The 72,089-nt window shown below is 50.5% G+C and overlaps 1 protein-coding gene across 2 annotated transcripts; it reads right to left on the bottom strand.

Moving 5' to 3' along the window:
• Positions 1-23,272: 23,272 nt before the first annotated feature.
• On the bottom strand, positions 23,273-57,953 carry LOC142260784 (uncharacterized). 2 transcript variants are annotated; one of them, XM_075332079.1, is made up of 6 exons: positions 57,741-57,953; positions 37,171-37,347; positions 36,965-37,088; positions 36,816-36,883; positions 36,512-36,614; positions 23,273-26,941 (listed from the first exon to the last, which is right to left on the bottom strand). In XM_075332079.1, exons 3-6 carry the CDS (start codon positions 37,047-37,049, stop codon positions 25,335-25,337), a joined length of 1,863 nt encoding a protein of 620 aa, XP_075188194.1. In that variant the 5' UTR covers positions 37,050-37,088; positions 37,171-37,347; positions 57,741-57,953; the 3' UTR covers positions 23,273-25,334. The 2 variants fall into 2 exon arrangements, with proteins under 2 accessions (XP_075188194.1, XP_075188193.1); XM_075332078.1 differs by having other exon boundaries at positions 23,273-26,944; positions 57,741-57,952.
• Between the last annotated feature and the right edge of the window lie 14,136 nt (positions 57,954-72,089).

Consider the following 72,089-nt stretch of genomic DNA (forward strand, 5'->3'; position numbering starts at 1 on the left):
ACTGGAGAACCTCGAACCGCGAACCGCGCTCAACTCTACTCAGGAGTCCTCTCAAAGGTAAATGTGTGAGACCTGATCACTATGCACCTGTGTAGTCACACCTCGGTCAGCCTTCTGGATTACCTGTATTGCACTGCCCCCAGCATGGGTACAGTACTCAGTGGTGCCTGACCAGGTCAGGGGCGCCACATTCCCCCTTAGTTATCACCAGCACGTCCTTGGGCTGCAAGACAACATATTAAAATGCATAAAACTGTAAAACATTTAAAACATTTTAAAACCACCAGGTATCACCACCCTCCACCCACAAGTCCGTTAACCCACCCAAAACCCCAAAACCCTCTCAGGAGGCAGGTCACCGGTCCCTTTGGCAACCAGGTCTGGGCCATCCGCTTCCCCAGACCTTTCCTCCAATCTTCCTCTCCCGTTGGCCGCACCTTCAGCCACTTCTGGCAGGATGTAGAGGCGGCTTTCGTGGTCTGGTGGTTTCAGGGTATACCTGGCCTGGTGGAGCCGCACCTTCAGCCTCTTCTGGCAGGATGTAGAGGCGGCCTCCACAGTTGGTGCTGACCAGGTACCCTCTTGTGGTGGAGAGCCAGGCCCCATAAACAGGCGTCCTCTGGTGGTGGTACCTCTGGGGTAACTATATACACTGCGAGAGTTTGTGGCTATAGCCTTAAGGTTCATAGGCAAAGTGCAAAGGGTTTCTCACATTAGTTCATGTGGGTACGTGCTTAAACTTGTGAACGTTGCAAAACTTGTCAAAAACAGTAACTTGCTGTACTTTCTTTACTTTTCTCTACTCCTCTGTTTCACCAGGGCTTGGGCCTGTAGAGCTGCGGCACCTGTTGCTTTCTCCATCTCTGTCATCATCCGTAGTGGTTTCATCAATGGGTTCTTTGCTTTGTCTTCATTTTCTGTATCTGTTTCTTTTTATCTTCCTTTATCTGGTAGTGTTGAGATAGCAGGGTTACTGTAGGGATTTCTGGGGCATGGTGTGGCATCTACTGCGTACCATCCGCGTTCTCCTTGGTGTTTGGTGAATTCTACCAGGTCTCCCATGTACAGGTTTCTTCTTGGATGTCCTCTAGGCAAGTGTGCTCTAATGTCTCTCCTGCTTACAAAGATGCCTTCTTTCAGGCCAGGTGCAACTATGAAGCCATATCCAGATTTTAAACTAAATTCCTCTACAACTCCATGACAAAGGGGGCCTCTGACTTGAGATTTAGCTCTCCTTAATGACTGCTTCTCCTCCAAGTCTCTGGCTGTTACTTCGTCCTTCCTATCTGGAGACTGCTGTGTAGGGGAAAACTTCGTTCTGCTGCGGCGCCGTGTCTTGCGGGTTGGGTTCTGCTGGGCTGCCACCTCACTGCTTGCAGGCTCCTAGGTGATGTACTTACTGGGCATGAAGACAGTCAGCTCTTCTTCAGTAGAGGGTGTCGGGCTCACCTCCCAGCGAGAATACGGCAGCATCTCTGGCTCTGGGACTGGTGCTGCATCCCCTGCTGATGGCTCTGGGGTCAGCTTCTCAGCCTCCTGGCCTCCCCTCCCCCTTAGTTCTTCTGAGCACTCCTCTAGTAGCAGCGCTGGGGATGAATTTTCATCAGCAGGCCAGGGCGGTGGGCTCTTTGCCGCGGAGGTTACGGGAGTCTTCCTGTGGGCATGTGGAGGGAGCAGATACCGGTCCACAATCTCCTTTGGGAAATGAGCCTCTACATCAGCCTTCAGCTTCCAGTATTCGGGGTCCTTGCCCAGCGTGAGCGGGAGGTCCAATTCCTTGGGCTGGGGAGCGGTGTCTGCTCTGGCCTTACAGGCCAGGGTAGATGACCTTGCTGTCTTGTCTTGGCGAGCCGCGCCTGGCATGGCGATGGCCTGGTCTTGACGCGCCGCGCCTGGCATGGCGGCAGCCTGGATTGGAGTCGCTGCTGTGACTGACTCTTGGTGAGCCCGGCAGGGCATCGCTGTGGCGGCCGGGGCTTGGCGGGCCGCACCTAGCGTGGCTGCGGCCTGATTCAGTGTCGCCGGGCATCCCTCCAGGAACCGTGGGAATGGCAGCGGGGGTCGGGGCACTAGAGCGGGCAGTGGCAACACGGGACTCACCCATCGGTAGCATCATCGAGGTCTGAGTCGTTGCCGCCCGGTGTGGCACTTGTCGCGCGGAACACCTCTCGTAGGCCCGAACCGCTGTAGCCATCTCCAGAAGCTCCGTGCGTCTCTCTCTGATCTGCCGTACGATCCTGGACTCCAGTCGGTCGCAGAACTGGGCAAGCTCCCGGTCCCACCAGGCAGCGGAGCCTGGCTCTGGGTCTCTGCATTCAGATGCCATCTCCTCTGCTTCTTCCTTCAACTCTCTTTTCAGCAACCGGCCTGTCGCTTCCTGTAGTTTTTCTTTTAATAGCAGGCTTTTTCTTGCAGCGCTTCTTCCCGCCGTCTCAGGACATATCCGCCTCTCATCCTCTCTTGCAAGGTCAGCACACTCCAGGGCTTCTCTGGGTAGCCACACCTCTTCGTGGGCGGTAACTTATTCCAGCGCGGGCTTCTGTTGTTTTTCAGCGCGCTTTTCATGGTGGTAATATGGCAGCGCTTCCAATTTTTCAAGCGGACCGCCCAGGCACATGGTCACCTGTCTTAACAGGTCTAGTCCTTATCCTGTTCGTGATGCCAGATGTGAAGCCCCACAGGTGTTGTGTCGGTGCATTACCTTCAGGGACTCCACGTGGTGGGACGGTCTGGTCACAGGCAGGGAATCTTCTTTAGGATTGTCGTGACGCCACTCTCGGTATTGCGGTCAGTGGGGACCGCCACTGCAGATTAAGGGGTGCCTGGGGCTGATGGTGGGTGCAGTCAGATGTAGTGGCCTCCCGAGAGTGAGGCAAGCCCCAGGGCCCTGTGTAAGTGTGTGGAACCACAAGGCGCAGAATGACTCAGGCACAATCCAAACAGTCTTTCAGGGATTTTACTCACTGATGGTGGCAGGGTGAGTAACCCGGGCGTAGCTGGGATGAACCAGGCTGGAACCAGGCGTCCTTCAGGCTGACTTGTGAGGGTGGCTACTGACTCACTTTCTCTAGCCCTTCTGTTGTTTGTGATGACCCCGACTTGCAGTCCCTACGGGGGTCACCCAGGGAAGTTGCTGCTCCCCTCGTTTCGGCCCGTTTGCTTGTAGCCTGGACCAGGTCACTCCGGCTGCTTGCCCCCTGTGAACTATGGGCCCTCACTTTGCTACGTGGCTGCGGACTCTGTGGTGTTGTCTTGAGGGTCTAAATTGCCCCCTCAGGCAGGTTTGGCAGAAGAAAGGTGAATCTATCTCTGCACTGGGACCTGTTACCCGTGCGGGCCTGGTACCTCCCTGGCAGTCCCCTTACTCTGCACCCCTTTGCTCTCTTTAGCCTTGGGTGGATTTCGGGCGGCAATACCAGGTGACCGATCTCCCCCCGTCAGTAGTCACTGCGCGTACGCTGTCAGCTTGTGACAGACTCCAGGTTCTGTTGCCTACAACTGCTCTCCCTGAGCTGCACTCACTAAACTGGCTCACTCGTGGGTTCTGCACGTCTTCTCTGTCTGAGCTCCACTTCCATACTCCTCAACACTCTGCTCCAGACTGCTTGTTCCTCCTTCTCTTCCTCTTTTCCCACTGTGACTGCCTACGCCACCTAGCAACCAGGCTCTCTACCACACCCCTTGAGTGGACATGGAGGGCACGCCCCCTCCTGGAAGCTCTCAGGAGTCCTCTCAAAGGTAAATGTGTGAGACCTGATCACTATGCGCCTGTGTAGTCACACCTCGGTCAGCCTTCTGGATTACCTGTATTGCACTGCCCCCAGCATGGGTGCAGTACTCAGTGGTGCCTGACCAGGTCAGGGGCACCACATGCACATGCTGCTTTTTTTGACGCTGCATTTTTGTGCGGTTTTGGCTGCTAAAAATGCACAAAAACGCATCCGCGGCAAAAAAAACGGTGTTGGAAGTGAAGGAGAAAGGAGGTCAGGAGCAGGGCTCCTAGGAAGCTATCTAGGTGGCAGACGGTGGTCTGGACCTAGAGGAGCTGGACCCCTGGTCACAGGGGATCATGGCAAGCGGGACGGATCTCTCGAGGAAGACAGTCAGCAGCGTTGCACCATCACCGGGCTGGGACCAGGGCACGACGGGGTACGTTGACCCTAGGTCAGGGAGTAGCTTCAGGCAACCTGACAATTTACCCGACGAGAACAGAGCCTTCAAAATCTGCTCTCCACCCGCTCCAGAATCGGGGTACTAGCGCAACAAGGGAGATAGGACTTTCCACTCAAACGGTCCAGAAAATCCCAAGTGTGAACCCTGAGAGCAAGCTCCCACACTTAGCCATAGTGGGGAGTGGGACCCAGCAAGTTCCATACTACCGGGACCAACAGAGAAATAAACTTAGTGCCAGTAGGCAGGTCACGGATCACCAGTCAGCACCATTGGGGACGGGACCCGAACTTGCTCCCCTCAGCGGCAGCGGTATACAGAAATTTGGTTTATCCAGTTGTTGGTGTCAGCTTAATGGACTGAGTGAGTACGCAAGTGACCCCCTTTGCATCCAACGGCACTCCCCTCTCCCCATAACAGAGTCCCGGGGTATTCCCCCTACCCGTGGAGGTAAACAACACCTGGCTGCCCCATTCCATCACCCCTGGGTACGCCTAACTGCAGCGGTGGTACTCCAAATTACCAAATACCACAGGTGGCGTCATGAACTCTAATACAATCCCCTGTAAATACCCCCCTTCATTTGAGTGGCCGCACGACCCCCAGGTCTGGAGACCTCTCGAGCCACCGCGGATCCGGATCTGAGCAGCTCGGCTGCTGGAACGGGGGCGGCACATGTGTGCATGACACATCGTACGTCATCCGCAGTAGCCGGCATTGAGGCCCTGCGCAGGGGCACTACAAAACTTTGATCTGCCATGCTCAGGGCAGATCAAAGTGCGCTTGCGAAGGAATGCCGGCTAGTGTGGATGACATAGGACGCGCCATGCACCCAGGCTTCAGAAAAAGGAGGACAAAGATGGCCGAAAGAGGAGGCGCCGGTACCGGAGAACGGAGACACCCATCCGACCAGTCTGCACCGTACTGCCCCTTAGGTGAGTATTATAAATGGATTTTTATGTTCTACACAGTGGCCTGGGCTCTTATATACAGCATGTTAGAATGCAGTATATAAGCGCTCACTAGTGGGGCTGCAGCTTATAATCATGAAATCTGGTGACAGGTTCCCTTTTAATATTTGCAGAAAAATCTACTTTTATTTAATATGCAAATGAGGGCACTTTGGGGCACCGTTGGTGTGTTCTTTGCTTTGGTGCACCAATGGTGTGGTCTGTGTGTCGGTGCACCGTTAGTGTGGTATTTTCTTTGGTGCACCGTTGGTGTGGTCTTTGCTTTGTTGCACCGTTGGTCTGGTCTGTGCTTTGGTGCACTATTGGTGTGGTCTTTGCTTTGGTGCATCGTTGGTGTGGTCTGTGCTTTGGTACACCATTGGCGTGGTCTTTGCTTTGGTGCACCGTTGGTGTGGTCTTTGCTTTGGTGCACCGTTGGTGTTGTTAGAGCCGCCGCTCTATACCTTCACAGGTAGATGATGGAGATCGGCCGATTCTGAGAGTAACGGTTTAAAACACCAAGACAAGACACGTCCGTAGTGTATCAAATACTCACATACTCTGGTTTAATAGTGGATATAGGAAGGTTCTTATACCTTTCAAATTGATTACACAATATGAGACATGTGATATGGTTACACAACTTTAGATAGATACCAAATATAGTCATTTTTAGGCTCCAAGGAAGATATTACCACATATGGAAGCATAATGTCTCGAAGCCAACAGAGATATAGTTTATCATAACAAAAAGCGTTCAAGGGATGTGATCAATCAACCCTTGTAATACAAACTGCGTATTCAAAGAGGAGTACATAAACAAAAGAATAACAATTCTAAGAGACTTAGTGATAATCATAGCAAATAGCAGATGTGGAATAGAACATCAATTACTCATTTCCTGGTTGCACAACCGGTCAAAAACCCATATGTGCACGAATATAATGAACTTCGAACTAACTAATAAGGAGACAAAATGGCTTCTCTAACAGTGTGGTCTTTGTGTCGGTCCACCATTGGTGTGGTCTTTGCTTTGGTGCATCATTGGTGTGGTCTTTGTGTCGGTGCACGGTTGGTGTGGTCTGTGCTTTGGTGCATCGCTGGTGTGGTCTTTGTGTCGGTGCACGGTAGGTGTGGTCTTTGCTTTGGTGCACCATTGGTGTGGTCTTTGTGTCGGTGCACGGTAGGTGAGGTCATTGCTTTGGTGCACCTCATATTTGTATTTTAAAGTATTTTGTTTTTATTGACAGCGCTCCAATAGTAAAAGTGAGTGCTGTCTAATATCAGGTTGTATGTCTGATTTTTACCGCTCTTGCTGAAGGTTGCTTTACACGTTTCAATTTGATATGTGATCTCGTATGCGATCGCACACGCCCCCATCGTTTGTGCGGCTCGTGCAATTTGTTGTCCGTGTCGCACAAACGAGTAATCCCCGTCACACGTACTTACCTTCCATACAACCTCGCTGTGGGCGGCGAACATCCACTTCCTGGAGTGGGAGGGACGTTCGGCGTCACAGCGACATCACACGGCAGCCGGCCAATAGAAGCGGAGGGGCGGAGATGATCGGGACGTAAACATCCCGCCCACCACCTTCCTTCCGCATAGCCTGCGGGAGCCACGGGACGCAGGTAAACTGAGTTCATCATCCTTGGTGTGTCACACACAGCGATGTGTGCTGCCTCGGGAGCATTGAACAATCGGACGTTCAATTTTTAGAAATTGAACGACGTGTATGCGACCAACGTTTTAACGTACAATCTTGGTCGCACGTAGGTTTCACATGCTACAACAACACTAACGATGCCGGATGTGCGTCACTTACGACGTGACCCCGCCGACACATCGTTAGATATATTGTAGCATGTAAAGCCCGGTTGAGTGAGTGCTGTCAATCAAGACAAGGGCCTGGCTTTCATATGCAAATATAAGAGTGCACAAAGGCATAGGTCACGCCAAGGGTGCACCGAAAACCCCTCATTTGCATTTTAAAAAATAGATTTTGAAGCAAATATTAAAGGGGTTGTCCAGTCGAGAATGACAAGTCTGCAGTCACTTCGTGTGTCCCTCTGTGTGACTGCACATTTGTGAATCCTCCCAGTGCACTCACTGTGTGCGAGGATTCTCCGGTGTCTGCACAGGGAACGGCGGTCAAGTATGCGATATGCAGAGTCCAAGCTAGAACCAGTCTAGGGGGCGCCACCTCGCTCAATATAAGTGCATTAAGTGAGGCCGTACCCACTAGACAAGTTCTGACTGCGAGTCTGCATATCGCATACTTGACCATTGTGAGTGCACTGGGAGGATTCACAAGTCTGCAGTCATAGAGTCACACAGACTGACTGCAGACTTGTCATTCTAGACTGGACAACCCTTTTAAGCTAAACTGTGTGTGATTTTTGTAGGGGAATCGTCACTTATATATATGTTTATTTATGTAAATGATAAAATCATTTCACCCGACAAACAAACATTTTGCTTATGCATCGGGTGATCTGACAGCCGGTTTAGATAGATCAATCGGTTTCCGATTATTGGAAGCGTTGTAAATGAACCTTAAAGAGTAACTAAACTGTCGCGAGAAATTTTTGTTTTATGCCCAATAATTCTGAGCAGATTGGTGGGGAATCTGGTCCTGAGACCCCCAACCACAGCTGAAAAGCTCGGGGGACAGAAGAAGAAGCGTTGAGATGTGAAACACGTGTCGGGATGCTGGTCCCCATGTGCACCCCTGGTCCTATGATTACTAAATATGGGTGAGTTTTTACACTGTAATTGACTGTTTTGGCATGGCTATTTAACCCCTTAACGACCCATGACGTACTAGATACGTCATGGATCGTGTTCCGGTAAGCCCCGCCCCCTGCCGCCGGCAGGCGGCGGCGAGACGCGCACATATCAGCTGTTATCAACAGCTGATATGTGTGCCTGCTAGCCGCGGGTGGAATCGCTTCCACCCGCGGCCATTAACCCCTTACATTTCGCTGCCAAGGTCTTGGCAGCGATATGTATATGGCCGCCGTCATGACAGTGACTTACCCCGCCCCCGCCGGAAGTCACGTGACATGATCACGTGACTTTCGGCGGTTGCCATGGTAGCACAGGGTCATGTGATGACGCCTGTGGCTAACATGAGTCACTTCCTCTCAATGCCGGAATACAGCCGGCATTGAAAGTGAAGCAGCAAATCTGCAGTTCTCAGCTCTGTAGCTGAGATCTGCAGATTGTGCAAAGCGATCGGATTGCTGATCGCAATAGCCCCCTAGGGGGACTAGTAAAATAAAAAAAAAAAGTAAAAAAAAAAGTTTTAAAAAATTAAAAAAAAATAAAAAACCTAAAAGTTCAAATCACCCCCCTTTCACCCCATTGAAAATTAAAGGGTTAAAAAAATAAAAATACACACATATTTGGTATCGCTGCGTTCAGAAATGCCCGATCTATCAAAATATAAAATCAATTAATCTGATCAGTACACGGCGTAGCGGCAAAAAAATTCCAAAACGCCAAAATTACGTTTTTTGGTCGCCGCAAATTTTGCGCAAAATGCAATAACAGGCGATCAAAACGTAGCATCTGCACAAAAATGGTACCGTTAAGAACGTCAGGTCAAGACGCAAAAAAGAAGCCATCACTGAGCCTCAGATCCTGAAAAATGAGAACGCTACGGGTTTTGGAAAATGGCGCAAAACGTGCGCCACGTTTTTCGGACAAGCTTGTGAATTTTTTTTAACCCCTTAGATACAAGTAAACCTATACATGTTTGGTGTCTATAAACTCGCACCGACCTGAGGCATCATACCCACACATCAGTTTTACCATAGAGTGAACACGGTGAATAAAATATCCCAAAAACTATTGTACAATCCCACTTTTTTTGCAATTTTTCCGCACTTGGAATTTTTTTGCCGTTTTCCAGTACACTATATGGTAAAACTTATGGTTTCATTTAAAAGTACAACTCGTCCCGCAAAAAACAAGCCCTCATATGGCAAGATTGATGGAAAAATAAAAAAGTTACGCCTCTCGGAAGAAGGGGAGCAAAAAACAAAAACGCAAAAACGGAAAGTGCCCGGGGGCTGAAGGGGTTAACTAGGGCAAATTTCTGCACCTGCCTTTTTCCTCTGCCTTGTATACAGCATGACTTACCCATCCTATCATTTAAACATCTATCCAGGGGCACGTGGGGTCTTTTCTATTTCTCCTCTGCACTCTATATACCCGTTGATCCTTGTTTGTCTGATTTACACTATCTTGAAGCATTGTTATAATAAATATTTATATTGCATGAATTTTGGCTTCATGAGATGGCTATTTCACTAGCTTGCAAAATTTAAAGACTTCTTTTTTTGTTCTGTGTTTTGATGTTCCTTGAAGTTGTTGCTTGACACATGATATGAGATTCAGGTCAGGTCCCTGTTTTCTTGTTCTTTATAATTTATTACATCTGTGAATCTATTGAGTTTTTCAGGTGGAGGACAGGTTAGGAAACACTGGCATCTTCTTTTAAATTGAAATTGTATGAAGTGCTGGTCAGCAACTTCCTGGTGGCAGCAGCCTGAAAATTGTTCAGTTACTGGTTTTAACCACTTAAGGCTACTTTACACACTGCGATATCGGTCCCGATATCGCTAGTGTGGGTACCCGCCCCTATCTGTTGTGCGACATGGGCAAATCGTTGCCCGTGGCGCACAACATCGCGCAGACGCGTCACACGTACTTACCTGCCCGGCGACGTCGCTGTGACTGGCGAACCGCTTCCTTTCTAAAGGGGCGGTTCGTTCGGCGTCCCAGCAACGTCACTGAGCAGCCGCCCAATAGAAGCGGAGGGGCGGAGATGAGCGGGACGTAACATCCCGCCCACCGCCTTCCTTCCTCATAGCGTCCGGGAGGCAGGTAAGGAGAGGTTCCTCGTTCCTGCGGCATCACACATAGCGATGTGAGCTGCCGCAGGAGCACCGAACTACATCGTTACTGCTGCAGTAACGATAATCTAGAATGGACCCTCACGTCACCGATGAGCGATTTTGCACGTTTTTGCAACGATGCAAAATCGCTCATCGGTGTCACACGCAGCAACATCGCTAATGCGGTCGGATGTGCGTCACAAATTCCGTGACCCCAACGACTATGCATTAGCGATGTCGCAGCGTGTAAAGCCCCCTTTAGTATCTTTGAAAACCTGAAGCTGTTAAAATAAGCTAAATAAAACTGAAGGTATGTGCGGCAAGTGCTGATTTCATTCTTCTAGCGTTTAGCACTTTTTCAAGTGTGTTACAGAGTAGATCCGCCTTAAATAGATGTCGTGCGCCCAAAATCATAGCGTGAGTTGTCAGTAAGGGGCGCGACCACTTAAAGTGCCAAGGGCAGCACGAAGGCCAAATACAGCCCTGTCTGTAATGTGTACAGGCTCAGAGTGACCCACTAACCCTGACAAATAGTAGAATAATAGCTCCAACCTAAAAAAGCGTGAAAAGCTCGACCAGTGATATAATAACAAAACACCAGAAATCATCACACGGGCTGACAAGAAAGAGGATATAGAAAGATAGAGGATCTATGACCTTCCATGTAATGCCGGGGAGGCCGCGGAGTCACTAACAGCCGGAGGTCAGGAGGAAGGGAGACGACTAGTGGGGGGCCACTATAGAAGGATTCACAGGGGTAAAACAGCAAATACAATGATTTATACATCTCATGCTCATCACCAGCTTTATTACATGAGAACACCTTGTGTGAAATGTCCGTGACCAACAGAAGAACAATAGTCAAAATATTCTTTAAAAGGGTTGGCCGTTACTTTATACTGTTCATGAGCAGTAACTGCCATAGATAAGCTCTTCTGTAAATACTTTCCCAAATCCGTAAATGATCTGCTCTTCTGATCACATGATCTCTGCCTGAGAATCTCCTGACTGCCTGTGATGGTATATTATATACTGTGTGTATATATTTTATATATATATATATATATATGTACACACACACACTCACACACACACACACACACACACACACACACACACACACACACACACACACACACACACACACTACAGTTCAAACGTTTGGGGTCACTTAGATATTTCCTTATTTTTGGAAGAATACCCTTTTTGTCAATGAAGCCAACATTAAATTAAACAGAAATCCACTCTATACATTGTTAATGGGGTAAATGACTATTCTAGCTACAAACGTCTGTTTTTGAATGCAATATCTACATAGGTGTATAGAGGCCCATTTCTAACAACCACCATTCCAGTGTTCTAATTATATGTTGTGTTTGCTGTGTTAGAAGGCTAATGGATGTTTAGAAATCCCTTGAAAACCCTTATGCAAGTATGTTAGCACAGCTGAAAACAGTTATGCTGATTAGTGAAGCTATAAAACTGACCTACCTTGAGCTAGCTGAGAATCTGGAGCATTACATTTGTTGGTTCCATTAAGCCCTTCACGACCGGCCAATTTTGCGCTGGGTTTTTTTTTCCACCATTCTTCTTCTGAGACACGTAACTTTTTTTTTTCAGTCAATATGGTCATGTGAGGGCTTGTTTTTTGCGAAACGAGCTGTACTTTTAAAAGAAACCATGAGTTTTACCATATAGTGCACTGGAAAACAGCAAACAAATTCCAAATGCGGAAAAATTGCAAAAAAAGTGCGATGGCACGATTGTTTTTGAGATAATTAATTGACTGTGTTCACTATACAGTAAAACTGATGTGTCATTGTGATGCCTCAGGTCAGTGCAAATTCGTAGACACCAAACATGTATAGGTTTACTTTTATTTAAGGGGTTAGAAAAAATCAGAAGTTTGTCCGAAAAAAGTGGCGCACGTTTTACACCATATTCCGTGACCCGTAGCGTTCTCAATTTTCGGGATCTATGGCTAAGTGACAGCTTATTTTTTCTGTCTCGAGCTGACATTTTTAACGGTACCACTTTTGCACAGATGTTACATTTTGATTGCCTGTTATTGCATTTAGCGCAAAATTTGTGGCGACCAAAAAACATAATTTTGGTGTTTGGAATTTTTTTTACGCTACGCCATTTCCGATCAGATTAATTAACTTTATATTTTGATAGATCGGGCATTTCTGTACGCGGCAATACCAAATGTGTGTAACTTTTTTTAACCCTTTAATTTTCAGTGTGGGTGAAAGGGGGGTGATTTGAAGTTTTAGGTTTTTGTAGTTTTTTTTAAAAGTGTGCGGTTCTCAGCCGGGTGAAACAATAAGTGACTCATGTGAGCTACAGGAGTCATCACATGACCCTGTGCTACCATGACAACCACCGGAAGTCACGTGATCACGTTTGGCCTGTAAGTACACGTTTACCGCGATCACCATTATAATGGCGCTGTCACATATTGACAGCGCCATTTAAGGGGTTAAACGGCACGGGCAGATAGCGATTCCACTCCTACCTAGCAGGCACACATGTCAGCTGTATAAATCAGCTGAAATGTGCAGCGATCTCCCGCTACTGCCGGCGGGAGACCCTATGACCTCTAGGACGTAATTTTACGGCCCGCAGTCGTTATGGGGTTAAACTCTCAAAATGGCCAGAAAAAAAGAATTTTCATGTGAAACTCGACAGTCTATTCTTGTTCTTAGAAATGAAGATGATTTCATGCGAGAAATTGCCAAGAAACTGAAGATTTCCTACAACGGTGTGTACTACTCCCTTCAGAGGAGAGCACAAACAGGTTCTAACCAGAGTAGAAAGAAAAGTGGGAGGCCGTGCTGCACAACTTCGCAACAAGACAAGTACATTAGAGTCTCTAGTTTCAGAAATCGACGCCTCACAGGTCCTCAACTGGCAGCTTCATTAAATAGTACCTGCAAAACGCCATTGTCAACGTCTACAGTGAAGAGGCGACTCCAAGATGCTGGCCTTCAGGGCAGAGTGGCAAAGATAAAACCATATCTAAGACTGGCTAAGGAAAGGAAAAGATTAATATGGGCAAAAGAACACAAACATTGGACAGAGGAAGATTGGAAAAAAGTGTTATGGACAGACGAATTGAGGTTTGAGGTGTTTGGATCACACAGAAGAACATTTATGAGATGCAGAACTGAAAAGATGCTGGAAGAGGTCCTGACACCATCTGTCAAGCATGGTGGAGGTAATGTGATGGTCTGGGGTTGCTTTGCTGCTGGTAAAGTGGGAGATTTGTACAAGGGAAAAGGGATTTTGAATAAGGAAGGCTATCACTCTATTTTGCAATGCCATGCCATACCCTGTGGACAGCGCTTGATTAGAGCTAATTTCATCCTACAACAGGACAATGACCCAAATCACACCTCCAAATTATGCATGAACAATTTAGGGAAGAAGCAGGCAGCTGGTATTCTATCTGTAACATAAGGTGTTTGGAGGCGGTCACCTGACGGCATCAGCTGATCATTTAAGGCCAGCAGTGCAGGTTGGCTTTTTACCACCCAGCCAGTTTAAACATCAGCTGATGCTGTCAGGTGACCGCATCAGCTGATTACCGGCAGATCCTGGAGTGATTGGACGGGAGTCTGTAGACAGGTGAGTATAGTTTTTTTTTCTAATGATGCATCAGCTGATTGTATAAACGGCTTTTAAACAACCAGGTGATGTCATGTGATTCAGGTCCTTGAACCTCACACTCATCTGATCGCTTTGCCTTACTCCTGGCAAACAGATCAGATGATATTGGATCCGGATTGGACATCGTGGGACCCTCGACCCAGGACTACGGCGGAGAGGGGAGGGGAGATTTAGTTCAATAAAGATGGCGTCACTAATTGTGCTGTTTTATTTCTAAAAAAAATATTTTTCTGTGTGTTGTGTTTTTTTATCTTTACTAGAAATTCATGGTGGCCATGTCTACTATTGGCGTGACACCATGAATTCCGGGCTTAGGGCCAGCTGATAATACACAGCTGTCCGGAACCCCATTATTACCCAGCGAGCCAGCCGGCACCAGGGTCGCTGGAAAAGTTGGATACAGCGCCAGAAGATGGCGCTTCTATGAACGCGCCATTTTCTGGGGTGGCTGCGGACTGCAATTCGCAGTGGGGGGCCCAGAAAGCTTGGGCCACCCTGTAATGAGGATTCCAGTCTCCAGCTGCCTAGTCTTACATGACTGTACACAAAAATTGGGCAAAGCCCACGTAGTTTTTTTTTTAATTATTTAATGAAATTTATGAAATAATTAAAAAATGGGCTTCCCTATATTTTTAATGCCCAGCTGTGTACAAATAGGTAGCTGGGGGGTTGGGAGCAGCCCATACCTGCTTGCTGTACCTGGCTGGCATACAAAAATATGGTGAAGCCCATTTCGATTTTTTTTATTTTTTTTTTAAATAATTAAAAAAAAAACAAAACACATAACCCTAACCCAAAGGTTAGGGGTAAAAATAAATGTGTGTGCTACCGCTGCATTTTCTATTGCTAAGGCTAACCCAAGCAGCTACTGGCTGCTAACCCCCACTGCTTGGTGTTATCTTCACTGGCAATGTTTCCATCCAGGGAAGCCCTTAAAGTTTTTTTCCAAAAAAGTAAAAAAAAAAAAAAAAAAAAGACATGGGCTTTGCTATATTTTTGTATGCTAGCCAGGTACAGCAGACAGCTACGGGCTATCCCCAACCCCCAGATGCCTATTTGTACCCAACTGGGAACCAAAAATATAAGGAAGCCCTTTTTTAATTATTTCATGAATTTCTCGATTTTTTGTTTTTATTTTACTCACTTATTGTCATGTTGACTATTGGATAATGGGGAACCAGGGCACCTGAGCTGAAACTAGGAGTCTTTATGCTATCCCTAATCTCAGGGATACGCCTGATGGTAGACAGGCATGAGTTTCCTTCCTGTCTCTGCTCCTGACCGTTTCTGATCCGATTCCCCCTCCCCCCAGCACATGAGAGTGATGAAACCCACAGATAAAGTCAGACAAGACAAAACTACAACTGTCTCCAAGCATGCACACACAAAGGTAAAGACAATAAGAGATGTAAACTCGGGACTACAGAACAGGAGAAGGACTTAGGTATTCTCATTACAAATAAGCTGAGCAGCAGCACTCAATGTCAAGCAGCAGCACTCAATGTCAAGCAGCAACTGCAAAAGCAAACAAGATTTTAGGGTGTATAAAAAGAGAGATTAGATCCTGTGATCCCAACGTATTGTTACCCCTCTATAAATCACTTGTAAGGCCACATCTAGAATATGGGATCCAGTTTTGGGCTCCACATTTTAAAAAGGACATTCAGAAGTTACAGCCAGTTTAAAGGCAGTTAACTAGACTATTACAAGGACTGGAGGCCTCCCATATGATGACAGGTTGATAAAGTTAGATTGATTTAGCTTAGAAAAAAGACGTCTCAGAGATCTAATTTATACAACCCCTGGCAAAAAATTATGGAATCACCTGGCTCTGACGATGTTCATTCAGTTGTTTAGTTTTGTTTATAAAAAGCAAATCACAGACAGCACAAACTAAATTCATTTCAAATGGCAACTTTCTGGCATTAAGAAACACTAAAAAAAAAATCATGAAAACATAATGTGCAGCCAGTAACGGTTACTTTTCAAGACCAAACAGGGTAAAAAATTATGGAATCTCTCAATTATGAGGAAATTATGGAGTCATTAAAAACAAACAAAAAGACACTCCAATACATCACTAGTATTTTCTGGCACCACCTATGGCTTTTATAACAGTTTGCAGTCTCTGAGGCATGGACTTAATGAGTGACAAACAGTCTCTTCATCAATCTAGCTCCAACTTTCTCTGATTGCTGTTGCCAGATCAGCTTTGCAGGTTGGAGCCTTGTCATGGACCATTTTCTTCAACTTCCACCAAAGATTTTGGTGTGGGGATCCACACAGAGGAAATGCTCCAGAAAAATAGATCAGTAATAACGTTCTGTCTCCAATGGCAATTTAGTAGTGGAATTAAGAGGATCAATGTCCCAGATTTCAATAAAAAATATTTATTAAAATTAATAAAATACAATGCATTTCGGCTGTGAACCAGCCTTCTTCAGGCATATAACTCAATTTATTTATTTTACTTATCTAGCGCCGTTAACTCTGCAGGTTTACAAACATTATCACCATTGTTCCCAAAGGAAACAAGGAAAGGACCCCCTAGAGACAGGCTCCTATAGACTTATTTCACTAATTGACCAACACCAAAATATTATGTCTAAAATAATGGCTGAACATTTGGCAGGGGTGCTTCCTCAGTTGGTGAAACTGGCTCAGGTGGGGTTTGCTAAAGGGAGGGCTGCAGTTAAGAACATAAGGAAGGTTTTGACAGTGTTGGACGAGGTAGGATGACAGCAACACTCAGGTGACAGACCAGCTCTCCTAACTCTAGATGCAGAGAAAGCATTTGATAATGTCAGTTGCGAATGGTTGGGGGCGACACTGGACACTTTCAATTTAAAAGGCAAATTTAGAACATACTTGGACGGAGTATATAACAGCCCTACAGCCAGAATACATACTCCTGGATTCCTCTCTGCTCCTTTTCACCTACACAAAGGGACCAGACAGGGCTGCCCAATGTCGCCATTGCTATTTAACCTGGCCATGGAACCCTTTGCTAGATATGTGGAGGAGACTGATCTATTTGACGGAATTAAAGTAGGCAAGGATATAGTCAAAATTGCTCTTTTTGCAGATGACATCATATTGTTCCTGTCACGACCACTAGCACAGTTAGGGGATATTTTTTATTTTATTCAGAAATTTGGATAATAATAATTAAAAAAAACGGCTTGCGGTCCCCCCAATTTTAATACCAGCTAGATAAAGCCATACGGCTGAAGGCTGGTATTCTCAGGATGGGGAGCTCCACGTTATGGGGAGCCCCCCAACCTAACAATATCAGTCAGCAGCCGGCCAGAATTGCCGCATACATTAGATGCGACAGTTCTGGGACTGTACCCGGCTCTTCCCGATTTACCCTAGTGCGTTGGCAAATCGGGGTAATAAGGAGTTAATGGCAGCCCATAGCTGCCACTAAATCCTAGATTAATCATGTCAGGCATCTCCCCGAGATTCCTTCCATGATTAATCTGTAAATTACAGTTAAAAAACACACACACACGAAAAATCCTTTATTAGAAATAAAAAACACTAACAAAGTCCCTCATCACCAATTTATTAACCCCGACAAACCCTCCATGTCCGGCGTACTCCACAGTCCTCCAGCGTCGCATCCAGCTGTGCTGCATGAAGGTGACAGGAGCTGCAGAATACACCACCGCTCCTGTCAGCTTCACACAGCAACTGAAGACAGCCGCGCGATCAGCTGAGCTGTCACTGAGGTTACCTGGATCTAGCGGTGGATGCAGCGGTGGCCGCGGGTAACCTCAGTGACAGCTCAGCTGATCGCGCTACTCACCGCCGCATCGGTCAGCTCCACACAGCAACTGAGGTGAGTATCGCGATCAGCTGAGCTGTCACTGAGGTTACCTGGATCTAGCGGTGGATGCAGCGGTGGCCGCGGGTAACCTCAGTGACAGCTCAGCTGATCGCGCTACTCACCGCCGCTCCGGTCAGCTCCACGCAGCAACTGAGGTGAGTATAGCGATCAGCTGAGCTGTCACTGAGGTTAATCGCGGCCACCGCTGGATCCAGCGGTGGCCGTGAGTTACCTGACTGACAGCAGCTGATCGCGCTACTCACCTCAGTTGCTGTGTGAAGCTGACCGGAGCGGCGGTGTATTCTGCAGCTCCTGTCACCTGCATGCAGCAGAGCTGGACGCGACGCTGGAGGTCCGTGGATTACGCCGGGCATGGAGGGCTTTGTCGGGGTTAATAAATTGGTGATGAGGGACTTTGTTATTGTTTTTTATTTCTAATAAAGGATTTTTTCGGGTGTGTGTATTTTTTAACTGTAATTTACAGATTAATCATGGAAGGAATCTCGGGGAGACGCCTGACATGATTAATCTAGGATTTAGTGGCAGCTATGGGCTGCCATTAACTCCTTATTACCCCGATTTGCCAACGCACTAGGGTAAATCGGGAAGAGCCGGGTACAGTCCCAGAACTGTCGTATATAATGTGTGCGGCAATTCTGGGCGGCTGCTGACTGATATTGTTAGGCTGGGGGGCTCCCCATAACATGGGGCTCCCCATCCTGAGAATACCAGCCTTCAGCTGTATGGCTTTATCTGGCTGGTATTAAAATTGGGGGGACCGCACGCCGTTTTTTTTAATTATTTATTTATTTTACTGCACAGTATAGACACGCTCACCGGCTGCTGTGATTGGGTGCAGTGAGACACCTGTCACTCAGCGTGGGGGCGTGTCTCACTGCAACCAATCATAGGCGCCTGTGGGCGGGGAAAGCAGGGAATATGAGATGGCTGTGTGCAGAGCACAGCGTGCCCGCCGGTATAAAGGCTCGGTCACGCTGTGCGGGCCGGCCAATCACTGCAATTCCACAACTAACAGGGCTGTGGCATAGCAGTGGTCTGCCAGCCAATCCCTGCATGAGGGCTGGCTCTCAAAAGAGCGCCAACATGCAGGGATGATGACCACGAGAACAGCACGAGTATCGCGAAATTATTCGGTACCCGCCGAGTAGCCCGAGTACAGTGATACTCGTGCGAGTACCGAGTAGTAACAAGCATACTCGCTCATCACTAATAGTCACTAAATGACAGACTGACTATTTATTATATGAAAGGTTTTTTTGAGGAAGTTTGCAACAATGATATAGGTATCAAAATATTTAGTAATTATCCAGTCTGTTCAATCACTGTTTCAGATCTCCTGATTCGTAAAGTCTATAGTGTCGGAAATACATCAATTCCAAAATCAGACCATCATCCAAATGTAAATCAGTGTTATTTCTCAGATTATAGTCTGTCACTAAAATATTGATGTGAGAAGGTTCAGATAACCGGCAAGCTGGCGAAACTAACGCACCTAGATTGCAAGTTCACTCAGTCACTGAATAAGGCCCCTTTCACACGTCAGTGATTCTGGGACGTTTGTGCTTTTTTTTAAACGTACCAGAATCACTGACATACGCAGACCCATTATAATGAATGGGTCTGCTCACACGTCAGTGATTTGTCACTGCACGTGTCTCCGTGCGGCGTACCCGCGTGTGCGTGATTGCTGCACGGAGACATGTCCATTTTTTTCTGGCATCACTGATGTTCCACGGACCACGCAGTGGTGTGGTCCGTGAAACACGTGCCAGAAAAAAACGTACTTTTAAAATAAAAAAACATTTTAACTCACCCGGCGTCCAGCGATGTCCTCTGCAGCCCGTGCAGCTTGCTCCTTCTATGCCGGCTGATTACTGTCGCGCATATTCATTATGCGCGACACAGCCGACCCGGAAGCAGCTGCTGCAGGGGTCACCGCCGGCCGGATGCTGCGTCGCGGGAGTGATCAGCACCATGGACAGCGGGAGCGGGCACAGGTGAGTGAATCTCTAAGTGCAATCACGGGCCACGGAGAACGGAGCCCGGATTGCACTTAGACAACCCACGTGTGCCGTGATTTTCGGCACACGCAGGGACATGTGCGTGTTTTACACGCCAGTGAAAAACGTCACTGTTTTTCACTGACGTGTGAAACGGGCCTAAGGCTGTTTATACAAATACTTCTCAAAAACGGGAGATGCATGGATCAAAAAATGCTCGTCAGTAAGATGCAGAAAAATCTCCTTATAGGCACAGTACCGCCATTAAGTAAATACAACTAGTGCATATCCGATAGACACTATCTATGTCTCTTGTTAAAACTATTTGTACAGGTGGTTAGCATAAGCGGTAATGCAAGGATCTAAAAATGTTCCTCATACGTTGGATAGAATATAGAAAATCTTTTATAGATGCAGTACCGCTGGTGTAATCTAAATAGAAAATATCACTACGGCTAGTGCATATCCCACAATATACACAGAAAACTACCGGTATAATACCGCAAGTGTATAATATTGGTTTTAACTAAACATACCCATATAAAAGACGGGCATATTGTTCCATGCATCATATGGACCAGTTTGTATTGGTCAGATCCCGCTTGTCTATAGTAGCACACAATATCTCCAACCCAAATGACACATCTGTTGACAAATATATAAATTATCTAGAAATAGAATTGTATATATTAGAAACCTAAAACCAAAACAGCTAAAAACATAACCCCCCATAAAAAACCTCATCCCGAAAGGACGTCATAAACAAGGAATAAATGCATTTTGATAGACCTATGCTGCGGAAAAGGACATCGTACCCATAATAAACATTCTTTCATATACAGTTAGGTCCAGAAATATTTGGACAGTGACACAATTTTCGCGAGTTGGGCTCTGCATGCCACCACATTGGATTTGAAATGAAACCTCTACAACAGAATTCAAGTGCAGATTGTAACGTTTAATTTGAAGGCTTGAACAAAAATATCTGATAGAAATTGTAGGAATTGTACACATTACTTTACAAACACTCCACATTTTAGGAGGTCAAAAGTAATTGGACAAATAAACCAAACCCAAACAAAATATTTTTATTTTCAATATTTTGTTGCGAATCCTTTGGAGGCAATCACTGCCTTAAGTCTGGAACCCATGGACATCACCAAACGCTGGGTTTCCTCCTTCTTAATGCTTTGCCAGGCCTTTACAGCCGCAGCCTTCAGGTCTTGCTTGTTTGTGGGTCTTTCCGTCTTAAGTCTGGATTTGAGCAAGTGAAATGCATGCTCAATTGGGTTAAGATCTGGTGATTGACTTGGCCATTGCAGAATGTTCCACTTTTTAGCACTCATGAACTCCTGGGTAGCTTTGGCTGTATGCTTGGGGTCATTGTCCATCTGTACTATGAAGCGCCGTCCGATCAACTTTGCGGCATTTGGCTGAATCTGGGCTGAAAGTATATCCCGGTACACTTCAGAATTCATCCGGCTACTCTTGTCTGCTGTTATGTCATCAATAAACACAAGTGACCCAGTGCCATTGAAAGCCATGCATGCCCATGGCATCACGTTGCCTCCACCATGTTTTACAGAGGATGTGGTGTGCCTTGGATCATCTGCCGTTCCCTTTCTTCTCCAAACTTTTTTCTTCCCATCATTCTGGTACAGGTTGATCTTTGTCTCATCTGTCCATAGAATACTTTTCCAGAACTGAGCTGGCTTCATGAGGTGTTTTTCAGCAAATGTAACTCTGGCCTGTCTATTTTTGGAATTGATGAATGGTTTGCATCTAGATGTGAACCCTTTGTATTTACTTTCATGGAGTCTTCTCTTTACTGTTGACTTAGAGACAGATACACCTACTTCACTGAGAGTATTCTGGACTTCAGTTGATGCTGTGAACGGGTTCTTCTTCACCAAAGAAAGTATGCGGCGATCATCCACCACTGTTGTCATCCGTGGACGCCCAGGCCTTTTTGAGTTCCCAAGCTTACCAGTCAATTCCTTTTTTCTCAGAATGTACCCGACTGTTGATTTTGCTACTCCAAGCATGTCTGCGATCTCTCTGATGGATTATTTCTTTTATTTCAGCCTCAGGATGTTCTGCTTTACCTCAATTGAGAGTTCCTTAGACCGCATGTTGTCTGGTCACAGCAACAGCTTCCAAATGCAAAACCACACACCTCTAATCAACCCCAGACCTTTTAACTACTTCATTGATTACAGGTTAACGAGGGAGATGCCTTCAGAGTTAACTGCAGCTTTTAGAGTCACTTGTCCAATTACTTTTGGTCCCTTGAAAAAGAGGAGGCTATGCATTACAGAGCTATGATTCCTAAACCCTTTCTCCGATTTGGATGTGAAAACTCTCATATTGCAGCTGGGAGTGTGCACTTTCAGCCCATATTATATATATAATTGTATTTCTGAACATGTTTTTGTAAACAGCTAAAATAACAAAACTTGTGTCACTGTCCAAATATTTCTGGACCTAACTGTATATATATATACTGAATTGAATGTCCAATAGGACAGTAACCTTAATTTAGTCATAGGAAAGACCCAAACCCATTGTAATACTTATTGTATGTTCTGAGGATTTCGATAGCGTTAGGGCAATGACAACCAGAGACGAGTTCTGGGTACAAGATGTTTATAATATGTAACCACGGTAGATACACAACGGAACAAACACAGTAGAACAAACACACAAAATACCTTCCCGAAACGGAGCGAAGGGAATTCCCGGGACCACGCACCGGACTCCCCCAGGGAGACCACCAGAGCGAACCCCTATACAGGGACTGTCCAGCAATCACCCCGGAAGGCCTAAATGCGCAGCAGCCGGGACACAAGGGGCAAGTGGTAAGGTCCAGAAGTGTCCGTACGGGATGATAGTCCAGAGTGGTTACGAACCGGAGGGAAACCGGGCAGAGTGCTGACCGAAGATGGCAGACGGAATCCAGGCACAGCTTGAAGAAACCGGGTATGGTCCAGAGTCGGTCGGTAGTCTTTCAGGAGGATCCAGAGGCAATCAGGATTTGGAAGCAGCAAAGCAGGAGCACACAGCAAGCAGTATACTCAGGCACTGGACTAGGCTTAGAGGCGGCCTTTTAAGCAGCTGGACAGGAAGTAGGGCAACAGAACAGTAAACTCCATGTTAACTGAGGGCAAGCTCATTCAAAAGAGAACTGGAAAACCCGGAAACCTGACACCCATTACTCTCATTCAAGCCCCCATTAAGCTTGGGCCCAAGAGGGGGCAATTTGGGTCATCTATTGGCCAAGGTTGAATGCAAATAGATTTATCGCCTTGGTTCCATGACCCCTCAGGGCTTGAAGGAGAGTAATGGGTTTGTGTCTTTCCTGAATGACTAAATTAAGGTTACTGTCCTATTGGACATTCAATTCAGTATATAAAAAAGAATGTTTATTATGGGTACAATGTCCTTTTCCACAGCATAGGTTATCAAAATGCATTTATTCCTTGTTTATGACGACCTTTCGGGATGAGGTTTTTTTTATGGGGGGTTATGTTTTCAGATGTTTTGGTTTTAGGTTTCTAATATATACAATTCTATTTCTAGATAATTTATATTTTTGTCCTGCTGCAATTTGGGCCCCCAGAATGATTCATTGTCTTTATGATGTAAAGAAGGTTTCCTCAAGACTTCGCTTTTTTTTACTTTGGACCATGGATGACCATTGAATAGAAGAGAAAAAGAATAAAAGAGAATGAAATTATATTTATTCAGTGCTTAAATTGTATATATATTGGTGTCTGCTGATCACGTCAAAATTGGTGTGTACACACGCTGTATATTAATATTTATTATCAATATTTATTTGATGCTATAAGATATAACTTCATACAATTTATCATTATGCATTAAGCGTGATTAATTAATATATACCAGTATAAATGAAAAATGCCTGTAAGCTGACTGAATATGCACTAGCTATGTATAGATATCTTTGACAGGCTCAATGCATGCGTGGTTCAATGCCTCTCGATTTTCTAACTCTGTGCCGAATGGATCTATGTGCGCTCCATGCATGCGGTCCAGCGCGCACAGCCGGATCATCGATCAGCTGAGCTGTCACTGAGGTCACCCGCGGCCACCGCTGTATCCAGTGACAGCGGGTAACCTCAGTGACACCTCAGCTGATCGCGCTACTCACCTCAGTTGCTGCATGGAGCTGACAGGAGCGGCGGTGTCTTCTGCAGCCCCGGTCACCTTCATGCAGCAGAACTGGAAGCGACGCTGGACCATCCTGGATTACGCCGGACATGGAGGGCTTTTTGGGGTTTATTAAATTGGTGAATCAGAGAATTTGTTTATGTTTTTTATTTCTAATAAATGACTTTTTCAGGTGTGTGTGTTTATTTAGTGTAACTTACAGATTAATCATGGAAGGTATCTCGGGGAGATGCCTGACATGATTAATCTAGGATTTAGGGGCAGCTATGGGCTGCCATTAACTCCTTATTACCCCGATTTGCCAACGCACCAGGGCAAATCGGGAAGAACCGGGTACAGTGTATGCGGCACTTCTGGGCGGCTGCTGGCTGATATTGTTAGGCTGGTGGGCTCCCCATAACGTGGAGCTCCCCATCCTGAGAATACCAGCCTTCAGCCGTATGGCTTTATCTGGCTGGTATTAAAATTGGGGGGGAAATCGCACGCCGTTTTTTTTTAATTGTTTATTTCACTGCACAGTATAGACACGCCCACCGGCTGCTGTGATTGGGTGCAGTGAGACACCTGTCACTCAGCGTGGGGGCGTGTCTCACTGCAACCAATCATAGGCGCCCGTGGGCGGGGAAAGCAGGGAATACGAGATTGTTTAATGAGCGGCCGGCTTTTTCAAAATCGTAAAAGCCGCCGGAGCAGTGTGAATGCCGTGCAGCACCGCTCCGGGGATCGGTGAGTATGAGAGAGGGCTGCTAACTTCAGTCACTCAGGGGATTAGCGGTCACCGGTGAGCCCTTCACAGGTGACCGCTAATCACGACGCGGCACAGACAGAGCTGCAGCATTACAATGAAGTCGGGTGAAGTTCACCCGAGTTCATTCTGATCGTGCGGCTCTGTCTGTGTCTGCTGTCATCTGCCATTCAGCTCTGCTACATGGCTGTCTGTGTCTGCTGTCAGCGGCCATGTAGCAGAGCTGAATGGCAGATGACATAGTAAAAAATACGCATTACACACGCATTACACACGCTAGTAAAATCATTAATTTATTCAGAAAAAGCATCGCACTTTGCGTTGCACTTGGACCTAATCTGAACTAAAATCAGACGAGTTTTTTTCAGCCCAGTCGGACCGATTTTACTCGCATAGATGTGTTTCCAGCCTAAGGCTATGTGCCCATGCTGCGGATTTCGCGCAGATTTTACCGCGGATTTACCGCGGATTTCCTGAAAATCTGCAGCAGCGGCACTTCCAAGCCATTTCAATGGCATTTTGGAAATGCTGTGTCCATGCTGCGGATTTTTCCGCGGCGGATTTGCCGCGGATTTTGATCCGGAAAAATCTGCAACATGTCAATTATTGTTGCGGATTTTGGTGCGGATTTTGGGTATAGAATGGGGGAAAAAGAAAAAATCCGCATCAAAATCCGTAGCAAATCCGCGGTAAATCCGCGGCAAAAATAAGGTGCGGATTTGCCGCAAAAGTCGCGGATTTTCATGCAGAAAAATCCGCAGGTACATTCTACCGTGGACACATAGCCTAAGAGTTCATTTACTGCTATAACATTTACCAGTTTCTAAAAAAAAAAATAAATGTCTTCTACCTTGTGTGAACTGTCATGTGTCTAACAAAAGCGGATTTGTGAACAAAGCATTTCTCACATTCTGGACAAGAATATGGCTTCTCCCCTGTGTGAGTTTTTATATGCCCATCAAGCTGTGATTTTCTAATAAAACAATTCCCACATTCTGAACAAGAAAATGGCTTCTCCCCCATGTGATTTTTTATATGCATATCAAGCTGTGATTTTCTAATAAAACATTTCCCACATTCTGAACATGAAAATGGCTTCTCCCCCGTATGAGTTTTTATATGCATATCAAGCTGTGATTTTCCAATAAAATATTTCCCACATTCTGGACAAGAAAATGGCTTCTCCCCAGTGTGAGTTTTAACATGCATATCAAGCTGTGATTTTCCAATAAAACATTTCCCACATTCTGAACAAGAAAATGGCTTCTCCCCAGTGTGAGTTTTTATATGCCTACTAAGCTCGCTTTTCTGAATAAAACATTTCCCACATTCTGAACAAGAAAATGGCTTTTCCCCCGTGTGAGTTTTTATATGCATATCAAGCTTTGATTTTTTAATAAAACATTTCCCACATTCTGAACAAGAAAATAGCTTCTCCCCCGTGTGAGTTTTTATATGCATATCAAGCTGTGATTTTTCAATAAAACATTTCCCACATTCTGAACAAAAAAATGGCTTTTCCCCCGTGTGAGTTTTTATATGCATATCAAGCTTTGATTTTTGAATAAAACATTTCCCACATTCTGAACAAGAAAATGGCTTCTCCCCCGTGTGAGATTTTATATGCCTATCAAGCTGTGATTTTCCAATAAAACATTTCCCACATTCTGAACAAGAAAATGGCTTCTCCCCAGTGTGAGTTTTTATATGCATATTAAGCTGTGATTTCTGAATAAAACATTTCCCACATTCTGAACAAGAAAATGGCTTCTCCCCCGTGTGAGTTTTTATATGCATATTAAGCTGTGATTTCTGAATAAAACATTTCCCACATTCTGAACAAGAAAATAGCTTCTCCCCCGTGTGAGTTTTTATATGCATATCAAGCTGTGATTTTTCAATAAAACATTTCCCACATTCTGAACAAGAAAATGGCTTTTCCCCCGTGTGAGTTTTTATATGCATATCAAGCTGTGATTTTCCAATAAAACATTTCCCACATTCTGAACATGAAAATGACTTCTCTCTTCTGTGAGTTTTTATATGGTCATAAAAATCTGCGTTCTGAATAAAATGTTTCTTACATATTGGACATGAATATGATTTCTCCCCCATGTGAGTATTTAGATGTACAACAAGATGTGATTTATAACTAAAACATTTTCCACATTCTGAGCATGAAAATGGGTTTCCTTTGTGAATTATTTCATGTAAAATTAGAGCAGACTTTTGAGTAAAACACTTTCCACATTGATTACATGAATACAACTTCTCCCCTGTGTGAGCTCTTTGTTGTTGACCATCCCTCATGTGGCTCTTATTTTGCTGAATAATCTGTGGTGAATCGGGAGATGGTTTAGACACATCAGCTGACGGATCTTGGGTGTGAAGAGCTGAGGGTTTATCTGGGATAATGACTTGCTCTTCATTTATATTCTGTATAATGCCAAAATCTTCTGTCAAAAGAATAAAACAGATTTTGTCATTTTAAAAAAATAGAATCCTAAAACTTGGTTTTCACTGATAATCTTAGGCCCCTGTGTCATGATTCGCCTCCCTATACACATGGCTAGGGGGCGAAGCCTTCTCTCGGGCCTCACTTCCGGCCCCTGCATGCCTTAAAAGCTGATACTTCCAGTGAACCAGCGCCGGCTATAAGCTTAGCTCTGCTTTGCCTGTGATTGCTGGTCCTGTGAGTGATATCCTGATCTGTCTGTTCCTGTGCCCCTGTGCCCTTGTCTGTGTTCTGTCCCCTGGTCGTCCCTCCTGTCCTGTGTCCTCCCTCCTATTTCCCCATCGGTTGCTTCCTCCGGTACTGACCATAGCCTGACTTTGACTTCGCTTCTGCTTGCTCCTCCGGTCCTGCTTCTGCCCGTACGGTGTTTGACCCAGCCTGTCTCACTATTCCTCACATACCCTGCAGTTCTGCCTCTCAGCTGTGCTGATTAGGCAGTGCATGAGAACGCTGTGCATTTCCTTCCTGGTTCTCATTGCTCTGTGTAGTGTCGTCTGCTGCAGAGCTCTGGCTCCCCCTGGTGGCAGCATTACAGTATAGCCGGCCCCAATAGGCTTTATCTCCCATAGGGAGGAAGAAAAGAAAAAAGCCATTTAATTCTTGGTAGTGGGATCCAACTTTGCAGGATACCAGACTGTAATGGATCCACTCAGTACTTTGTGCGAGCAAGTAGCCAACCTTACGCAGCTGGTGCAGGATTTGGCTGCAGAGCATCGCACCCTGGTAGCTTCACACAACATTCTGCAGAGTGAGGTTTCTGCTTCTGCGAGGGTCACCTCAGTGGCAGTTACCTCACAAACCGTAGGACAGCATAGTCCCACTGATGTCCAACTGACCTCCCTTGAACCCACGGTGATGCTCCCCGATAAATTCTCGGGGGAGAAAAACCTATTTCGGACATTTAGGGAGAGTTGCAAGCTTCATTTCACTCTCCGGCTTCGGTCCTCGGGGAATGAGATCCAGCGGGTGGGGATCATCATGTCGTTACTTAGAGGGGGTCCCTTGACCTGGGCATTTTCCCTACCCCCTTCGGCCCCGGAACGGCATTCGGTTGACCTCTTCTTTGACTCCCTCGGGGTGATATATGACGAACCAGACCGTGTACGGGTGGCTGAGGACAGGATCATGTGTCTCACTCAGGGAAACCACACTGCTGAGCTATATTGTTCTGAGTTTCCGCAGTGGTCCACTGAGGTACGGTGGAATGATTCTGCACTCAGGTGCCAATTCTGGAGAGGTCTTTCGGAGTCCCTGAAAGACGCATTGGCTCTGCACCCTCCTCCCAGCACCTTGGATGATGCGATGACGGAGGCAGTTCGTATGGACCGCAGATTACGGGAAAGAAGGGGAACCATGCGTGAGATTCCGCCCCCTCTACCTAGGGCACCTTCTTTGCCAGCTATGGAACGGATGGAAGTTGGAGCCATCAGTCCGGATGAGAAGGAGAGGAGAAGACGCCGAGATCTCAAGCTGTGCTTCTATTGTGGACACCATGGATATTGGAGGAAATACTGCCCGGCTTGCCCCTCCGCTAAACAGTTGTCGGGAAACTTCTAAGTCTGGGTAACGGTCGAGGAGGTTGCCCAGACTATCAGCTACCTTTCCTATCCTCCAATAAGATACTTCTGAATGTCGACCTCCGGGTCAAGGAGTTGGTCTGGTCTGCTACTGCCTTTATTGACTGTGGGTCCGCTATGAACTTCATTGACTCTGAGTTGGTCCAAAGATTAGAGTTAGGGACAGTGAGGTTAGAAGGACCCATTCAACTCCTGGCAATTGATAAAACACCGCTGCCTCAAAACCTCATTCGGTTTGCTACAGAAAAATTTACTCTGGTGATCGGGTCTCTGCATTCTGAAACGATTTCTTGTTTTGTAATGGCCAATCTCCCTGCTGGATTAGTGTTGGGGTATCTATGGTTAAGGTTACATAATCCCGTTATTGATTGGGAGTGTCGTACCATAGTCAAATGGAGTCCTGCTTGTCATAAAAGGTGTTTACAATCTGTACCTGTGTTCTCCGTAAGTCCTGAGGGTCTTCCGGAATACCTGAGGGACTACGGAGACGTATTCTCGGAAACAGAGGCCGAGGTTTTGCCGCCTCATCGCCCATATGACTGTGCCATCGATTTACTTCCCAATACCAAATTGCCCAAGGCCCGTTTATATTACCTTTCGGGTCCAGAAAGGGCTGCTATGAAATCATACATATCTGATAGTATACGTAAAGGGCATATCCGTCCTTCTTCTTCCCCTGTGGCTGCTGGGTTCTTTTTTGTAAAGAAGAAGGACGGAGGATTAAGACCATGTCTCGATTTCCGAGAATTAAACAAAATTACTGTGAAAAACACGTATCCGCTTCCACTCATCCCTGATCTCTACAACCAACTCTCTGAAGCCCGGTGGTTTACCAAACTAGATCTCAGTGGGGCCTATAATCTTATCCGTATTAGAGAAGGGGATGAGTGGAAAACGGCCTTTCTGACGTCAGAGGGGTTATTCGAGAATTTGGTGATGCCTTTTGATCTAACAAATGCCCCTGCGGTGTTTCAAAATTTCATCAACGATATCTTCTCTGATTTTCTTGGTCGTTTTGTGGTCATCTATCTCGATGACATTTTCATTTATTCTGCCCACAGAGATACGCATATTATGCATGTTCGCTCAGTATTACAGAGATTGCGTGATAACCATCTGTTTGCCAAGCTTGAAAAATGTGTTTTCTCTGTTCAGGAAATAGCCTTTCTTGGGTTACTCCTTTCTCGTGATGGGTTTTAAATGGACCCAGGAAAGGTGCAGGCTATCGTGGATTGGGTGCAACCCAGGGATATCAAGGCGCTACAATGCTTTTTGGGTTTCGTAAATTATTATCGAAGGTTCATTAAGGGATTCTCTCAAATTGCCAAACCATTGACTGACCTTACACGGAAAGGGGCGGATCTGCAGAACTGGTCGCAAACGGCTGTCCAGGCCTTTCTTGAGTTAAAGGACCGGTTCATGTCCGCCCCAGTCCTGGTACAGCCTGACCTCGAGGCACTGTTTGTTGTGGAGGTGGACACCTCAGAGGTGGGGGTGGGAGCTGTTCTCTCTCAGGGCCCCTGCTACTCTGACAAATCTGCGACCATGTGCGTTCTTCTCCAAGAAATTCACTCCGGCTGAGAGGAACTATGATGTGGGTAACCGTGAATTATTGGCGGTACAGTTGGCATTCGAAGAATGGAGGCATTTTTTGGAGGGTGCTGTTCACCGTATTACTGTCATCACTGATCATAAAAACCTTGGGTATATCGAGTCCGCCAAGAGATAGACGCCTCGACAAGCGAGGTGGGCTCTTTTCTTTTCTAGATTTCATTTTTGTATTACTTTTCGGCCGGGGTCTAAAAACGTGAGGGCAGATGCACTGTCTCGTAGTTTGGACCCGGTGTCACCTCCAGAGCCTCCTTCCTCCATTCTTCCACGAGGGGTGGTGGTCGCTGCCTTGTCGTCCGAGTTAGAGGCTGAGGTCAGGGAAGCCCAGTCCTCAGCGCCATCTTCCGCTCCAGACACTAAACTGTTTGTCCCTTTGCACCTCCGGTTACGGGTACTTCAAGAGTTCCATGAGTCCGTACTTAGTGGCCATCCTGGAGTTACAGCCACTCGCAGGGCTGTTGCTCGACTGTTTTGGTGGCCATCTCTTCACTCAGATGTTGCTCGGTTTGTGTCTGACTGTGCTACATGTGCCCGTGCTAAGGTATGTCGTAACCGGCCGGCTGGGGAACTGGTTCCATTACCTGTTCCTGAAAGACCATGGACCCACTTGTCCATGGATTTCATTATGGACCTCCCTGTCTCAAATGGTATGACTGTGATCTGGGTGGTGGTGGATCGTTTTAGTAAACAGGCACATTTTGTTCCCCTCTCCGGTCTACCTTCTGCTGCGGCCCTTGCCAACCACTTTATTGACCAGGTGGTTCGGTTACATGGGTTGCCCCTGAATATTGTGTCTGACAGGGGGGTACAATTCATTTCTCGGTTTTGGAGGGCCTTGTGCAGGCAGTTGGGAATTGAGTTGTCCTTCTCGTCCGCCTATCATCCCGAGTCCAATGGGCAGACGGAAAGGACGAATCAGACCCTTGAGCAAATCCTGCGGTGCTTGGTTTCTGCTCAGCAGGAGGATTGGTGTACGTTTTTGCCCCTTGCGGAGTTTACATTCAATAGCAGAGTCCATCAGTCTACGGGTACTTCTCCCTTCTTCTGTAATTATGGGTTTCACCCTCACTTTGGGACCTTCTCTAGAGTGGATTCGGGGTGTCCAGGGGCTGACTCCATCATTCAGCATCTGGGGGAGGTGTGGAAGGAGGTACGGCGGTACATCGTGACGGCTCAACAGTCCCAGAAATGCCAAGCGGACAAACGCCATTCTTTGGGACCTCCCTTTCAGGTGGGGGACAAAGTGTGGTTGTCCACTCAGAATACCAGGCTCAGGGTTCCATCTGCTAAGTTGGGTCCTAAGTTTATAGGGCCCTATGAGATCATCGAAGTGATCTACCTGGTGGCCTTTCGGTTGCAACTGCCCCAGACCTTGCGTATTCCCAATGTGTTTCATACCTCCTTGCTTAAGCCATTTGTTCCTTCGGTCGTGGATTCTCAGACCCTTCCGGCTCCGATACTGGTGGACGGTGAGGAGGAGTACGAAATTCAGCGTATTATCGACTCTCGTTGGGTTCGTAGTTCCCTCCAGTATCTGATTCATTGGAAGGGTTACGGTCCGGAGGACCGGTCCTGGGTGCCGGCTCGATCCGTGCGGGCCGATCGGTTAATTGTGGCTTTCCACCGGAAGTATCCTGGGAAGCCTGGGGGTCCGGTGGCCCCCCCCTTGAGGAAGGGGTACTGTCATGATTCGCCTCCCTATACACATGGCTAGGGGGCGAAGCCTTATCTCGGGCCTCACTTCCTGCCCCTGGATGCCTTAAAAGCTGACACTTCCAGTGAACCTGCGGCGCCGGCTATAAGCTTAGCTCTGCTTTGCCTGTGATTGCTGGTCCTGTGAGTGATATCCTGATCTGTCTGTTCCTGTGCCCCCGTGCCCTTGTCTGTGTTCTGTCCCCTAGTCGTCCCTCCTGTCCTGTGTCCTCCCTCCTATTTCCCCACTCGGTTGCTTCCTCCGGTACTGACCTTAGCCTGACTTTGACTTCGCTTCTGCTCGCTCCTCCGGTCCTGCTTCTGCCCGTACTGTGTTTGACCCAGCCTGTCTCACTATTCCTCACATACCCTGCAGTTCTGCCTCTCAGCTGTGCTGATTAGGCAGTGCATGAGAACGCTGTGCATTTCCTTCCTGGTTCTCATTGCTCTGTGTAGTGTCGTCTGCTGCAGAGCTCAGGCTCCCCCTGGTGGCAGCATTACACCCTGACTGAAGTATCATTGTGCTGCCCAGATAATGATTGTTTTATTACCAAGACAACTCTACAACATGTCCAAAAAGAATAGCAAACTAGGTAATAATTATATCCTGAATGTCATACCTGGCACCACATGCACAGTGTCCATGGCTGCCTTATATAACGCGACATAAGAGGAATTATACTTTATGATGCCATAAAACTGAGTGTCTAAATATTCTATAAAAAGAAAAGGACAGAGGACAGCGGCGCTCCATGTGTGAATCGGCCGAGCACAGCAACCAAAATATGGTCTACAGCGCTCACCCCACAAATTGTACTAGCAGGTACAACACTGGGAACAGCCCAAGAAAATCCTCCAGAAGCTGCTGCGCCGACTGCCCAAGGCAGGGAGTTGATCATGGAAGGAAAGGGGCTGCAGAGCGGGAGGATCCGGGCGCTGCAAAAAGAGAAGACGAGCCAGTGCAAGAGAAATCAATTCTTACAGAATACCGCTCTGCAGCCCCTTTCCTTCCATAAATCCTCTATAAGATGGAAGAGTCAGCAATAGACATGAGCAACCAAGGAGATACAGTGGAATCTTGGATTAAAGGTCACTTTACACGCTACAATATCGTTAATGAATTGTCAGGGTCACGTTGTTTGTGACGCACATCCGGCGTCATTAACGATATCGCAGCGTGTGATACTTACCTGCGACCTTTACTGACCTCAAAAGTGGTGAAAATCGTTCACCATGGAGAGGTCGTCCTAAAAGCAAAAATCGTTAATTGTTTATTATTGATGTTGTTCGTCGCTCCTGCGGCAGCACACATCGCTATGTGTGACACCACAGGAGCAACGAACATCTCCTTAACTGCCTACACCGGCAATGCGGAAGGAAGGAGGTGGGCAGGATGTTACGTCCCGCTCATCTCTGCCCCTCCGCTTTGATTGGCTGGCCGCTTAGTGACGGCGCGGTGACGTCGCTGTGATGCCAAACACACCTCCCCCTTGAGGGAGGGATTGTTTGGCAGTCACAGCGACGTTGCCGACCAGGTAAGTGCGTGTGACGCTGCCGTAGCCATAATGTTCGCTGTGGCAGTGATCACACGATATCGCATGTGCGATGGGGGGCGGGTGCTTTCACGCTCGAGATCGCTAGTGATATCGCAGCGTGTAAAGCCCCCTCAAGTCCATATGCGCACGTTGTGTTTTTTCATGCGCTTACGCAGTGTTTTAAACTGCAGCGTACATGCGTTCTGTGTCCACAGCAAAGTCTATGAGAATTTAGAAAATTCCATGCGCACGTTGCGTTTTAAAGTGCAGCGTTTTGCATGCCAAACTTTTTACAAAATCGATGCATTCTAAAAAGCAACATGTCACTTCTTTTGTCCGTTTTGGATGCTTTTCCCACTCTGTCCATGGGAGTGCAAGCTTCCAGAATGCATCCATTCTGCATTCAAAATACATCCAAAATGCAGCGTTTTGGCTGCGTTTTAAAATGCACATGCAGTGAAAAACCGCTGCAGAATGTGTGTCACGGAAGAACGCAACATGCACACATACCCTAATAGTAACTTGGTTTGACAGCGTTTTGCAAAACAAGCAAAGCTTTTTAAAAATGCATAACTTGATTTAAGAACAATGATTTGCAATAAGAGCAAATACTCACTGCACACACTTCCGGTTCCATCCATTCACTGCGCTCTGACCCGCTCTGCAGTTAACTTTCTGTATATAAGTACTATATACAGTATACCATTGTACAGAACATACTATATAGCATGTCTATTAATTTGCATTTGTGGATACAGAACTGTACTTCTTTTCTGCTAACCAGTACAGCACAAAGCTTGTAATGTAATTACTTGCTTGGGCACTATTCCTACCCCCACTAGGCTTACTTCTGTCCTTATTTTGGGAAGAATAGATTCGGGGTGTATTTTTTGTGTGTATTGTACTAGAATAAAGATTATCATATTTATACATAATGTTTTCTCTCTATAGTGCACCTCAAGTTAATTAATAATTCTATTTAAGCTAAAAAGCAGTATAATTTGTTTTATAATGTACAGTATTTTGTATTGCTGTAATAAGTTAATATAAATACTAATTATATTTGGGTTGTGGAATGAATTGTCTGCTTTTCAATTATTTTCTATGGGAAAATTCGCATTGATATAAGAGTAACTTTGTTTAAGAAAACAGCCCCGAAATGAATTATGCTCATAATTCAAAGTTCCACTATATTTGTTACATTTCAGCATCTTGTGATTAAAAAGAAAATAAATCTGAACATTTTCTCTCCTAGAAGAAAATCAGAATCTAGAAATGTTTTATCCTTTTATCCTAAACTCGTATCCTGCACATTCACTGACGAAATGACGTCAATAGAAGCATCGCTCAAGAATCCCCCCCCCAATATCAGGATTAAATTGCCGGACCCCGGACATCCTATCAGGACACAATGGGTTATATATAAGAGGTGACGCTCGTCTTTCATGTAACCATGATATTTGTTATGTGATAATAACGCTCTGCCATCTCTGTCTTTTCCTCCTCCCTGGTGAGCAGCATTACCGACCCTCAGAGTAGTAATCTCCATCCGCTCCTGTTATTTGGGTTTATGTCTCCATGTTCTGTATCTGTCACACACAGACATGAGTGTAATAGGAGATAATGGATTTGTGGCGCCCTGGACAAGCCAAGACGTCACAGGTACTGCAAGAACACACCCCACACCCCGGCTAGGCACATCAAAGTCAGACAAAAATCCTTGTTGCCTCCCTCCAGGGGCTGATGTCCACACCAGGGGGTGGAGCCAGGCAGTTGGCCCCACCCACCGAGGAGTTCACAGTCCTGGAGGCGGGAAAGGAGTGAGATGAGATCAGTTCTGGAGTGGAGAGAGTGAAGTAGCAGTGGAGCAGACTGACCGTGTCCGGGTACGTGGCCCGGGCACATACAGCAAGGTTGGCAGATGGTGGTGACCGTCTGCAGGAGAGGCCGATTGACGCAAACCGTAAGGACCGGGGACGGTCGGTGGCCCGCCAATACCGGACCGGGGAGCGAAGAGAAGCCAGCACCATTCGGCAGGGCCTACGGACCCCGACCAGGCTTGGAGTCGCCGTAAAACCGGTCAAATCCCTTAGCGAAGGGAACCTCCGGGGTTTCCCAGCAGCAAAGACCCGATCGAAGGCAACCGCTCAAACCGTGAAGGGAAATACAGTCACCGCCAAGGCTACAGTTCCCAGGGCCAGAGCCTGCGGGCAAAAGGGGCTCCCTCAGCATCCATCCAAGCTGGGGAGCGGGTTACCGGTGGGAAGCCATCAGAACCAGAAACATACTACAGGTGCAGGGAAAGGCAGTCACCGCCAACCTACCGGGAGAAAAGCCACCGCAGCCGTCTGTGGGACCCGTCCATCCAGCCATTTGTTTTACCGGAGGCTTTGCATTCGTCATTGGCTGAGTGAGTACCACTGTGCCGTGCGGCACCGCGCTGCCCCCGCAACCCTGCACCTCACCAAGCCCCGACATCCACCTTTCATTCACCCTCACCGGGCCCCGGGACAACCAACCCCTACCCACGGAGGGGGAAAACAACATCCAAGCTGCTCCCTGTCATCGCTCTCGGGATCCCCGTCCAGAGCAGCGGTGGTGTCACAACTTCACCACAACCGTGGGTGGCGTCACGGACAATACCCTCCAAACCCCCCCAAAACCTTCCCCTTTCACTCACGGGCGAGGAGCGCCGCTCGAGTCCCCGGATCCGGCCCACCGCTCAAGCCGCCGAGCAGCAAGCAAAGCAGCCCCGAGCCGGACCCGAGCGTGGTGAGCGCAGCGTCCCCTCCCCGCCCGCGTCAGATTCTTAGTCCCTAAACTGGAGAAACCCCTCATCAGCCCTGACAGCGGATAATAGGAAAGAGCTGGAGCTGGTCCTCGCTCACATCGGCAGAATTCATGTCCAGCTGTATTTCTCCTCTATAACAACTGCACATCCCGTGTTATCCCCTGCACCGGGATCACAGATTCATTCACATTTCATGTGTATTTTACATGAAGGGTTAATATACCGCTGGAGAAACTGACACAGCAAAGAGCGGAAAATAGGAATGTGTGACTTGTGTGTGTTATTGGGTGGTCTGTACTCACCGGGGCGGTGATCTGTAGGAATCTCCTCGTTACTCCACTGATCGCCCCTCACATTTCTCTCTGGAGAATTAATATTGTTCAGATCTTTATCCGGATCCAAAAGCTGCAAAACAAAATATTGTAAACGTCCCCGGGAATAATGGAGATAAGATCCGGACATGTGAGGTCTGTGGTCAGCTGTGATCCTGCCGTCTCCACCGCTCTCATTACACAAGTATAAAACATCTAATACTGGAGGAGAAAACAAGACTGAACACAAGGAGGTCACAGCCGTCTACACCTCATAGGGGAGATCTCCATCTACCTGAGGATCCTGTGGAGGAGGAGGAGGAGCGGGACATCTCTCTGGGGTCGTCCTCGTACTGGAGAGACCTGCAGGAGACACAGACAGGACGGACATCATTATTACATACAGATAATTATAGGCCGGGTGTATTCAGTCCTGTCTATTACCTGGTGATGTGCGGGGCTGGGGCTCCTCCATCATCACCTCCTTGTACCGGTCCTTGTGTCCTTCTAGATACTCCCACTCCTCCATGGAGAAATAGACGGTGACGTCCTGACACCTTATAGGAACCTGACAACACAATGATACCGTCATCACCCAGAATCCTCCAGTACCGTCCTGTATAATGTCCCAGCATTCCCAGCAGTGTCACCTCTCCAGTCAGCAGCTCAATGATCTTGTTGATGAGTTCTAGGATCTTCTGGTCACTGATGTCCTCATGTATCCGGGGATGAGGTGGAGGCCCCGGGATTGGGCTCAGGGTTCCTCCCCGTCCTTCAGACACAGGGGCCTGACAGCGATCACTAGAGATCTTCACTACTGTGTAATCCTGAGTGTGGAGACATTAATAATATCACTACAGACATTTCCAGAGTCCATCACCTCCCCGGTCATATCCTCTGTTATCCCCATAGATAATGATGTAATGTGATGACATCAGAACCTCTCACCTCCCCGGTCATATCCTCTGTTATTCCCATAGATAATGATGTAATGTGATGACATCAGAGCCTCTCACCTCCCCGGTCATATCCTCTGTTATCCCCATAGATAATGATGTAATGTGATGACATCAGAACCTCTCACCTCCCCGGTCATATCCTCTGTTATTCCCATAGATAATGATGTAATGTGATGACATCAGAACCTCTCACCTCCCCGGTCATATCCTCTGTTATTCCCATAGATAATGATGTAATGTGATGACATCAGAGCCTCTCACCTCCCCGGTCATATCCTCTGTTAACCCCATAGATAATGATGTAATGTGATGACATCAGAACCTCTCACCTCCCCGGTCATATCCTCTTTTATCCCCATAGATAATGATGTAATGTGATGACATCAGAACCTCTCACATCTCCAGTAAGATGGAAGATTATTTCCAGACTCAGGTTTAATATCTTTAGTTATTAGAAAATATTTAGAAAAGAAAACAACAGAATATCCTTTATTGTGAAGAGGATGAGATGATTTCCTCCATGTGTAGTGCGGGGTCTGTCGCTCATCCTCTCCTCCATGTGTAGTGCGGGGTTTGTCGCTCTCTCTCCTCCATGTGTAGTGCGTGGCCTGTCGCTCTCTCTCCTCCATGTGTAGTGCGTGGCCTGTCGCTCTCTCTTCCACGTGTAATGCGAGGTCTGTCGTCTCTCCCCCACGTGTAGTGCGGGGTCTGTCGCTCTCTCTCCCTCATGGGTAGTGCGGGGTCTGTCGCTCTCTCTCCCCCACGTGTAGTGTGGGGTCTGTCGCTCTCTCTCCTCCTCGTGTAGTGCGGGGTCTGTCGCTCTCTCTCCTCCTCGTGTAGTGCGGGGTCTGTCGCTCTCTCCCCCACGTGTACGTGTAGTGCGAGGTGTGTCGCTCTTTCCCCCCATGTGTAGTGCAGAGTCTGTCGCTCTCTCTCCCCCCACGTGTAGTGCGGGGTCTGTTGCTCTCTCTCCCCCACGTGTAGTGCAAGGTCTGTCTCTCTCCCCCCCCACGTGTAGTGCGGCGTCTGTCGCTCTCTCTCCCCCACGTGTAGTGCGGGGTTTGTCGCTCCCCCCCACGTGTAGTGCGGTGTCTGTCGCACTCTCTCCCCCCACGTCTAGTGCGGTGTCTGTCGCACTCTCTCCCTCATGAGTAGTGCGGAGTCTGTCGCTCTCTCCCCCACGTGTAGTGCGGAGTCTGTTGCTCTCTCTCCCCCACGTGTAGTGCAAGGTCTGTCGCCCCCCCCCCCCCACATGTAGTGCGGGGTCTGTCGCTCTCCCCCCACGTGTAGTGCAGGGTCTGTCGCTCTTCCCCCCCCACGTGTAGGGCGGGGTCTGTCGCTCTCTCCCCCCACGTGTAGTGCGGGGTCTGTCGCTCTCTCCCCCCACGTGTAGTGCGGGGTCTGTCGCTCTCTCTCCCCCCCACGTGTAGTGCGGTGTCTGTCGCTCTCTCTCCCTCATGGGTAGTGCGGTGTCTGTCGCTCTCTCTCCCCCATGGGTAGTGCGGGGTCTGTCGCTCTCTCTCCCCCATGTGTGTCGCGGGCGGGGAGGAGGACGCTGCGCTCACCACGCTCGGGTCCGGCACTGCTGATGCTTCGCTTGCTGCTCGGTGGCTCGAGTGGTGGGCCGGATCCCGGGGACTCGAGCGGCGCTCCTCGCCCGTGAGTGAAAAGGGGAATGGTTTTGGGGATTTATTGTCCGTGACGCCACCCACGGTTGTGGTGAGGTTGTGACACCACCGCTGCTCTGGACGGGGATCCCGGGAGCGATGACAGGGAGCAGCGTAGTTGTTGTTTTCCCCTCCGTGGGTAGGGGGTTGGTGGGCCCGGTAAGGGAGGGATGTGGCAGGTGGGTTACGGGACCTGGCTAGGTGCAGGGTCGCAGGGGCGCAGTGGTACTCACTCAGCCAATGACGAATGCAAAGTCCTTGGTAAAACACACGGCTGGATGGACGGGTCCCACTGACTGCTGCGGTGGTTTCTGCTAGTAGGTAGGTTGATGGTAACTGTCTTTCCCTGCATCTTTAGTATGTTCTTGGTACTGATGGCTTCCCACCGTTAACCCGCTCCCCAGCTTAGATGGATGCTGAGGGAGCCCCTTTTGCCCGCAGGCTCTGGCCCTGGGAACTGTAGCCTTGGCGGTGACTGTATTTCCCTTCACGGTGTGAGCTGTTGCCTTCTATCGGGGCTTGACTGCTGGGAAACCCAGGAGGTTCACTTCGCTAACGGATTTGAGCGGTTTTACGGCGACTCCAAGCCTGGTCGGGGTCCGTAGGCCCTGTCGAACGGTGCTGGCTTCTCTTCGTTCCCTGGTCCGGTACCGGAGGGCCACCGCCCGTCCTTGGTCCTTACGGTTCACTCCAATTGGCCTCTCCTGCAGACTGTCACCACCGTCTGCCAACCTTGCTGTATGTGCCCGGGCCACATACCCGGACATGGTCAGTCTGCTCCTCTACTACTTCACTCTTTCACCCTCAAGACTGATCTGACTTTCCTTTTCCCGCCTCCAGGACTGTGAACTCCTCGGCGGGTGGGGCCAAACGCCTGGCTCCACCCCCTGGTGTGGACATCAGCCCCTGGAGGGAGGCAACAAGGGTTTTTGTCTGACTTCAGTGTGCCTAGCCGGGGTGTGGGGTGTGTTGTTGTAGTACCTGTGACGACCTGGCTTGTCCAGGGCGCCACATTCCCCCTTAGTAAAATGCAGACCGTCCGCGGGCTGCCCGTCCATCACCGGTTTTATTTTTCTTAACTGTAAAAGAGTAAAACATGTGTAACAACAAGCATTTTTCATCAATCATCCCACAACGGGAGGCACATTCTTAAACGTTACTTAACGGTTGTCTATTTTTATTAAAACGGTTACGGCTTCCGCTCTTCTCCCACCCAAACAACCTGGCCCTGATGCTGCCCCTAAGAAGTGGGCAACACCCCTTGACCCCAGTCCTGAACCAAGTTGCCCGAGCGGGTACGGTCTCTTTCAGGGGACCCGCGTCCATGGGGACCCCTGAACCCCCGGAGGATCGCCACTGGTTACGGCAGTGGCGGGCCTGGGCCATCCCTTTCCTCCAGGCCCATCTGTTATGATCCGGAACCATGGAAGACCACCACAAATCATTGGCAAAAGGTGACAAGAGCATTGGCAACTAATCTGGCCGCCATCCCCTTACTAACCATCACAACTAGAAGTAGCCGAGGGGTGAACTAACATCCTGTGCACCGCGAACCCAGCCGGAGAACTAACTATCCTAAAGGTAGGAAAGATGAATAACTCTCTGCCTCAGAAACTAGACAAGAATAGCAAGCCCCCCACATTCAAAGACTGCGGTGATATAGGAAAAACACAACACACAGGTAGATGACAGGATTAGCAAAATGTGAGGCCCCCGCTGACTAAAATAGGAAAGGACAGGAAAGGGACTGATGGTGGCCAGAGAAAAACCCTGCAAAATACCAACTTCCTGATAGTACAAAAAGGCCCTCAGATCACTAGATCTGAACTCCGTCCTATACCAGGTGCCCTTGTCATACCAATGAACAGAAAACAAGAATCATAACAAAGTCAACAAGCCACAAACACATGGACCCAAAGGAGCTATACTCCACACAGAACTGCAGGGAGTTCCCTAACAATCCACTGAGGGGAAAAATCCCTACAAGCAAATAACCTGAAACCAACCACAGCAAATGACAAACCCAGATAAACAAAAGAACCAGACAATAAATAAAGAGCAAGCACTTATCTGGGGAGGATGTGGTGTAGAGCAGGATAAAGCAGGCTGGAGATACAAAGAACAACTGACATCCGGCAACAGCCTGCAATCAGACCAGGATTAAATAAGCAGAGAGTTAGCAAAGGAAACACCCACTGCACAACACACCTGGTCCAAGTCCAAACTATTCCTGGCCACCAGAGGGAGCCTCCCAGCAGCCAAAACATAACTAACATTCACAACAGTGCCCCCCCCCTTGAGGAGGGGTCACCGAACCCTCACCCACGCCACCGGATCGCTCGGGATGAGCATGATGGAAGGCGCGAACCAACCTGTCCGCATGAATGTCAGAAGCCACAACCCAAGAGTTATCCTCCTGCCCATAACCCTTCCATTTCACAAGGTACTGAAGCTGACGCCTACTGCGACGGGAATCCAGAATTTTTTCGACCTCATACTCCAGATTCCCTTGTACCAAAACAGGGTCAGGAGGCGCTGCTGCAGGAACTGCTGGCTCCACATGTTTCTTCAACAAGGACTTATGGAAGACATTATGAATCTTAAATGACGCAGGCAGAGTCAAACGGAAAGATACAGGGATAATAATCTCCGAAATCTTATAAGGTCCAATAAATCTGGGCTTAAAATTTAGGAGATGGAACTCTCATAGGAATATTTTTAGAGGACAACCACACCATGTCCCCTACTTTAAACCGGGGACCAACAGTCCGACGCCGGTTGGCAAACTTTTGGGCAGTTTCTTGGGACCGAAACAATTTATCCACTACCTGCCCCCATATCTGCTGCATTCTGTTGACCACCGAATCCACCCCCAGACAGTCAGATGCCTCAAGCTGCCCTGAGAGGAATCTAGGGTGATACCCAAAATTGCAGAAAAAGGGGGACACCAACGTGGTAGAGCTAGCTCTATTGTTAAGGGCAAATTCAGCCAAAGGCAAAAACGAAACCCAGTCATCCTGATCCGCAGAAACAAAACCCCGTAAATAGGTCTCCAGGGTCTGGTTAGCCCTGTCAGTCTGACCGTTGGTCTGAGGATGAAACGCCGAGGAGAAAGACAGCTGAACACCCAATTTGGTGCAAAAAATCCTCCAAAACCTGGATACAAACTGCACCCCTCTGTCAGAAACAATGTTTTCGGGAATACCATGCAAACGAACAACATGTTGGAAAAACAAAGGCACCAACTCTGATGAAGACGGCAACTTATATAGGGGAACCAAGTGGACCATCTTGGAGAATCTATGAACAAAAAGATAAGGTGACAGATGGAAAATCAATGCAAGATAGAGGGCCACTCAAAATAGCAATGAATAAATATAGAGAACTGAGTTTTATATGGCCAAGCATAATTCCAGAAGGAAAATTAATAACTAGTACACCCATATAGATAAACAGGTATTTATTACAAAATTCCACATACAAAGCAGGGGTACTGTTAATAAAAAACAGGTTATCAAATATAAGAAGGTGAAGGGTTAAAGAACAATCAGAGATCACCCTTCCAAGGGCCCGGACAGCGTTAATCAAGTATTCTGCATAGGTGAATGTACCGCACACCCCAAAGGGAAAAGTCACATTGTATGGCCTACCAATTATGTCTAGAGGCACAGGGAAAAGCCCATGGGTTGTGCAGGGGTTAGAGCAACAGCTTACCCATATCAGGTTCCTATGCAGTAGCCGTGTCCAGGGTCCAGTAAAGAGGGGGAGAAATGCCCCGACGCGTTTCGCTTAGTTGCTTCCTCGGGGGGCGGTGTACTAGTTATTAATTTTCCTTCTGGAATTATGCTTGGCCATATAAAACTCAGTTCTCTATATTTATTCATCTTGGAGAATCTGTCACAGATCACCCAAATCACAGTCATTTTCTGAGAGACGGGAAGCTCTGAAATAAAATCCATAGAGATGTGCGTCCAAGGTTTCTTCGGTACAGGCAAAGGCAATAATAGCCCACTAGAACGTGAACAACAGGGCTTGGACCTAGAACAAACTACACATGACTGCACAAAACGACGGACATCTCGGGACAGAGAAGGCCACCAAAAAGAGCGTCTCACAAGATCCCGAGTACCAAAAATGCCAGGATGACCCGCCAAAACAGAGCAATGAACCTCAGAGACAACTCGGTCTCTCCATTGGTCTGGGACAAACAGTTTCCCTGTAGGATATCTCTCAGGTTTATCCCCCTGAAATTCCGCCAGTGCCAACCGCAGATCAGGCGAAATAGCCGAGAAAACTACACCATCATTCAGGATAGTAGACGGTTCGACAACCTCCAAAGAGTCCGCGCAGAAACTCCTGGAAAGGGCATCGGCCTTAAAGGGAACCTGTCATCAGAAATTTCGCCCAAAAGCTAAAAGATTCCCCCTCTGCAGCTCCTGGGCTGCATTCTAGGAAGGTCCCTGTTATTATTGTGCCCCATGTGAGACCAAAATAAAGCCTTTATAAAGTTCTACCTTTTTGTATGCAGCTTCTGTAAATCCGTCACGGGGGCGGGCTCTCTGCCGTCCGTTATTCTTTGTCATGTGATAGGGGCGTGTTCGAAATACTATCACATGACAAAGGGACGTCATTCCTGGAAGCAGCCCATACAGTCTAGCATTTACACTGAGCACAGTGTGAATGCTGGAGAGGTTTGCGCGCTCAAGAGATTATGGCCGGGTACTTGCTGATAACAGTCACAGTCCCGTCCATAATCACTTGCCTGCGCACACGTCGCCAGCGATCACACTGCTCAGTCCTGTGAGACTGGCACTGGGCATGCGTGGGGATGGCTGGAGCAGTGGGCGGTGCATCAGATATGGAAAGGAGCGATGGGGGCGGCATACAGGACCAGGGGGCAGAATAACGGACGGCAGAGAGCCCGCCCCCGTGACGGATTTACAGAAGCTGCATACAAAAAGGTAGAACTTTATAAAGGCTTTATTTTGGTCTCACATGGGGCACAATAATAACAGGGACCTTCCTAGAATGCAGCCCAGGAGCTGCAGAGGGGGAATCTATTAGCTTTTGGGCGAAATTTCTGATGACAGGTTCCCTTTAACATTCTTGGTGCCCGGCAAAAAAGAGACCACAAAATTAAACCGGGTAAAAAAACAAAGCCCACCTGGCCTGCCGAGGATTCAACCTCTTGGCCGATTCCAGATAGATGAGATTCTTGTGGTCCGTAAGCACCACAACTTGATGCCTAGCCCCCTCCAACCAATGCCTCCACTCTTCAAATGCCCACTTCATAGCCAATAATTCCCGGTTCCCCACATCATAATTCCATTCAGAAGGAGCAAACTTCGAGAGAAAAAGGCACAGGGCTTACGTTTACCCGAAGTAGCGTCTCGTTGAGACAGAACAGCACCTGCTCCGATCTCTGAGGCATCGATCTCAACTTGAAATGGGCGAGACACATCAGGTTGCTGCAGAACTGGGGCAGAAGTGAATCGCCTTTTAAGCTCCTGGAAGGCCACAATTGCCTCAGGGGTCCAATGCTCAGCATCAGCTCCCTTCTGTGTCACATCTGTCAGAGGTTTGACAATGGCAGAAAAATTGGCTAGAAATTTACGGTAAAAATTAGCAAACCCCAAAAACCGCTGCAGGGATTTTAGAGAAGTCGGTTGCACCCAGTCGTAAATAGCCTGAACCTTAACCGGGTCCATTTCGATAGCGGAGGGAGACAGGATGAAGCCCAAAAAGGAAATCCTTTGCACCCCAAAGAGGCACTTTGACCCCTTAACGTACAGTGCATTATCCTTAAGTATCTGAAAAACATCCCATACTTGCCCAACATGAGAGTCCCAATCATCAGAAAAAATCAAGATGTCATCCAAATACACAATCAAAAATTTACCAATAAGGTCCCAAAAAATATCATTTATGAAGGCCTGGAAGACGGAGGGTGCATTAGTGAGCCCAAAAGGCATCACTAGGTACTCAAAATGCCCCTCAGGAGTATTAAAAGCCGTCTTCCATTCATCACCCTCCTTAATACGGATGAGATTATACGCACCCTTGAGATCCAGTTTCGTAAACCATTTGGCTCTCTTCACTCTAGAGAACCGATCAGACATCAGAGGCAAAGGGTACTGATATTTGACCGTAATTTTATTAAGACGACGGTAATCAATGCAAGGCCTCAACGAACCATCTTTCTTAGCAACAAAGAAGAAGCCGGCACCCAAAGGAGAAGATGAGGGCCGAATGTGCCCCTTCTCCAATGATTCCCTGATGTATGACCGCATGGCATCATGTTCGGGCACAGACAAGTTGAAAATCCGCCCCTTGGGAAATTTACAACCGGGCACCAACTCAATGGCACTGTCACAGTCCCGGTGTGGGGGCAGAGAATCAGATTCCTGGTCATTAAATACATCCCAGAAATCAGACAAGAAGGCCGAAACATCAACTGCCTGAGCAGACGTGGATGACACAGAAAGGTCCTGATGCACACCTTGACAACCCCAACTAGCTACCGACAAAGATCTCCAGTCAAGAACCGGATTATGGGTCTGCAACCACGGAAATCCCAGTACCAAGGTATCTTGTAGATTATGCAATACTAAAAATGTACAAGTTTCCTGATGCGCTGGTGCAGCTCTCATAGGCACCTGGGTCCAAAATTGGGGTTTATGTTCTGCCAAAGGGGTAGCATCAATGCCCCTTAAATGAATAGGAGTTTGCAAAGGAACCATGGGGAAACCACAATCCCTAGCAAACCCAAAATCCATCAAATTGAGCGCTGCCCCTGAGTCCACAAAGGCAAATGCAGAAAAGGAAGACAATGAGCAAATCAATGTGACAGACAAAAGAAACTTTGGTTGCAAAGAACCCACAGTAACAGAAGTAGCCAATCTCCTTTCACGTTTATGGCAGACAGATGTTATGAGAAGCGTCTCCACAATAGAAGCACAGTCTATTCTTCCGTCTGAACCCCTGCCGACTAGCATTAGAAAGGACCCTATCACACTCCATAGGCTCCAAAGGCTGTTCCACATGCACAAAACCAGCAGGTATCTTCCTGCGCTCACGTAAACGCCTATCAATCACAATGGCCAAGGTCATAGTGGCATCAAAACCAGAAGGGACGGGAAATCCTACCATTACATCCTTCACAGCATCGGCAATACCCTTCCGAAAAAGAGCCGCAAGTGTCGCGGGCGGGGAGGAGGGTGTCAGCACACCGCGCTCACCCCTTCTGCTCGGGTCCGGCAGTTGCTCCTGGTGGCTCGAGCTGCGGGCCGGATCCCGGGGTGTCTCGAGCGACACTCCTCGCCCGTGAGTGAAAGGGGGGGGTGTTTGTTGGGGTTATAGTTCGTGACGCCACCCACGGTTGTGGTGATGGCACCACCGCTGCTCAGTGTGGGGGTCCCGGGGATGGTGATGGGAGCAGCCAGGTGTTGTGTTGCCCCTCCGTGGGTAGGGGTTGGTGATCCCGTGGCCCGGTGAAGAGATGTAAAGTGTAGGGCCTGGAGGGCGCAGGGACGCGGGGGCAGCGCTGTGCCTTGCGGCACTGTGGTACTCACTCAGCCTGAGACACGGACACAGTTTGTACGGTAAACCAACGGCTGGTAGGACGGTCCCACAGACGGCTGCACCTGCACTCCCGGTAGGTGACGGTGACGTCTCTCTTCCTTGCACCTGTGTTGTCTGATGGTATCGGTGGATTCCCTCCGGTTACCCGCTCCCCGACTGCAATCTGGGCCGGAGGAGCTCTACACTTTGCCCGCAGGCGCTGGCCCTGGGGAAACTGGTGCCTTGGCGGTGGCGGTGTCTCCCCGGTAATGGTCGGGCTGTTGCCGTCAATCGGGACTTTGTTGCTGGGGGATCTACGTCCCCTTCACTGACGGATTCGGCAAATTGGGCGACTCCTAGCCTTGCCGGGGTCCGAGAGGCCCCTGCCCTGGTGCTGACTGTCCTTCGGAACACTGCTCCAGACCACCGGGCACACAGCCAACGGGGTCCTTCCAGGAACTTCCGAACCGTCCCACTCCGGACAGTCACCGCCGTCGCTGACCTTGCTGTTCTAGCCCTACACACAGCTGGGCTCTCAGGCTTTGCACTCTCTCTGCGCTGTCTCCACTTCTTGCTTTTCTCCTCTTTCACTTCTCTTACTTTCACTTCTCTGTTGTTTACTCCTTTCTAGCCCTCAGCTCGACTTCACTCTTCCCCTGCCCGGGGCTATCTGCTGTTCACTCAAGCCCTGCCTGGGCTACTCTGCCTGGTTACTTCCTGCCTCCAGAGTTGTGAGCTCCTTGGTGGGCGGAGCCAACCGCCTGGCCCACCCCCTGGTGTGCATCAACAGCCTACTGGAGGAAGGCAACAAGGATTTTTGGGTTAGCTGATGTGCCTACCTGGAGTGTGGGGTGTGGTGGTGTTGTTACTCGTGTCCCCTGGCTTGCCCAGGGCGACACACAAGCGCATCATCATTCCATTTGGTAAGGACCGCCCACTTTCGAAATTTCTGACAAAACGTTTCTGCAGAATCCAAACCCTGAATTAAGGACAACAAGACCTTTTCTGCTTGGTCCACAATATTGGGTTCGTCATATAATAAACCCAAGGCCTGAAAAAAGGAGTCCACATCACTGAGAATCGGATCATCAGACGCTAAAGAGAAGGCCCAGTCCTGAAGGTCACCACGCAGCAAGGAGATGACAATCTTAACCTGCTGTACGGGATTCCCTGAGGACTTAGGGCGCAGGTCATAAAATAATTTACAATTATTTTTGAAGCTCAAAAATCTCGACCTATCTCCTGAAAAAAATTCAGGAACAGGAATCTTAGGCTCTGCAAGGGGAGTCTGTGCAAGATAAGACTCTATACGACGAACCTTAGCATCAAGATGAGCAACACGCTCATCTAATTCATCCATGCTAGAAAAAAAGAAATCTTCCACAGAACCCAAAGAAAAAGAGGAAAAACACCAAAAAAAAAAAAATTTTCTCAGCAGATTTTTTTTTTCTTCTTCTTAAGAGTACCCTTTAAATTTGTGGGCCGGATGTACTGTTATGATCCGGAACCATGGAAGACCACCACAAATCATTGGCAAAAGGTGACAAGAGCATTTTCAACTAATCTGGCCGCCATCCCCTTACTAACCATCACAACTAGAAGTAGCCGAGGGGTGAACTAACATCCTGTGCACCGCGAACCCAGCCGGAGAACTAACTATCCTAAAGGTAGGAAAGATGAATAACTCTCTGCCTCAGAAACTAGACAAGAATAGCAAGCCCCCCACATTCAAAGACTGCGGTGATATAGGAAAAACACAACACACAGGTAGATGACAGGATTAGCAAAATGTGAGGCCCCAGCTGACTAAAATAGGAAAGGACAGGAAAGGGACTGATGGTGGCCAGAGAAAAACCCTGCAAAATACCAACTTCCTGATAGTACAAAAAGGCCCTCAGATCACTAGATCTGAACTCCGTCCTATACCAGGTGCCCTTGTCATACCAATGAACAGAAAACAAGAATCATAACAAAGTCAACAAGCCACAAACACATGGACCCAAAGGAGTTATACTCCACACAGGACTGCAGGGAGTTCCCCAACAATCCACTGAGGGTGAAAATCCCTACAAGCAAATAACCTGAAACCAACCACAGCAAATGACAAACCCAGATAAGCAAAAGAACCAGACAATAAATAAAGAGCAAGCACTTATCTGGGGAGGATGTGGTGTAGAGCAGGATAAAGCAGGCTGGAGATACAAAGAACTACTGACATCCGGCAACAGCCTGCAATCAGACCAGGATTAAATAAGCAGAGAGTTAGCAAAGGAAACACCCACTGCACAACACACCTGGTCCAAGTCCAAACCATTCCTGGCCACCAGAGGGAGCCTCCCAGCAGCCAAAACATAACTAACATTCACAACACCCATCCTCCAAATCTGCCTCTCCGGAGGCGGTAACGGTATAAGCCAGACATTTTTATTTACATGCCACAAGTTTGTGGTTGCCCTGCAAGTTCTCGGGCTTGTCCGTAGCAGTTCCTACGCAAACGGTTGCAGAAAGTCCCTACGGGGACTAGTTGCCGGCAACAGCCGGTTCAATCACGGTGCCAATCAGGTAACTTCTTCGGTTGATTCATTCTTTGCTTATCATTCAAACTTTTAAACTGGTAGTCCCAACGGGGACAACTTGCAGCGGGGCTCCGCTGCCATCACTGCTCATTCTCGTCCTCCTCCCCCGGCCCTGGGTGGAAGATCACGGGCACCAGCCCCTCCAGCGCATAGCAGGCGCGACGAGGAAGGGCTGCCTGGTATCCGCTGTTTCCGCTCCGGGGGCTGTAAGTGGCCTCCATGCCATACAGGGAGACGACTCCTTCGTCCTCCTCCGAAACCGGCTCTGTGTCAGGCCCGGAGTCACTATCATCCGTCCCTGCGCCAGGCGGGTTGCCGCCAGCTGCCGCAGTCTCCGGGCTCGCCACTCTTTCGGCTACCGCTACGAGGGGGTGTGTGCCAGATGGATCAGCAGCAGCGGGACGCACGGGCAGGGAAGACGGAGGCGGCATGGGGGCCAGAGGTAGACCGGGTCCCTCAGACGCAGCGGCCGGTCCCTCGGGGACACAGGGGCGTGGGTCACTCACCAGCTCCTCCATCATGGCCTCCATTCCGTACACCCGGGCGACCGCAGCTACCTTCTCCACCTCCTCGGCCCACTGCTCCATCAGGAGACATATCTGACTCCGGTAGCACCGGCAGATCCCCGCCGATCGGGCCCGGAGCCATTCCGCTGTTCCGGGCACCGGTTCCGTAACCTCTGCGTAGTTGGACGGGGCAGACATGTTGGTAGCGGTATTTTCCAGGAACCAGAAGATCGCTGCAGAGTCCCGGCGTCCCTGCTTTTATAGCCACGAGCTACATGCGGCCAGGCGCCATCCGTCCCCCTTAGTCTTTTTCCGGCTCCTCCTCTACAGGGGCGAGGTTTCGGCTTTCGCGCCTCCACTGCTCGAGGAGACGCTCGAGCGGGGACTTTTTGCGCCCAAAATGGCGGCTTTGCAAAATTTTCGGCCGGACACCTCCGGCGGTCACAAGGCGCACCTCTACCAGACGGCAGAGCGGTAAGATCCTGTTAGTGACACCAAGTTGTCGCGGGCGGGGAGGAGGACGCTGCGCTCACCACGCTCGGGTCCGGCACTGCTGCTGCTTCGCTTGCTGCTCTGTGGCTCGAGCGGTGGGCCGGATCCCGGGGACTCGAGCGGCGCTCCTCGCCCGTGAGTGAAAAGGGGAATGGTTTTGGGGATTTATTGTCCGTGACGCCACCCACGGTTGTGGTGAGGTTGTGACACCACCGCTGCTCTGGACAGGGATCCAGGGAGCGATGACAGGGAGCAGCGTAGTTGTTGTTTTCCCTCCGTGGGTAGGGGGTTGGTTGTCCCGGGGCCCAGGGAGGGAGGGATGTGGCAGGTGGGTTACGGGACCTGGCGAGGTGCAGGGTCGCAGGGGCAGCGCGGTGCCGCACGGCGCAGTGGTACTCACTCAGCCAATGACGAATGCAAAGTCCTTGGTAAAACACACGGCTGGATGGACGGGTCCCACTGACGGCTGCGGTGGTTTCTGCTCCCGGTAGGTTCATGGTAACTGTCTTTCCCTGCACCTTTAGTATGTTTTTGGTAGTGATGGCTTCCCACCGGTAACCCGCTCCCCAGCTTAGATGGATGCTGAGAGAGCCCCTTTTGCCCGCAGGCTCTGGCCCTGGGAACTGTAGCCTTGGCGGTGACTGTATTTACCTTCACGGTGTGAGCTGTTGCCTTCTATCGGGTCTTGACTGCTGGGAAACCCAGGAGGTTCCCTTCGCTAACGGATTTGACCGGTTTTACGGCGACTCCAAGCCTGGTCGAGGTCCGTAGGCCCTGCCGAACGGTGCTGGCTTCTCTTCGTTCCCCGGTCTGGTACCGGCGGGCCACCGCCCGTCCCCGGTCCTTACGGTTCACTCCAATCGGCCTCTCCTGCAGATGGTCACCACCGTCTGCCAACCTTGCTGTATGTGCCCGGGCCACGTACCCGGACACGGTCAGTCTGCTCCTCTACTACTTCACTCTTTCACCCTCAAGACTGATCTGACTTTCTTTTTCCCGCCTCCAGGACTGTGAACTCCTCGGTGGGTGGGGCCAACCACCTGGCTCCACCCCCTGGTGTGGACATCAGCCCCTGGAGGGAGGCAACAAAGGTTTTTGTCTGACTTCGGTGTGCCTAGCCGGGGTGTGGGGTGTGTTGTTGTAGTACCTGTGACGACCTGGCTTGTCCAGGGCGCTACATGTGTAGTGCGGGGTCTGTCGCTGTCTCTCTCCCTCATGTGTACTGCGGGGTCTGTCGATCTTTCTCTCCACCATGTGTAGTCTGGGGTCTGTCGCTCTCTCTCTCCACCATGTGTAGTGCGGGATCTGTTGCTCTCTCTCCCTCATGTGTAGTGCGGGCTCTGTCGCTCTCTCTCCCCCCCTATGTGTAGTGCGGGCTCTGTCGTTCTCTCTCCCCCCCCATGTGTAGTGCGGGCTCTGTCGATCTCTCTCTCCCCCATGTGTAGTGCGGGGTCTGTCGCTCTCTCTCCCCCATGTGTAGTGCAGGGTCTGTCGCTCTCTCTCCCCCATGTGTAGTGCGGGATCTGTCGCTCTCTCTCTCCCCCATGTGTAGTGCGGGGTCTGTCGCTCTCTCCCTCATGTGTAGTGCGGGGTCTGTCGCTCTCTCTCCCTCATGTGTAGTGCGGGGTCTGTCGCTCTCTCTCCCCCATGTGTAGTGCAGGGTCTGTCGATCTCCCTCTCCACCATGTGTAGTGCGGGGTCTGTCGCTCTCTCTCCCTCATGTGTAGTGCGGGATCTGTCGCTCTCTCTCCCTCATGTGTAGTGCGGGGTCTGTCGCTCTCTCTCCCTCATGTGTAGTGCGGGGTCTGTCGCTCCCCCCTACGTGTAGAGCGGGGTCTGTCGCTCTCCCCCCCCCACGTGTAGTGCGGGGTCTGTCGCTCTCTCCCCCCCACGTGTAGTGCGGGGTCTGTCTCTCCCCCCCCCCACGTGTAGTGCGGGGTCTGTCGCTCTTCCCCTCATGTGTAGTGCGGGGTCTGTTGCTCTCTCCCCCTCATGTGTAGTGCGGGGTCTGTCGCTCTCTCTCCCCTTCATGTGTAGTTCGGGGTCTGTCGCTCTTTCTCCCCTTCATGTGTAGTGCAGGGTCTGTCGCTCTTTCTCCCCCTAATGTGTAGTGCGGGGTCTGTCGCTCTCTCTCCCCCATGTGTAGTGCGGGGTCTGTCGCTCTCTCTCCCCCATGTGTAGTGCGGGGTCTATCGCTCTCTCCCCCATGTGTAGTGCGGGCTCTGTCGCTCTCTCTCCCCCATGTGTAGTGCGGGGTCTGTCGCTCTCTCTCCCCCATGTGTAGTGCGGGGTCTGTCGCTCTCTCTCCCCCATGTGTAGTGCGGGGTCTGTCGCTCTCTCTCCCCCATGTGTAGTGCAGGGTCTGTCGCTCTCTCTCCCCCATGTGTAGTGCGGGGTCTGTCGCTCTCTCTCCCCCATGTGTAGTGCGGGGTCTGTCGCTCTCTCTCCCCCATGTGTAGTGCAGGGTCTGTCGCTCTCTCTCCCTCATGTGTAGTGAGAGGTCTGTCGCTCTCTCTCCCCCATGTGTAGTGCAGGGTCTGTCGATCTCTCTCTCCACCATGTGTAGTGCGGGGTCTGTCGCTCTCTCTCCCTCATGTGTAGTGCGGGATCTGTCGCTCTCTCTCCCTCATGTGTAGTGCGGGGTCTGTCGCTCCCCCCTACGTGTAGAGCGGGGTCTGTCGCTCTCTCCCCCCCACGTGTAGAGCAGGGTCTGTTGCTCTCTCCCCCCCACGTGTAGTGCGGGGTCTGTCGCTCTTTCTCCCCCCCATGTGTAGTGCGGGGTCTGTCGCTCTTTCTCCCCCTCATGAGTAGTGCGGGGTCTGTCGCTCTCCCCCCATGTGTAGTGCGGGGTCTGTCGCTCTCTCTCCACCATGTGTAGTGCGGGGTCTGTCGCTCTCTCTCCCCCATGTGTAGTGCGGGGTCTGTCGCTCTCTCACCCCCATGTGTAGTGCGGGGTCTGTCGCTCTCTCCCCCATGTGTAGTGCGGGGTCTGTCGCTCTCTCTCCCCCATGTGTAGTGCGGGGTCTGTCGCTCTCTCTCCCCCATGTGTAGTGCAGGGTTTGTCGCTCTCTCCCTCATGTGTAGTGCGGGGTCTGTCGCTCTCTTTCCCCCCAATGTGTAGTGTCGGGTCTGTCGCTCTCTCTCTCCCCCATGTGTAGTGCAGGGTCTATTGCTGCACCCATTGTGGGAGCTTATGGCGGAGAGAGTATCCTAGTGAGGAGGAGAAAATGCCGAAAGCCATGAAACTGGTGACTGCGAGTAAATGTTTTGTTAAGAAATCCCCGATGTGTCACAATTCCTGCACAGCAGCTTCAAAGTGACAAAGTATGAAGTGAGAGCCGCACACCCCTCACAGGTCACACACACTCCGGAACCCCTCAGTGATGGCCGCACACCCCTCACAGGTCACAAACACTCCGGAACCTCTCAGTGATGGCCGCGCACTCCCCACAGGTCACACACACTCCGAAACCCCTCAGTGATGGCCGCGCACCCCTCACAGGTCACACACACTCCGAAACCCCTCAGTGATGGCCGCGCACCCCCCACAGGTCACACACACTCTGGAAACCCTCAGTGATGGCCGCGCTCCCCTCACAGGTCACACACATTCTGGAACCCCTCAGTGATGGCCGCTCACCCCTCACAGGTCACACACACTCCGGAACCCCTCAGTGATGGCTGCGCACCCCTCACAGGTCACACACACTTCGGAACCCCTCAGTGATGGCCGCGCACCCCCCACAGGTCACACACACTCCGGAACCCCTCAGTGATGGCCACGCTCCCCTCACAGGTCACACACACTCCGGAACCCCTCAGTGATGGCCGCGCTGCCCTCACAGGTCACACACACTCCGGGACCCGTCAGTGATAGACGCAGCACCCGAGCGGCCCGGCGCCCCCTTCCTGTTCAAAGCCAGTGAGAAACCACCGGGCTACAATAGAGCAGACGAGGCAGAAGACTCACACCGGCTTAATCCAAGGACAAACAACATAACAGGAATAACAGCAGAAGGAAGGACGGCGAGAGCCGGGGACACCGGCTGCGCTCCAGCCATGGTGGGAGTCGGGGACGCAGGCTGCGCTCCAGCCACGGCGGGAGCCGGGGACGCAGGCTGCGCTCCAGCCACGGCGGGAGCCGGGGACGCAGGCTGCGCTCCAGCCCTCAGTGATGGCCCTCCGCTGGTAACACACTCTCCGGGACCCCTCAGTGATGGCCATGCTGCCCTCACAGGTCGCACACACTCCGGAACCTCTCAGTGATGGCCGCGCACCCCTCACAGGTCACACACACTCCGAAACCCCTGAGTGATGGCCGCGCACCCCCCACAGGTCACACACACTCCAAAACCCCTCAGTGATGGCCGCGCACCCCCCACAGGTCACACACACTCCGAAACCCCTGAGTGATGGCCGCGCACCCCCCACAGGTCACACACACTCCAAAACCCCTCAGTGATTGCCGCGCACCCCCCACAGGTCACACACACTCTGGAACCCCTCAGTGATGGCCGCGCTCCCCTCACAGGTCACACACATTCTGGAACCCCTCAGTGATGGCCGCTCACCCCTCACAGGTCACACACACTCCGGAACCCCTCAGTGATGGCTGCGCACCCCTCACAGGTCACACACACTCCGGGACCCCTCAGTGATGGCCGCGCTGCCCTCACAGGTCACACACACTCCGGGACCCGTCAGTGATGGACGCAGCACCCGAGCGGCCCGGCGCCCCCTTCCTGTTCAAAGCCAGTGAGAAACCACCGGGCTACAATAGAGCAGACGAGGCAGAAGACTCACACCGGCTTAATCCAAGGACAAACAACATAACAGGAATAACAGCAGAAGGAAGGACGGCGAGAGCCGGGGACACCGGCTGCGCTCCAGCCATGGCGGGAGTCGGGGACGCAGGCTGCGCTCCAGCCACGGCGGGAGCCGGGGACGCTGGCTGCGCTCCAGCCAGGGCGGGAGCCGGGGACGCAGGCTGCGCTCCAGCCCTCAGTGATGGCCCTCCGCTGGTAACACACTCTCCGGGACCCCTCAGTGATGGCCGTGCTGCCCTCACAGGTCACACACACTCCGGAACCTCTCAGTGATGGCCGCGCACTCCCCACAGGTCACACACACGCCGAAACCCGCGAGAAAGAGCGCAACCCCAACAGAAATAACCATCTCTACAGAGTGGCTTGAATCAACAGTATCCCATGCACCGCTCCACACTTGTGCTGGTTGGTGCAGCTCTCCACCAGCTGCAATTTTGTAAAGAATCAAAACAATTCCAAGGCACAGAGAAGCCCCACTCCGTTTATAAATCCGTATTTGTTCCAGCATACAGAAGGAAAAAGTGCAAAAAAAACCCCCAAAAACGTTTCGGCTGACAAAGGCCCTTTTTCAAGCCATAAAAATTACATCTCTACAGACCGCGCTGCTCTACACTGCTAAGGCTGCTTTCACACTATGTTTTTTTACCATGCGACATGAATGTTTTTTTGCTGCAAAAGCGGATCCTGCTTTTACAGCAAAAAAATGTATGCAAACACATGTTTTATTTTGCAGGATCCTGTCACTTTAAGTTTATGGGCGGGCATTGGAGTCATGTGATCGGGAGTGAGGGGAACTGAACGTGAAAGACTGGGAGACGGCTTCTGTCAGCTGTGGAGGCTCATAACCAAGGTAAACATCGGGTAACTTGCTTGGATACCCGATATTTACATTGGTTACGAGCGTCTGCAGCTGCTAGGAGCCGGCTCCCTGCACACGTAACCAAGATAAATATCAGGTAACTAAGACCGCGGTTACCCGATGTTTACCTTGGTTACGAGCATCCTCCGCTCTCAGGCGGGGGAGAGTGGAGAGAGAGGGAGGGGGAGGGAGGGAGGTGGAGAGAGAGAGGGAGGGAGGGAGGTGGAGAGAGAGGGGGAGGGAGGGAGGTGGAGAGAGAGGGGGAGGGAGAGAGGGAGGTGGAGAGAGGGAGTGATCACGCGAGGCTGGTTTCTGTGCATGCTCAGTAGAGCAAGCAGGATCCTGTCTATCAGCATGCCAGCGTTCACCTGCGTTTGCGTGCTGTTTAGTCAGGAATCGGATCCAGCAATTTGCAGCATTGGGACGCAGCTCAAAATCGCTACAAGTAGCATTTTTGAAAAATGTTAAAAAACTGCAAGTCGCTGGATCCTCACTATAACGCACGCAAACGCAGGTGAACGCATGTTGACGCGAGTCCATTGCAAATGCATTGAAATGAAAACGCATTTGCACTGGATCCGTTTTTGCGTTAAAAAACGTTCATGACGGATGTTAAAAAAACGTAGTGTGAAAGCCGCCTAAGGCTGGTTTCACATCAGCGTTATTTTAGCTGCGGCATGAAAGGATTTTTTGCCGCAAAACCGGATCCTTTACAATTGCGTTGTCATTTTAATGCATTTCCAATGGAATTGCGGCAACATCCGGTCACATGCGGTTGTGTGCGTCACACACTGGATCCGTTGATTTGCGGTATTTTATCTTTTGTCAAAAATGCAACTTCCCCCCCTTAGTGTTTTTGTCCTCTGTCATAATACCGCATGTCAATGGATCCGTGATATTGCAGCGCTAGCTGCAATGTATTTGAATGAGCGCCGGATCCTGCTGTACCGGAAGTCGCCGGATCCTGATAGACAGGATCCTGTTGTCTGTATTGAGCATGCCCAGAAAGCAGCCTGGCATGGTCAGTACCGAAATCTGTCTCTCAGACAGAAGACCAGGATCGTGGAGGGGTGAGAGGGAGTAATAAACATGGAGGCCCTAAGTGTGTCTGTGGATTTATTTCAAATAAAGTATTTTTTCTCTGTGTAGTCTTTTTTTTTAACCCTTTATTGGAGATTCTTAATGGTTGGGTCAAACGTGGCCTGACATTAAGAATCTCGGGCTTTATATCAGTTAGTAAACAAAGCTGGTATTAACTGTTTAATACCCAGCAGGCCACCCGGTGCCAGGCCCGATGAAGAGTTGGATACAGCGCCAGAAGATGGCACTTCTATGAAAGTGACACTTTCTGGGGCGGCTGCGGACTGCAATTCGCAGTGAGGGGGGCAGAAAGTTTGGCCCACCCTGCGCTGTCGATTCCAATCCCCAGCTGCCTAGTTGTACCTGGCAGGAGACAAAAAGTGGGCTAACATACAAAAATATGGCGGAGCCCACGTCATATTTTTTTTTTTTAGTTTTTGGCCAAAAAAAAAAAAAAGGGCTTCGACTTCTGGGTGGTGGAGTTTGATGATGGCCGCGTTGTAGACGAGCTCCCCACAGCATATTGCCCTATACTCTGCTATCCAGGTCACTAAGGTCGGTGAATCACCGGAAAGCGGGATAAGGTCGGGACCAGGGTCGTGCTGCAGGGACCCAGCTTTCCCGAGATCCGGAGGTACCAGGGTAAGTCTCACCAGCCAACAGTGGGCGCTCAGGGAAGAAGCCTGACTACTCACCCACGCAGAGGCAGTGACGGCTCCACACAAGGCAGGAGGACGGTGACAGCGGGGACGGTGACTCTGTACAAGCCACAGCCAGTGTGAGGAGTGGGAACAGCAGCCGGATAAGGAGGAGCGTCCCTCACACGCGAGCTCCACGAGGCAGGGACACAGCGCTTGTTACACAGGGGAGGCTGAAGAGACATAAAGCAGAGCCACTCAGCTCAGCCATACAGGAGAAGGGGGGGGGGCTGCAGCCGAGGGTCTGTGTCTACATCCAGCGCCTCCCCCTGAAGCACAGAGAGCTGACAACCAGGACCAGCAGCCTCATACAGGCCCAGCACGCCTCATACAGAGCCAGCACCAGAACCAGCACCAGCACGCCTCATACAGGACCAGCAGCCTCATACAGACCCAGCCCGCCTCATACAGGACCAGCACCAGGACCAGCAGCCTCATACAGACCCAGCCCGCCTCAACCAGGACCAGCACCAGGACCAGCAGCCTCATACAGGACCAGCACCAGAACCAGCACCAGCAGCCTCATACAGACCCAGCACGCCTCATACAGACCCAGCACGCCTCAACCAGGACCAGCACCAGGACCAGCAGCCTCATACAGACCTAGCCCGCCTCATACAGACCCAGCACGCCTCATACAGACCCAGCCCGCCTCAACCAGGACCAGCACCAGGACCAGCAGCCTCATACAGACCCAGCACGCCTCATACAGACCCAGCACGCCTCATACAGACCCAGCCCGCCTCATACAGGCCCAGCACGCCTCATACAGGCCCAGCACGCCTCATACAGGCCCAGCACGCCTCATACAGACCCAGCCTGCCTCATACAGAACCAGCACGCCTCATACAGACCGAGCACGCCTCATACAGACCCAGCCCGCCTCAACCAGGACCAGCACCAGGACCAGCAGCCTCATACAGACCCAGCACGCCTCACACAGACCCAGCCCGCCTCATACAGGACCAGCACGCCTCATACAGGCCCAGCACGCCTCATACAGACCCAGCCTGCCTCATACAGAACCAGCACGCCTCATACAGACCGAGCACGCCTCATACAGAACCAGCACGCCTCATACAGACCTAGCCCGCCTCAACCAGGACCAGCACGCCTCAACCAGGACCAGCACGCCTCAACCAGGACCAGCACGCCTCAACCAGGACCAGCACGCCTCATACAGGACCAGCACGCCTCATACAGGACCAGCCCGCCTCATACAGACCCAGCCCGCCTCATACAGACCCAGCACGCCTCATACAGGACCAATAGCCTCATACAGACCCAGCCCGCCTCATACAGACCCAGCCCGCCTCATACAGACCCAGCCCGCCTCATACAGACCCAGCCCGCCTCATACAGACCCAGCACGCCTCATACAGACCCAGCACGCCTCATACAGACCCAGCACGCCTCATACAGACCCAGCACACCTCATACAGGACCAGCACGCCTCATACAGGACCAGCACGCCTCATACAGACCCAGCATGCCTCATACAGACCCAGCCCGCCTCATACAGACCCAGCACGCCTCATACAGAACCAGCCCGCCTCATACAGACCCAGCCCACTTCATACAGACCCAGCCCGCCTCATACAGACCCAGCCCGCCTCATACAGACCCAGCCCGCCTCATACAGACCCAGCCCGCCTCAACCAGGACCAGCACCAGGACCAGCAGCCTCATACAGACCCAGCACGCCTCAACCAGGACCAGCACCAGGACCAGCAGCCTCATACAGGACCAGCCCGCCTCATACAGACCCAGCCCGCCTCATACAGACCCAGCCCGCCTCAACCAGGACCAGCACCAGGACCAGCAGCCTCATACAGACCTAGCCCGCCTCATACAGACCCAGCACGCCTCATACAGACCCAGCCCGCCTCAACCAGGACCAGCACCAGGACCAGCAGCCTCATACAGACCCAGCACGCCTCATACAGACCCAGCCCGCCTCATACAGGCCCAGCACGCCTCATACAGGCCCAGCACGCCTCATACAGACCCAGCCTGCCTCATACAGAACCAGCACGCCTCATACAGACCGAGCACGCCTCATACAGGACCAGCACGCCTCATACAGACCTAGCCCGCCTCAACCAGGACCAGCACGCCTCAACCAGGACCAGCACGCCTCAACCAGGACCAGCACGCCTCAACCAGGACCAGCACGCCTCATACAGGACCAGCACGCCTCATACAGGACCAGCCCGCCTCATACAGGACCAGCCCGCCTCATACAGACCCAGCCCGCCTCATACAGGACCAGCACGCCTCATACAGACCCAGCACGCCTCATAGAGAGCCAGCAGCCTCATACAGACCCAGCACGCCTCATACAGACCCAGCACGCCTCATACAGACCCAGCACGCCTCATACAGACCCAGCACGCCTCATACAGACCCAGCACGCCTCATACAGACCCAGCACGCCTCATACAGGACCAATAGCCTCATACAGACCCAGCCCGCCTCATACAGACCCAGCCCGCCTCATACAGACCCAGCACGCCTCATACAGACCCAGCACGCCTCATACAGACCCAGCACGCCTCATACAGAACCAGCCCGCCTCATACAGACCCAGCCCACTTCATACAGACCCAGCCCGCCTCATACAGACCCAGCCCGCCTCATACAGACCAAGCCCGCCTCATACAGACCCAGCCCGCCTCATACAGACCCAGCCCGCCTCATACAGACCCAGCCCGCCTCATACAGACCCAGCCCGCCTCATACAGACCCAGCCCGCCTCATACAGACCCAGCCCGCCTCATACAGACCCAGCCCGCCTCATACAGACCCAGCCCGCCTCATACAGACCCAGCCCGCCTCATACAGGACCAGCACGCCTCATACAGACCCAGCACGCCTCATACAGACCCATCACGCCTCACACAGACCCAGCACGCCTCACACAGACCCAGCACGCCTCATACAGACCCAGCACGCCTCATACAGGACCAGGACGCCTCATACAGGACCAGCCCGCCTCATACAGACCCAGCCCGCCTCATACAGACCCAGCACGCCTCACACAGACCCAGCACGCCTCATACAGACCCAGCACGCCTCATACAGACCCAGCCCGCCTCATACAGGACCAGCACGCCTCATACAGACCCAGCACGCCTCATACAGACCCAGCACGCCTCATACAGACCCAGCACGCCTCATACAGGACCAGGACGCCTCATACAGACCCAGCCCGCCTCATACAGGACCAGCCCGCCTCATACAGACCCAGCACGCCTCATACAGACCCAGCACGCCTCATACAGGACCAGCCCGCCTCATACAGGACCAGCAGCCTCATATCTCCACACGTCCTGAGTGGAAGGGCTGGTCTCCATCTGCGATTAAATAATCTCTGCGATACTCGCCCAGAATGTGGGGTGTCATGCGTATGGTGTGCGGTTTGTTTCTCACCTAGCATTCGTATGACATGTGAGTGCTGTGCAAGTGGTATGTGAGTCTGTAGATTTTTCATACCAAGGATTCGTGTGACATGCGTATGCCATCCGTATTGTGATATTTTTCTCGTTCCCATAGGGTTGCATGGGGGTGCGAGAGCTGAGTCTCACTGACAATCGCAGAATGCTTCGATTTCACTATAAGGCCCTGTGCGCACTTACCGGATTTTGCCGCGGATATCCTGCGGTTTTGCTGCAGAAAATGTTCATAACATCTCTGCAGTGAATCACCAGCAAAACCTATGGGGAAAAAAAATGCTGTGCGCACTGGGCGGAATTTGACAGCTGCATGTTTTGCTGCAGGATTCCCGCAGCAAAAACAATTGCATGTCAATTCTTTTCCGCACGTCGCTGCGGGATTTCACTCCATTGACTGCAATGTAATCGTTAAATCCCGCAGGGAATAACGCAGGCAGCAAATTCTGTGCGGTTCACTGCGTTTTCCTGCGTTATTCCCTGCGGTATTTCGCGGTTTACCTGCGGTAATGTACATCGCTGTCTGCGGTTTGCAGGGAAGTGATGTCATTATGACAGGAAGAGGAAGCGGAGCAGAGAGTAAACACACACACATCACACTCACACAGACACACACAGACATCACAGACACATAGAACACACATAGAAAGCAAACGGAAATATAGAAAAAAAAAACACGTGGGCTCCGCTGTATATTTACCATCCAGCCGAGGTAAGCACACAGCGGCGGCCCGGTATTCTCAGGCTGGGGAGGGCGAGGGGCAGGGTTAATGTCCCCCGCCTCCCTCCCACCTCCCGCAGCCGAGAATATCAGCCGCAGCTGCCCCGGGACTGTCGCATGTATTATGCGGCAGCACCGGCGTGTCCCCGGCTCTTCTTGTTGCCGTGATGCAGTGGCAATCAAGGTAATGTAAGGAGTTAATGGCGGCGGATCACCGCCATTAACTCCAGGCTTGATCATGGCAGCGTCTTTGAGACAGCTGACATGATCAACCCGTAAGTAAAGTGAAAAAACACACCATGAAAAATCCTTTATTTTAAATAAAACACAAATAAGCCTTGTTCACCCTTTTATTAACCCCTCCCGAAACAAAGCTCCGACGTAATCCACAGCTCCGGCGTAATCCAAGTCCTCCGATGCTTTCATCCAGCCGCGACTGACACAGACACTGCTGAATACAGCCTCGCAGCGAGACAGCAGTGGTAACTACAGGGCATTTCCCACGTCCGGTAATGTGAACTCACTGCCGACCGTGGGAAATGCAGAGAGTGCTCACAGGGACTCTATCTATCTATCCTTCTATCTATCCCTCTGTCTGTCTATCTATCTATTCTTCTATCTATTCTTCTGTCTATTTCTCTATCTATCTCAGAATGAAATGACTTTTTTTTTCAATGTGCTTTATTGCATTGAATGCAATAAAGCACATGTACCAACCCGCATGCGACAAAACCGCGGTAAAACCGCGGCAAACCGCATGCGGTATTTGGGTGCGGTTTGCCGCGTTTTTTTACCGCGGGTGCGGTAATCTTTCAAAGCCTGCGGAATTTTCTTGAGAAAATTCCATTTTCCAGTGCACACAGGGCCTTAGGCCAGAGTCACACTTGCGAGAGACTCGCACGAGTCTCACATCGCATCACCCGGCGTGGCCACTCACTCTCCTGACAGGAGCGTGTCAGCTGCATGTATTTCTATGCAGCTGAGATGCTCCTGTCCGGAGAGCTGCAGGCCATGTCGGGTGATGTGATGCAAGACTCGCACGAGTCTCTCACAAGTGTGACTCTGGCCTGAGTGTGATTCATGTGGAGAAACAACGGTCAGGATGGCATGGTCACATAGATTAACACTGGTGTGAGTGCAATCCGATTTTGCTATTTACGTCCCGCTCATCTCCGCCCCTCCGCTCCTATTGGTAGCCTGCCGTGTGACATCGCAGTGACGCCGCACGACCCGCCCCCTTAGGAAGGAGGCGGTTCGCTGGCCAGTGCGACGTCGCAGGGTGGGTGAGTGCATGTGAAGCTGCCGTAGCGATAATGTTCGCTACGGCAGCAATCACATGATATCGCACCTGCGACGGGGGTGACTCGCCCACCCCAGGGCTATGGGACACCCTGTGCCGGGCCGGACTAGTCCGGAGGTAGTCAGTGGTGGCTGGGCCCGGCTCCGTGACCCTGGTGGGTGTCAGTAAAATATGTGGCTTGGTGAATAAAGTTTGTGTTCGTGACGCCACCTGTGGTCTGCGGCTATTAAGCCGCCGCTGCTGTGTGAGGCCTCCGGGGTGATGTTATAGCAGCAATGGTGGTACTGCTCCCCACAGGTGGAGCGGAGCCCCGGGGACACGGTTAGTGCTCGTGGAAGTCTATGAGGTTGTGTGGCTAACACGGTGCAGGGCGGACAGGCAATGAAAGAACCAAGCACAAACAACAGTCTCTTTACCTTTTTCTCTTTACTTTGGAAACAGTCCAGTCCTGGGAGACCGTTACAGGTGGTGATGGGGATCCGGTCGGCCTGGAAGTACTTGGGGTGATCTTTCTGGCCAGCTGAGTATGAGGCCTACTCCTGTACTTTTCTTTGTTATGATAGGACCCTGCTTCTCTGAATCCAGCAATGGCCCTCTTTGCTGCTGGGACTGATGGTCCGTCCCTTTCCCTCTGTAGCAGGCTGCGCAGGCCCTCTCTCTGGTGCTTCTCTGCTGGAGTCCACACCGGGCCTTGATGCCACAGCTGTACTTTTGGGATGTTCTTGGGCCAGGTGCTTGCAGCTCTCCTGCCCTTCGGATTCGGCTACCAGGGAGTATGTTTAAGCCCTGGTGGCCACAGACTCCGATGTCCGAGTCTCTCCGCTGCCTCTCAGCTACTCCTGCTTCTCTGGGCCAAGCTACTCTAGCTCTAGGCCCCAGATTCACAGGACAGCTCACTCTGCGTCTGTTCACTTCTACTGCTCTCTACAGACTGACCACTACTTCCTCCCCCAGATCAGACTTAAGGGGATACTCCCTGGAATCCCAGGTTCAGAGCTCCCCCTGCTGGCCGGAGGGAGAACTGCGTTGGATGTTAAACTTGCTGGCCAATGGACCTCCCAATTACCTCCAGGCTCAGCATTAACCCTTTGGGAGGGCAATGCTGTTGTGGCGACCAGGTCCTGCGGCGCCACACTCCCCCTTAGTTAAATTCAGTACTCCAGGACTGTAGAAACAAAACATAACATGTTACAACATTTCATCCCATTATGGGAGGCGCATTACTTAAACGTTACAAACTTAAACACTACTATAAGAGTCCAGTGTGGCTCCCTGCCGGGTGTCCATTACACTGCTCCATGGGGGACCCGCCGCGATCAAACCCCCAACGTAGGCTCTGGGCGTGCGTCAGAGCATTGATGACCCCACTCTATGCACGCCGGACGGGTATTTCTTCAGTGGTGTTGAGCACACGTGTGCTAACTATGAACAATTTAGGTGTTGACCACCCATAGTCCAGTGGCCCAATTGTCCATTTACTTAATCGCCTAAGACAAAAAAGCATTTTATACACAACATTACAGACATTTCACATAACTATTTACATTCTGTTAGGTATTTTACTTTCTATGTTCTATACCTTGGAGGGGATAATGGTGTAGGGCTCGTTTTCCCACTGATCATCCAATTTATGCGTCCTCCGCTTCTTCTTGAGGACTTGCTCTCCAGGTGCTAAGGGAGTTGCTGGGGCTGTTTGATTGTAATGCTGCTCTTGTCTCGTTCTTGCTTGAGACAGGCTCCTCTCTACACATTCCTGGACCTTACGGTACCGTTGCTGCCGCTCTGTATCCCAATCCTCTATTTCCTGAACCGCCTCAGGTGACACAGTCCCCATCTCAAAGTCTACAGGTAACTTGCCAGGTCTGGCTCGCATCAGGTAAGCAGGGCTGCAGTTGGTCGAATTTACCGGGATATGATTGTATAAGTCTACCAGATCTGGTAACTTTTCTGGCCATTGGTTTCTTTCTTCCAAAGGTAGAGTCTTGAGCATGTCAATAACCACATGGTTCATCTTCTCGCACAATCCATTGGTTTGGGGGTGGTACGGTGTGGTTCTGATTTTCTTACAACCGTACATGTTACAGAACTCTTGGAACACTTCTGCCTCGAATGCAGGACCCTGATCAGTCAGTACCCTTTCAGGGTAACCGTGAGGTCGGCAAAAGTATGCCTGAAATGCTCTCGCTGCTGTTCTGGCTGTCTGGTCCTTCACGGGCACTACTACCAGGAATCGAGAGTAATGGTCCACAATGGTAAGGGCGTACACATAGCCTGACCGGCTTGGTGTTAACTTCACGTGGTCCAGGGCCACCAACTCCAGGGGCTGCTTCGTGACAATTGGCTGTAGGGGAGACCTCTGGCTGGCATCATCTTTCCGCCTCAGGTTACACGGACCACAGTCTCGGCACCACTTCTCGACTGTCTTTCTCATGTGCACCCAGTAGAACCGATCACGGAGTAGGGTCTCCAACTTCTTCCACCCGAAGTGTCCTGCATTATCATGATAAGCTGCTAGGACCATTGGAGCATCCCTCTGTGGAACCACTATCTGCCAGACGAGTTCATTCGTTCGCCAGTTGACATATCTCTTGCAGAGCTTGCCTTGATAGGTGAACAGTCGTCCCCTCTCCTTCCACCACTGCTGGGCTTCTTCTGGAGCATCTGGGCCAAGATGAGTCTCAGCTTGTGCTAGCTTTTCTTTGACCAATCGCACGGCCGTGTCACCGTTCTGTGTCTCTTCCCAATTGTGGTGGAGTAATGGGTTGACCGAGACCTCGTGCTGGCTCGAGCGCTTCACTCCTACAGCATGCTCACACTGGGAAACACCTTGGTGATGGAAAGCCGGTAACTCTATCTCTTCGAGTTCATCCAGGTCTTCTCCAGACTCGGGTAAGTGAGGCATTCTGGACTGCGCATCAGCATTGTTATTCTTCTTGCCAGCCCGATACTTGATGGTAAAGTCAAAGTTAGACAGCCGGGCCATCCATCGCTGTTCCAACGCACCTAACTTGGCTGTTGCCAGGTGTGTCAACGGATTGTTGTCCGTGAAGATGGTGAACTTGGCCGATGCCAGATAGTGCTTGAAGCGTTCAGTCACTGCCCAAACAATAGTGAGGAACTCCAGCTTGAAGGAACTGTAGTTTTCTGGATTCCTTTCTGTGGGCCGAAGCTTCCTACTGGCGTACGCTATCACCCTCTCTCTGCCTCCCTGCACCTGGGACAGAACTGCTCCCAGTCCCACGTTGCTGGCGTCTGTATACAGTACAAACGGCTGGCTGTAGTCAGGGTAGGCCAGAATTTCTTCTCCCGTGAGAGCCCCTTTCAGCCGGACAAAGGATGTTTCTAGTTGGCTGCTCCATTCAAATGGAGGGCTCTGCTTCTTAGCCTGATTTGGCTGGCCCACCAGGAGATCTTGAAGGGGCGCTGCTATCTTGGTGAAACCATCAATGAACCTTCGGTAGTAGCCCACCAGCCCAAGGAACTGCCGCACCTCCTTTACCGTGGTGGGTCTTGGCCAGTCCTTGATTACGGTGACTTTCTCCGGATCAGGTGCCACACCTTCTGCGCTGACCACATGACCCAGGTACTGTACCTTTTGGCTTCAAGAGGTGACATTTGGACGGCTTTATCTTCAGGCCATATTTCGACAAGGACTCAAACACTTCTGCTAAGTGCCTCAGGTGGTCTTCATAAGTCTTGGAGTAGACTATGACGTCATCCAGGTACAACAGCACGGTTTCAAAGTTGTGGTGGCCCAAGCAGCACTCCATCAACCTTTGGAATGTCCCTGGGGCGTTGCAGAGCCCGAATGGCATACAGTTGAACTCACAGAGGCCCATTGGTGTCGTGAATGCAGTCTTCTCCCTGTCCGCCTCTGCCACGGGAACCTGCCAATACCCACTGGTGAGATCCAAGGTGGAGAAATAGTTAGCTGACTTTAAGGCTGTTAGTGACTCCTCTATTCTGGGCAGTGGATAAGCATCTTTATGTGTAATGCGGTTAATTTGCCTGTAATCTACACACATTCTCATTGTACCATCTTTTTTCTTTACGAGCACTAGTGGAGCTGCCCAGGGGCTACAACTATCTCTGATAACCCCAGCCTCCTTCATTTCCCGTAACATTTCTTTGGCACGTTGATACTGTGCGGGGGGTACAGGCCGGTATCTCTCTTTAATGGGATGATGATCACCCGTGGGGATTTGATGTTTAACCCCTTTCACCTGCCCAAAATCTAGGGGGTGTTTGCTGAAGACCCGCTCGTACTCCTGTACCACCCGGTAAACCCCATGCTTTTGGTGTGAGGGGGTGGAGTTGGTGCCCACATGTAATTTTTGGCACCAGTCTTCCAGCTTCCCCTTGGAGCCATTGTCTTCCGCCTGGTCGGACGGGATCAAGGGTTCCACTGCTTTGATGGTATTGTTGCTGACAGTGTACAGTTTTGCTACAGTGGCGTACCGGGGCAATTTGGCTTCCTCCTCCCCACAATTCAGGACACGGACGGGCACTCTCCCCTTGCGGACGTCTGCTACCCCTCTGGCTATCAGGACTCCGGGTCTACTATCTAAATACACCGGTTCTACCAAGGCATGGTAGTCCTGACCCTTGAGGCCTATTGCTGCCCGACACCATATCAACATTTCACTTCTTGGGGGTATTGCAATGGGGAGGGGGTCACTTACCCTCACACTGCCAATTTCTCCTCCGGCCAGCTCTACCTGCTGGCTCCTCATCAGGGCTCTGATCTCCCTCTGTAGGGCACGCTGTTGCTCGGAGCTGGCAGTTTCAGACGCTGTTGCAACAAAATTATCACTTCGGCAATACAATTTTCTATCACATTTGTACCAATGGTTAGCAGTGGGTCAGATTCTTTGCGATCAATGTCTACAATTATCATCCCCTGACATGGCAATTCTACCCGCCCCACTTTAATGGTTACTTCTTTGTACCCAATTTGAGGTAAGGGCTGACCATTACTGGCCACAATTGTTAAATCATCATCTGGGCCATGGTCAATGTCTGAATCAGCCCAATATCTTTTGTACAGTTTATAGGGGATGGTTGTTACCTGGGACCCCGTATCCAGGAGGGCATTCAAAGGGATCCCATCCAGCACAAATAGGAAGGACCGGTCGTCCTCCCACATACTTGCTGTGGCTGGGGGTTGAGCCGGGCTTCCTTACACCTGGGGGTCGGCTCCTGGCCCCAGGCTCGGCCCATTTAAAGGACAGTGTCGTGCAATGTGGCCCGCCTGGCTGCAGCGGCGGCAGATCGGTTGTCCCGTTGAATCATACCGGTCGGTGTCTCTGCCTCGGGTCGGCGGAATCCTCCTCTGTCGCATCCATGGGACGTCATCTGGGCTGGAGGCCAACTCGATTCTTGCAGGTGATGGGGTCACTTGTAGAGACTGCATGGTCTTGGCAAGGGCAGCTACAGTCTTGGTCAGCTCCTGGACCTGCTGTCTGAGCTCGGCAGTGGGATCCTTTTCCAGGGACTGCGCCTCGGCCCCTGCAGCAGCTGGTGTTGCAGGCACCACCCCAGGGTACGTGATAGCAAGAGGCCGGGGGGATACTGGGTCATTCGGTGTAGATTCTCTCAGTACCCGGATGGCCTGGTCCTTAAACTTTGCAAAGTCCAGAGCAGGGTTCTGCAGGACCATGATACGCAGCTGGGTCCTGTGGGCATCTGACAGGAGCCCCTCTATGAACTGCTCAGTTAGGAGTTTGTGTTCTTCACGTACACTCTCTGGGTCCACCTGTTTAACTGCTTTCAGGGCCTCCTGCAAGTTTAAAGGGAACCTGTCAGCAGAAATTTCCCCTAAAACCTAACAGATTCCCCCTCTGCAGCTCCTGGGCTGCATTCTAGAAAGGTCCCTGTTATTATAGTGCCCCCTTTCTGACCCAAAAAAAGAGTTTATATCGAGGTACCTTTTTGGCTTCTGAATCTCTAAATGTGTCACGGGGGCGGGCAGCCTGATGGCCGTTATTCTGCCCCCTGTTCCTGTATGCCGCCCCCATCGCCGATTTCTATACTTCTGGACGCCGCCCACTGCTCCAGCCATCCCCGCGCATGCCCAGTGCTCATCTCTCGTGGATGAGCACTGTGCCCAGTGTCACCGGTGGTGACGTGCGCGCAGGGTTTAGATTATGGGCGGTGCTGTGATGTTAATTACCAAGCAACCGCCCATAATCGCGGGACCACGCATTCCCCCTCGGCCTGCTTCTTTCTGCGCAAGCGCGCTGCAGCTGAACTCCTCCTGATCGGTGTAGTCACTGCTCCGCGCTCCTCCCATCTATTTCCTGCCTCAGGGCAAGATGGGAAGGAGGTGACGTGAGTTCAGCTGCAGCGCGCTTGCGCAGAAAGCAGGCCGAGGGGGAATGCGCGGTCCCGCGATTATGGGCGGTTGCTTGGTAATTAACATCACAGCACCGCCCATAATCTAAACCCTGCGTGCACGTCACCAGCGGTGACGCTGGGCACAGTGCTCATCCACGAGAGATGAGCACTGGGCATGCGCGGGGATGGCTGGAGCAGTGGGCGGCGTCCAGAAGTATAGAAATCGGCGATGGGGGCGGCATACAGGAACAGGGGGCAGAATAACGGCCATCAGGCAGCCCGCCCCCGTGACACATTTAGAGATTCAGAAGCCAAAAAGGTACCTCGATATAAACTCTTTTTTTGGGTCAGAAAGGGGGCACTATAATAACAGGGACCTTTCTAGAATGCAGCCCAGGAGCTGCAGAGGGGGAATCTGTTAGGTTTTAGTCGAAATTTCTGCTGACAGGTTCCCTTTAAGGCATAGTCCCTTATGCTGTCTGTGGCCCGTTGTTTGCACCCAAAGAATCTCATCTTTATCTCTGCTGCGGTGCGGGTGTCAAAAGTACTCTTTAGCTTGGCCAGTATCTGGGTTACTGTCCCTTTATCTGTATCAGGCCAGGACTTCACTTCACGCTGGGCCGCGCCGGCTAGCTGCCCCATTAATATGCCCACCTTCTGGCTCTCAGTCAGAGGATACACCCGGAACAAGCTGTGCAGACTTTCTCTGAAGTCGCTCAAGGTATGGGACTCCCCGGAGTACTGCGGCAGCCACTCCGCTCCCGGGATGTACGGCATTGTGATCGGCATTACCGGCGCTACAGCGGGGGCTGGGGCGACGGCGACTGGGATCGCGTCGGCTGGTGCTGCGGCGTCTCGGGCTATGGCAGCCACCTGCTCTCCCTCCGAGTCGGACATCTTCCTCCCCCTTAGTGAACCTCACCAGGCTCCGTTCACTTTTCAAATTCCCTTCTGGGTCGCGCGGGGTTAACAGCGCTCTGCTGTGATGGCGCGCTCCCTTTGCGCTCTTTGTCAGGCACGCCCCCCTTCTTCCTGCGCTCAGCGGGGCTAATGGCGGCGGCAGTTTTCAAACAGTGACACAATCTTTTAGGCACAGTTTCTGCAGGCGCACAGTACCCGGTGAAACCGGGCACGAAATCCTGTTCGTGACGCCAAAGTTGACTCGCCCACCCTAGGGCTATGGGACACCTGGTGCCGGGCCGGACTAGTCCGGAGGTAGTCAGTGGTGGCTGGGCCCGGCTCCGTGGCCCTGGTGGGTGTCAGTAAAATATGTGGCTTGGTGAATAAAGTTTGTGTTCGTGACGCCACCTGTGGTCTGCGGCTATTAAGCCGCCGCTGCTGTGTGAGGCCTCCGGGGTGATGTTATAGCAGCAATGGTGGTACTGCTCCCCACAGGTGGAGCGGAGCCCCCGGGGACACGGTTAGTGCTCGTGGAAGTCTATGAGGTTGTGTGGCTAACACGGTGCAGGGCGGACAGGCAATGAAAGAACCAAGCACAAACAACAGTCTCTTTACCTTTTTCTCTTTACTTTGGAAACAGTCCAGTCCTGGGAGACCGTTACAGGTGGTGATGGGGATCCGGTCGGCCTGGAAGTACTTGGGGTGATCTTTCTGGCCAGCTGAGTATGAGGCCTACTCCTGTACTTTTCTTTGTTATGATAGGACCCTGCTTCTCTGAATCCAGCAATGGCCCTCTTTGCTGCTGGGACTGATGGTCCGTCCCTTTCCCTCTGTAGCAGGCTGCGCAGGCCCTCTCTCTGGTGCTTCTCTGCTGGAGTCCACACCGGGCCTTGATGCCACAGCTGTACTTTTGGGATGTTCTTGGGCCAGGTGCTTGCAGCTCTCCTGCCCTTCGGATTCGGCTACCAGGGAGTATGTTTAAGCCCTGGTGGCCACAGACTCCGATGTCCGAGTCTCTCCGCTGCCTCTCAGCTACTCCTGCTTCTCTGGGCCAAGCTACTCTAGCTCTAGGCCCCAGATTCACAGGACAGCTCACTCTGCGTCTGTTCACTTCTACTGCTCTCTACAGACTGACCACTACTTCCTCCCCCAGATCAGACTTAAGGGGATACTCCCTGGAATCCCAGGTTCAGAGCTCCCCCTGCTGGCCGGAGGGAGAACTGCGTTGGATGTTAAACTTGCTTTCCAATGGACCTCCCAATTACCTCCAGGCTCAGCATTAACCCTTTGGGAGGGCAATGCTGTTGTGGCGACCAGGTCCTGGGGCGCCACAGGGGCGTGGACTATCGCGCTCAGCATCGCAAGCATCGGCTTGCGATGTCGTTGTGTGCAAAGTGCCCCTTAGTTTTGACCCTTTTTTGTAATCTTCTCTCTTTTGTGTTGACCTTCCATGCTTCACTTTGTTTATGCACCTTTTGTATTTTAATTGTAATTATTATATTTTTAATATATTTGTATTTCATTAATTTTTTTTGTTTCACTCGTGGCTACTCATTCGGTTTGGACCATTCAGCAGTTTTTCATCTTGCTGCTAATTACTGCGTATACATCCATCATCTCCAAATGCGTCCTTCAAA

This window comes from Anomaloglossus baeobatrachus, unplaced genomic scaffold, assembly GCF_048569485.1.
Source record: "Anomaloglossus baeobatrachus isolate aAnoBae1 unplaced genomic scaffold, aAnoBae1.hap1 Scaffold_186, whole genome shotgun sequence".
In the NCBI taxonomy this organism is placed as follows: domain Eukaryota; kingdom Metazoa; phylum Chordata; class Amphibia; order Anura; family Aromobatidae; genus Anomaloglossus; species Anomaloglossus baeobatrachus.

What these genes read in the sequence shown, in the direction of transcription:
- LOC142260784 (XM_075332078.1), bottom strand. Translation starts at nt 37,049, where the DNA reads ATGGAGGAGTGGGAGTATCTAGAAGGACACAAGGACCGGTACAAGGAG. An exon ending in CCAGCCCCGCACATCACCAG is followed by an intron (nt 36,884 to 36,964) that starts GTAATAGACAGG and finishes TGTCTCCTGCAG; the next exon opens with GTCTCTCCAGTACGAGGACG. An exon ending in CTCCTCCACAGGATCCTCAG is followed by an intron (nt 36,615 to 36,815) that starts GTAGATGGAGAT and finishes TTTGTTTTGCAG; the next exon opens with CTTTTGGATCCGGATAAAGA.